The sequence below is a fragment of the Nelumbo nucifera genome, chromosome 2, assembly GCF_055504915.1.
Source record: "Nelumbo nucifera cultivar China Antique chromosome 2, China Antique-T2T, whole genome shotgun sequence".
NCBI classification, from domain to species: Eukaryota; Viridiplantae; Streptophyta; class Magnoliopsida; order Proteales; family Nelumbonaceae; genus Nelumbo; species Nelumbo nucifera.
Genome location: NC_142650.1, coordinates 26,620,123 through 26,681,070, shown reverse-complemented (window position 1 = coordinate 26,681,070; position 60,948 = coordinate 26,620,123). Strand labels below are relative to the sequence as shown.

Here is a 60,948-nt window from a genome sequence, read left to right as displayed (position 1 = left end):
GAGTCATCAGACAGTTTTAAAACATTTGTCTGGATCTTCCAATCTGTTCAAATTGGTTTTAATTTAGATTGGGTCCAACCAAACCTCTGTCAATGGACCGGATATTGGTTCTATCCAACCTAGTCCAATATAAGTCCATTACAGATGGACCGGGACCAATCCAATCCAATTAATACTTCGGGCCATAAAACCTGGACTGGTCCATTCAATGTCTTATTGGACCGTTCAACCCATTCAAATTGATTGGACGGAATCCAACCCAAACCCAGTCCATCGACACCCCTAATGCATCACGGGGAAGGAAATTTTGGAGCTAACAACCAATCACTCGAAAGAAAAAGTTAAACGGAAAGATCTCACAAGAGAACCATCTTCTACCAAAACTACAAGATAAACCACCAAGAATTTTATGCAGCAACAAGGGGTTCAGCCTTGGAGAGATCAATAACTCATTTATAGACATCGGGCTAAAAACCTGTGGGCTGCAATTTCTATATATTAGATTGAATTCGATGGATAAGCATGTTCTAAAAACCGAAAGAAGAGAAAAGATTGGATATTTGGTAGGGAACAGCATTAGAATAATATTACAGTTGACATGACAGTGCCTTTTTTTGGGTAGAAAGACATGACAGTGCTCAATCCCCTTCCTATACCAAAGCATTTTAAAAATTACAATGGTGGCAGTGGTGTCCTGATCTCCAGAAACCCATTGCATATTTTACAGGATTTCTTTTGATCAATCATACATCCCCTCCTGCTCCCAGACATCCACAAGAAAATCTACCATTTCCTGCCAATTTGGAGAACAATAATTAATCAGTTAAAAAACAAGATATTGTAAGAGTGGATGGATTTTCCATGGCCAATAGCAGACTTACAGAGAGTGGTATAGACTGGGGGAATGGCTTGTTGGTTCCAAGTAAACTGTCATATGTCGCATTCCAACTGCAAAGCCACAATGGGTTTACCACAAAGGGATAGCACGCATTGAAAATAAGCATCAAAGCAAAATTGTGAATAATCAAGTACTAATTAAGAAGGAAATACAATTAATTAAAATCTTCCTGTAAGAAAAATTCACAGCCCAAATTACACTACATAAATTAATTGATCTCACCACCTCAAATGGTGAAAACAGGACGAACAAGATAATCAGATAGGATGTACAAAAGGCTTTCAGTTTGTTATCCATGACCATGATCTACCTCAATCAATTAGGTATATCATAGATGAGAAAGATTTGGATGAAAACTAAGAAAATTAGAAAGATTCTCAGTTCTAGTTGAAATGTGTTAAAAGATTGGTTGATCAGTTATGGGGGAGGTAGGTTAGAGGCTTCTGCTGCTGCTTACACGAATAATAAGCAAAATGACCTATGCGAGAAGGATCAAACTTTATGCGCCTGAACAAATATAGTAAAGGGTAAGATTCACACCTTAACCTGGGTTCTTGGACCTGTTGTGTCCGATTCTCAGACCTTCTATTTCCAACCCATTGCTGCCTAGTTTGATTCCAGAGAAGAAGACCTGGAAAAGACATATGGAAGCCAGTTTCGTTAGTTGGAAGGCATAGAAAACAAGAAAATGAAAGAGGATTTTAAAGAATCACCACATCCAACAATAATACTATGAGAACCATTTGTTTGAGCCAGTGTTTTAAGACTTGGAGCAGACCGGACAGTTGAACCAGTCAACCAGGAAAACAGAAGACATTCTGATTTTTAAGAACCTTGGTTTTCCTTTTTCTGAAAAACCAGCAAAACTGTTAATAACCGGCTAGGTTTCAATGACCCAACCAGTTTTCACGAGCCACCTGTGACACTAAATGATTACCAATTTCAAAATGGTGTTAGAGAGATTTGGACTTGGGTTCTCTTAAGTACATTTATTAGCCTTAAACCATCAACCCATATTGTCTTTTGTGCTTACTTTTGCCTCTTTTAATTAAATGTGTATATTCTGAAAAATTGCAAGCTAAAATATTTGAGCCCTAGTCATTTATATCAAAAAACAACGCTTTATTCATCTAGCCGCTGCTTACAAGTCTATTTTTATTTACAAAATATATTATATATGTTTTTTATGCGACTTGCAGTGAAACTGTTTGACCCATGACCCAGAAAGCATTCCGGTTTTGTGTCCAGCCTGTCTTAAAACACTGGTTTGAACAGCCAACAACAGGGATCTCGTAGGTCAAAGGTCTAGCTAATTAGATGATCCAAACAATTCAGCAGAGGGGCTTTCACTAAGCATTTGACAAAACTGGCCAAGGTGTTAAATGAATGAGAATATTGGATAGTCAGATCTATCTAGTCACACTGACTTTTATGATATCAAATAGCGGGTCACAGATTGCATGCAGCATGTTGGGCACTTGGATCACATTGTTGTATATCCAAACATCAGTTCTTTTAAATAACGTATGCAAGAGGGACAAGAATTAAACTTGCCATGATTAACAAACTCAGTAGGGTTGCTGGTACTGCCAACTCCGTGGGGATCTACTTGATACGAGGTGCTAATTGAAGAAATGCTTCTCTGAGATTGAACTGCACTGTTGTCCATCTCACATGTGCTGGTGCTCCAAAAATCCTCAGATATGCTAGGTTTCTTCACTGTACGACCTTGGATTCTCAGTCCCTTTGATGGCTCGTCCACAGCGATGATCGGTGTGGGCTTAGTACAGCATCCAAGACAACCTCTGCTCTGTTACAAATCAGGTTTAACCACATAAATGATTAGTACCAGACACCGAACGGCAATACTTTGCATTCGGACCAATAAAAAACAATATGAAAGCAAAAGAGATAATATCATTATTTCCAAGTTGAAAGTAAACATGGCAATGTTGTGTTCAGGAAATATCAGGAAATTTTGTCATGTTACCAAAACTTGTATTTGCAACAATTGATCAATTCTTTCAATCAAACTGAAAGTATATTTCATGATATATGTTCTAATCTGCTCTCTTTCTAGAAACACCTTTTCAAGCCAATTGATAAAAAAAATCATTTCAAGCCAAACAAAGAAGCAAAAATTAGTGTAAACAGATACATAACAAGTCATGGTTGAAGCTATAGGTTACAAAGCACTGGCAACAGTATCAGTAACATGCATCAATCGGGATTTTTTGAAACAAATGGAATTTCCAACAATTAGAAAGCCTAAAATACTACATGATGAAACTTACAAAATCTCCTATGGGTTTTGGTCAAACTAGTATTTAAGTGGTTACAACAATTAGTCAGAACACTCTGTGTAAACAAAGCTGATACAATTTTACCCAAAACAGGCAATGTGATAAAGCAGGATGAAGAAGCGAATCAGTTCCAAAATAATATTAGAAAAAACAAAATTTCAGTAATTTGATTCAAGTGGTGGTTGACAAATGAGTTTGTGAAGGGAAATTGATACATGTAGGCTATTTGTCATTTACCCATAAAAAATCAATAGAAAAAGAACATTCCACTCATGTGGTAAAGAAACACAAAGAACTCCCATGTGTGCATCATTTGTATTCATAGGATACAATCTCGAGCAGGTAAGTATAAAATACATGTATACTTGTCAATCCAATACCCAAATTACTGCAAAAATCTGGTACAATAAATGTCATAAAGTAGTTGTCTTCTCTCTTTCCTATAATATTTACCATGAAGTATGCATACTGAAAAGATAATAAATAGAACAGATGAACATGAAGGTATCAAGACAGATAATTGTGTTAAAACCATGACCATAAACTTAATCTTGAATGTTGTATGCCAAAAAATCCTTTCTTTTTTGAAGAATGGATTCCATCCTTACTATCAAAATCACTACAATGCAAGCACTGACCCATGATTAGCGTTCGGCAACACAGTTCTTCCTTCATAAAACACTGTACCTTCAAATGGATTTTCCCTGACTTGGCCAACATCCTCTCTATCTTCCCTTCCCATGTTAGAACCTTCAACTTGAAAGCACAAACCCCTAATTTAGTGCTGTCCATCATCTCCCTTGCACATCCCAAACTATCCCAGTCAACTATATCGTTTTTTTTTTTATCACCAGTGAACTATATCTTTTATAAAATGTTGGAGCTACTCCAAGCTTGCTTAGGATGCATAAAGTTACAAACGTATTGTTTTCTGGATTTGTCACTTATTTATCACATCAACTTCGCTTCTACCACTAACTTTGACGCTTTTACATTTATTTAGAAATGAGTACATGATCATGAAGACTATTATCACAAAATCCAAAACAAAAGATATACAATAATACAAATTTACAGAAGAATATTCAACTGCCAACATGTAGACTATTCCAAGGTTATTTCTTAGAAAATGAGGAAGAAAAAAAAACGAAACTACAAGAGAACCACAAACAAGGAAATCCAGTTTACTGTCTTACACTGAACAAAGCCCCAAATTTTCCCTTAAACTTCTCCGTAAGATTCTGTTTCAGAGAGCGCAAGTAAATCAAAATAAAAAACCAGTTACACGACCCTTTACAAGCACAAATCTTCCCCATTTGCAACCGATTACAGAAGCTAAAATTCCAACATAAAATCCATGTTGGCCGCAAAAGCAAGGTATAATTTTCTCAAGCGTCAAGAAAGGAATGCAAATCAAATAATACTAACAACAATAAAAAAAAAAGCCCCAAAAGATTTACATTTTTATTAACAAACCATCCAGGGTCGCTTAACAAAGAAGCAAAATGAGATTCTAAGACAAGACAAGCATAACTAAGCTACAGCAGCATAGAAGAATAATCGAAGGACAAAATTAGACATAGAAAAGTCAAAACAAAAGAAGAAGAAAAACACCCGGAATTTTTTTTCTCGATCTACGACGGAAATCAATTACTTACCCCATGCATGCAAAAATCTGACCAATCCAGGAAGTAATAGATCCACAGAGTAGCATTTATTCCGAAATCCGCAGTCAAATCTCAGATCCTTGTGTCGAATCATCGAATCCAGGATCAAATGACCTGCAAGCCCTGCGATAAGAACGGATACAGATAAATCCCAGCTTCATCTCACAAATAAACAGAGAACGCGTGTATAAAAGCGTTAAAAGAAAAAATAATAATAAAAAAAAAACACTAAAATTCAACTAGGGTTCCAGAATCTGAAGAACATACTTCTGCAACTCCATCATCCGTCTTCGTCCTATCCCTCACCTCACTCCCTCCTGTCTTTTTCTCTGTGTTTCCTGTAATCGATCGCCCTCTGGTTAATACAAACCAAAGGGCTCTTTTCGCATCTTCTTCTTCTCCTGCCAATTATCGGGAATACAAAAAATAAAATAAATATTAAAAAATTATTATTAGAGATAAAAATCGAGAATAATTTAATTTAATAATAACTACGTGTTTTACCGTACCACTCACTCGTTTTGTCAGCGTTTGGCTTTGGCAATGCTTCCACCAGTCTCTCTCTCTCTCTCTTGGGCCGTAACAACAACTACAAGATGGGCCACAACATACTCTGATCTTGGGTCTTGGTTGAATGGTTAGGATAATTTATGTGAGGTGAGTTTGTGGGCCTTTGCTGCAAGTGATCAATTTTTGAATCAGGATAAGGAAGAACCGGTTTTGATCGGGATAAGTAAGTATGGCCTTCAAACTTCAAAGAAAGGAGGTGGGCCGTGGGCCATAGGGCCCACTAATTTAGAGGCCAGAATAATTCACCAGGATCCACTGTTCAAAGGATTTGGGACCTCCTATAAGTAATGAATGGGCCCCTCCCAAGAAGGGATTAACAAGGCCCATATAATTGCACACTATTTATTTTAACCATGATTAACAAACCCAATTAGGTAGTGATACTAAAGGGCAAAAGGTCCATATTAATTGAGTGAGTTGATAATAATAATAATAATTAAATTGATGATGCATATTTATGCAAGCCATATCATAAATGGACCCCATTAAGTGGTGGGTCTAGGTTAGTTGGGTGATGAGCCAAAGGTGAGATAGGAGTCCAGCACTATGCGGATCACTAATTGAGATATGGGCCGTGTGCACTAGTGAGCAAATGAACGGCCCAGATCATTTAGTTGGATGCAATTTGTTTCAATGTTTTCCAAGTGGGGTTCCATGGTTGATTGTAATGGAGAGTAGGAGAGGAGATGACAGGATTACGAAAGTGGTAGATTTGGTAGATCAGAAAGAAAAAGAAAGAAAGAGAGAGAGAGAGAGAGATTGAGAAGGACAAGAAGAGCTGAAACAAAAGAAGGAAGGTAGATTTGGTAGATCAGACTTTTATTTTCATGGCCTACGTGTTTAGGTTTCTTTGAAGCAATGATTTCTCTACAAAATAGCAGCATTATTTGGAGCTGTGATATCACCTATGCTTTCTTTCTTCTGTCTTCTTCTTTGCCTTTTATTTTATTTTTATTTATTTTATTTATTGTGGGTAGGCAGTTTATGTTTGACTGCTTTCTGTTTGCTTATTGGCGTCAACTAGGTTTGAGGAAATGGGCCGGGATATAAAGTTGTCAATGGGTCCCGTCTGATTTAGGACAGGGTGGACCAGTCCCAAACCGATTCTTAATCAGTTCTATAAAATAGACCCATAACTGGACCAATTATTAATCAGGATAGTTGCATCTTTATTTTTGATAATATAAGCTTGATAAAAATAACAGTAAATGATAGACTATTTATATGTTGATAAAACGTGTTTTTTAATATCCTATATAATGCTTATCAAATTTATCCTTTTAAATATAAATTATGAGAAAAATTAGAAGAAAAACTAGGAGATCTTTATATATTATTAACTATATAATTGATTCAGGTCTTAATTATTTCAGAACAGCGAGAAAACGTTCAAGACCCAATTATTAATCGGGACACAAACCACAGAACCAGAACCCAATTGGCAGCTCTAGCGAGACACCTGAAGTGGTAAATTGCTGAAATCTCTCATGAAGTTTCTGACCGTTGCTGAAGCCTCCCCTAAAGTTTGGTCATTGCAATCAGCCCCTGAACTTTCTAACATAATTGCAAGTAAACCCCCTTTGTTAGAATCCATTAACAAGAGACATGGAAATGTCCAAAATACCCATGCAATTACCATTGAGATTGGTTTCTACAGAAAAGCAATAGCAATAAAAAAAGAATTTAAAATTGCAGCTTTACTTTTGAGAATTTGATATAAAGGGAAAAATTGAAAAATAAATCAATTTGGAGAAAGAGATTGGAAGGGTTTGGGCTAGTGATTCATATGAAAAAAAAAATTGAAAAATAAACATTTTGGTGAAAAGTAACTGCATGGGCATGGACACTTACACGCCTCCTTTTAGAGGATTTTAACAAAAAGAGTCTACTTGCAACTACATCACAAAGTCCAGGGAAGGTGATTGCAATTATCAAAACTTTAAGGGAGATTTCAACAACAACCAGAAACTTTAGGGGAGGTTTCAACAATTTATCCTTTTTTATGAGTTCAAGAATGGGTCTACTCTGACCCGGACCTGACTCAACCCAGCGATGGCCAAAGTGTTATCACGAATGTTTATAAACAAGTTAACAACTTCAGTGGACCCATGACAACTCAATCATACAAACTCTTAAAATGGGAACTTGGGCAATGGTTTCAACAACATATCAGCAAAAATGGCACAAATTCCACATTGATCCTCCTGGGAAATAATTGCATCCTACCAATAATTTAATAGCATCATTGTACCTTGAACAAAAGAAATAACTGTGGAACAAAGTCAATAAAGAAACATGTTGGCTCACCCAAAGGGTGACTATATCCAAGGAACCGGATCATATTACAATAGACAAGATTCCAGCATGACCTGAATTGGTTATTGATTAGTTTTCCTGTTTTGGCAGAAGAGAAGCCAGACTAGCCCTCCAGCCAAAAATTAGCGATGGGAATTGCTTTTTGTGAAGCAGAGCTGCCAAACCTACTGATGAGCTGTTACTCCGACAAATCTCTTGCTTGGTACTCATCTCAGAGGACCTGTATCAAATCCCCACAATAAACAAGTTTCTAAATCAAAAGATTATTTCATATCCATGGTTCACATACAGAGACACCCTGGTAAAGAAACAACCATATTGTCCATAAGAATAACCAAGCCATAATTTGAGAATTGTATCTTTGCTATCAACTGTAGAGGTGCTTATAATACCCAACCATCCAAACCCCAATGAGGATCTCAGCCTCATCAACAATCTAAAACAAGTCATTCATTTTATGGCTGCAGAGTTGGGAATTTGGAACTCAATTCCACAAAGCATGGACGCATGATCAAGCACTAAATAGAAAAACAATCAGACGAATGAGGTATTCACTAATATGTAAGATTTTGTTTCATCATCATCATCTATGCCTTGTTCCAACTATATGGGGTCAGCTACATAAATCATGTTTAGCCATTCATTCTGTTTCACTAATATGTATAATTTTGTCTCTGAAAGCTAAAAAAGAACTCCCACATCAGCAAAATCATATTGCTTTAGCTGATGTGGCAGTTGTTTTTTGCATTGAAAAAATCATGCATATTGGCAAACACCCCTTAAATCATCTTGTAAGAAAAAAGAAAATAAATAGGGAGATTAGGTCTGTCTTCTCCATGCCAAGCATCATGATGCAGTTTCTGATAAATTTATATAAAAGGAAAATTCTATAAAACAGTTGCGAGGCCAGCTATGTTGTATGGAGCAGAGTGTTGGGATGGGCAGTTACAAAACATGTTCAGAAAATGAATGTGGCAGAAATGCAAATCTAAGATGGATGAGTGGAAAACTAGAAAGAATAGGAACATGAGTAAAGTTATCCTTGGGAACCTACGAGTAGCTCCAATAGGTGATAAAATGAGAGAGAATAGACTAAGATGGTTTGGGCACATGAATAAAAGACGACCAATTGTGCCAGTTAGAAGAAGTAATTTGTTACACATGAAGGGGCTAGAAGAGCTCAGGATAGGCCAAAAAGGGCATGGGTAGAAGTAATAAGAAATGATTTAAGCACTAATAATTTAACAGTGGATATGGCTTTAAATAGAATGGATTGGTGAAACAGGATTCATGTAGCCAACCCCATATAGTTGGAATAAGGCATGATGATGATGATTCACTTAAAGTTACAGTTAGTTAAAGGTAACCCAGCAACTAAAGGAAGGACCCAGAGAGAGAGGAACAAGAATATTGCACTATAAATAGTAATGGTTCTACTTCCAACCTTGAAATCAAAGAGATAATAGGTAGATACATACAGAGATGGTACTGAGCCTTCGTATGCAAATGTTGATATTCCCTGCCGTTGCTTATGCTTGGGATTGGCTGTGCATAACACGTACACTCTTCCACGACGTTTAACAGTCCGACAGAACTCACACAGCTTCTTCACAGATGCCCTTACCTTCATGACTGCTGAAGATAAAATTCATTGATCTATCAGTTATCATGTCCAGATACTGAAAATAATAAATATTATCACCAGATGGAAATAAAGAAACAGACAACACATTTATGGAAACAATAGCACAATGATAACTAGTGTATAATGCATGCTTTTTAAAAGCAAATAAAACCAATGAGTATCTACTGTGCAGCTTCCAAATCCAGTAGTGAAAAGGTCATTATCCACACACCAAAAACTTTGAGCATGTGAAGACGACCATTTTTTAGCCTAAAAAGTATTTACCTTTTATGCTCTTTTACCTAAAACTTAACATGATATTACTCTCATCAAATCTACATTCTATAACCCTCCCAGTTTACAGCACCGGCCAAAGTGATAAAGAAAATTGGGATAAAAATCATTAGGGGCTTCCTTTGGGAAGAAGTCATCTGTTAAATTCGAAGAACGCAACAAACAGTAAGGAGAGGGGTTTGGGAAATTAGTTATGAAGGTTTCCCATTGAGAACAATTCTTTGTGGAATTAAATACCTAAATGGATTCATGGTTTGAACTCTAATGGGTGAAATTCAGGAAATTGTCAGGAAGACTATTGTGGAGAGACTTTCATCTTTATTTTGCTTATCCTTGTTCATATAACCTCTCTTTGCAAAAAAAAAAAGCTAAATTAGCCACCTTTGGAAATGGCAACATCTCATGGTGTAAGACCACACAATTAGTCATTGCATACCACTAGCAATGCAATGGGACAATGGCATAACAACACAAATCCAACTAATCGCAACACGAAGATTGGGATGTAATGGGAACTATGCACATCATATCATGTCATCGCATTAAGCTTCCTGAAAGAACTCTCACCTAGCATGTCCATTGTACACATGCAAATTGACACTTAACCCCATCATACTTTATCATATCGAGGTAACAGCATGGACACGTGGCAAGTGGAGACACCCCAAATGATCCAGATAACGCAGATTGGATAGCTTTGTAACAAACTCAAGAAAGGAACTTTCTAGAAGGGAAAAGACCTCCAGAAAAGCTATAAACAGGGGTCCCCCAAGGGGATCCACACCTTTTTCCCTCCCATACATACTGCATCAGTCCTTGTAAGTGCCTCCTACCCCCAGAGACACTTTGTCCACCCTGAATTCACTCTCAAATCTCAGATCTGACATCTGAAACCTCTCTCTGCAGCCCTTTACAAATGTCAACAGCCACTCTCTCCTGGTCATCTACCGTCTTTCAGGCAGACCCTTACAGTGCCTGACCCAACACCCCATACACATAGAACTTTAGAATTAGGAGAGGTTTGGCTGGTTGGGAAATGAATGATCTTTTAGACTTATTTTTTTGAAAAGAAGATAACTTGTAAACAAAAAATGGGGGGGGGGGGGGGGGGATGTACATAAGAGATGTACAAACAGGCCAAAAAGCACAAAAAGAAAAGCCTGTATCAAACTAAAGATAGCAAAGAGTTAGCACTATACAAGAAATCCCTTCCCAACCCTTGCTTTGCTAAGGCATCTGCAGTTCTATTGATCTCCCGGGGAATCCATCTAAAGGAGCAGTTCAGCAAAGAAGAAAGCTTGTGAATTTCTGCAAGGAGGTGAGCTAGCTTCCAAGGACCCTCATCCAAATCTTTTGCCCACTTGATAGTAATTCTTGAGTCTCCTACTACTAATGGACTGAAATGATTGTTCTTAGCAATTCTTAAACCTTCTAGAAGATATCGGACTTCAGCTTCTGCCATAAAATATCTCCTGTAGAGTTTCTCACAGTACCCCCTTTTCCAGCAGCTGATGAAGGCTGCAACAACTTTCTAAAACTGCCATCAAACTACAGCAAGTAATTACAGTCCCTTATTGTCCCTTCTTGGGGGGAAGATTCGGAACAGATGGAGAGGAAGGGGAAGTAAACAGGATTTGCAGCCAGTTTCTTTGTAGCTCCCCTTTGTTCACCCCTTCGAAGAGCTGGTGGACCAGCATCCAAGAAAATAATTTTGATAAGATCTTCTCACGAACACTATCCAAGGAGAAATTGTCTTCAAAGATTCTTCTATTCCTTTTTTCCCAGATTCCCCACATCACAGCATGAATTACTGCTTTCCAAAAGAGTTATACTCTTTTCCCCATCTTTGGATTGGTCCACTGGGTAACAAAATCAGTGACTGAGTTTGGAGGAGTCCAGTTGTAGTTTCCACCTAGAAGTGCATCCAGAAAAATTGCCAGAGAATTCTGGCAAAGCTGCAGTTGATTATAAGTGGCCAATTAACTCTCCATTCTCAAAGCACATGAAAAAAACATGGGGGGGAAACATATCTTTTTCCCAAAGATTTCTTTTGTAGGATGTCACAGGTATTCAGCTTGCCACAGGCTGCCTCCCAGACAAAGAAAGCAACTTTGGGGGGAACAAAGGAGAGCCAAATCCTTGTCTGGGAAGGTTGGGGGGGAAGGGTTGAAAGTAGGAATTGGGGGTGAACTGGCCTGAGGGAGTGAGTTACCAAATTAGCTTATCTTGAGATGAGGGGGTGAGGAAGACTTCTGAGATCAAGGAGAAGAGTCGTGAAATGTCTGAGACTTCCGATTCTCTTAAGTCTCTATGGAAGTTAAAATTATAAGAAACTTGGTTGTTTGCCAAAAGGATGGTTGGGGAGACCAGAGAATTTTTATCTCTTACTAAGGAAGACAGGGAAGGGAAGGAAACTGATAGGGGATTGTTTCCCCACCAGAGGTCAGTCCAAAATTTTATTTTATTTCCACTATCCAATCTGTATCTAATGAAGGAGGCGAAAGTATTTTGGGTAGTAAAAATACCTTTCCAAGGGTTAGCAAGTGAGTAGTTTGGAATCAATGGAGTGCTACTGATGCAGTACGGGATTCAGACCAACTGAGTAAACATTTACAAAGTTGGTTTTCAAAGGCCCATCTTAGTACATATAGGGGAAGAGGATAATGCAGTATAGGAGAAGGCCGATAAGTTCTACGCAAGTTGGGACCATTCCAAGACACATAAGAAGCAGAAATGACGCCACCAACCCAGCTTAGTAAATACTTACCGATATAGCATCACCACAGGAATTCTATCTTAATACGTTTTTACCAAGTTGGCGCCATCTCAGAGTTTCCATCTTAGTTCATTTTTACCAAGATAGCATTATTTCAAATTTATATTCAATTAGGGCTTTCCTTTTGAAGGATTTTAGTAGGATTCTATTTTTGGAGTGTTTTCTTATATTAGGATTTTATTTTTTAAGGAGTTTTAGTAGGATTCTATTAAGGAGTGTTTTCATATTAGAATTAGGAGACATAAGGGTGTATGCCTATATAAAGAGTAGCTAGGGGAAGGCTAAGGGAGTTCTCTTGTTATCAATTTTCTCTTAATTGTTTAGTGAATAATTCTTCTTCCTAAAATTCGACTTCTGCTCTTTTCTTTGAAGCTTCTCTCACGTGTTTCATTTCCGTTCTGCGTCAGCTACCCCTTTCCAAATGATTTTCTCCATATTTACTCTAAAGCACTGCTGTCCAAAGTGCACTTTGTTCTGTCTTAAATCTCCAAATCCACTTTCCGAGAAGGGACCTGTTTCTATCTATGATGTGCCCAAGCCCCAAGCCCCAAGCCCCAAGCCTCCTTTCTTTGGTTTACACACTGTTTCCCATTTGACCAAGTGATTTCTTTTTTCTCCCCCTCCATCAAGACCATCCCATAGGAAGTTACGCTGCATTTTTCTAAGTGCTTCCTAACTCGGACTGGGATTTTAAATCCTGAAAGGACGTATGTTGGGAGGTCAAAGAGAGCTGCTTTGATTAGGGTGAACCTACCCCCTTTAGAAAATGTAATTGCTTTTCCAGACTTCCAGCCTTCTTTCACTTTTCTCAATGAGAAGTTGCCAGAAGACATCAGATCTAGGATTTCTACCGAAAGGGACTCCTAAATAATTGATTGGCCAAGTTTCTATCTACAACCCAACGTCCTTTGAAGCTTTGCCAACTCTTGTTGAGAGATGTGCATACCAATGATGCTGTTCTTCTCCAGATTTTCAGCCCTGTCACTGTTTCGAAGCACTTGAGGATGCTTTTGAGATTGTGGATATATTCTCTCTTACCCTCTACAAAGAAGATTGTGCCATCAGCATATTGAAGATGAGTGATGTGGATATTATCTCACCCCACCATAAAGCCTTTAGAACAGTCTAGATTTACTGCCTTAGACATAAAGGCATCAAGAATATCAGCCACAACTGTGAACAGTAAGGGGAGAGAGGGCATCCTTGTCTCAATCTACTTGAAGCCTTAAAGAAGTCTTTGGGCTTCCCATTGATTAGGATGGAGAACCTAGCTGATCTGATGCAACCCTTCATCCAATTAATCCAAGTGCTACCAAAACCTTTCAGCTCTAAGATCCTTCATAGGCAATTCCAATCCAGCCTATCATAAGCTTTTTCAATGTCAATTTTACAGACCACCCCTTTTTGGCCTTGTTTTTTCTATCTTCCACTATCTCATTTGCTACCAACACACCATCAACAATCTGTCTCCCTTTAATAAAAGCACTTTGAGTGGAAGCAACTACCTCGCTGATAATTCTTTTCAGCCAATTTGCCAAAACCTTAGATATGATCTTATAAAGTTTACCCAAGAGGCTGATTGGTCAAAAATCTCTCACCCCTAAAGAACTGATCTTCTTGGGGATGAGCTTGACAAAGGTGGAATTGGTACCCTTATTGATGATGGCTGAACTGTAAAAATCCTCAAACACTTCTGGCAAATCCCCTTTCACTATATATCTCAGCATTCATGATGAAAAGCCAAGGAAAACCCATCAGGGTATGGGGCCTTATCCTCATCTAAAGTAAAAATTGCAGCTTTTATTTCTTCCACACTGAACTCCCTCTCCAGCCAGGTTCTACTTTCTTGAGATAATTTTGATCCTTCCCAAACTGTTAGGCTAGGTCTCCAGACCCTGTCAGACGAGTAGAGCTCTTTGAAATAGGAAACAACCTCCGAGACTATGAGGTCCTGGTCTGAAATTAGATGGTTCTTAACAAAGAAATAATAGTAGGAAACAAGAAGAAGAAGGAAAGAGAGAGAGTTGTTTGGCAAATAGAACTAAGTCTAGCGGTGCCAAACTATAATATTATATATAGTGCAACTATAATTAAAAGGGAAAAGACCCTTGTGCCCCTAACGTAGTTAAAGTACATAAACATTGATAAAAAACTATTTTAAACAGAACAAACTGACCCAAACTAAGAAAAATAAAAACATAAATGTAAAGTAAACTATTCCAACACTCCTCCTCAAGTTGGGACATAGATGTCAATCATGATTACTTGTCACACAAACTATTATGTCACACATGATGAAGGCCCTTGGTGAAAATGTCTGCAAGTTGTTCTTCTAAGCTGATATTTGGAGTGCACACTTCACTCCCATGTTTTTTCTCTAATAAAATGCTTGTCCACCACAAAACCCAGTTCACCTAACAGGTGTTTTATCCACATGATTTCAGCAACTCCATGAGACATAGCTCTATATTCTGCTTCAGCACTGGACCTATCCACCACACTTTGCTTCTTACTTCTCCAGGTGTGGGCACCGGAAGGTGGCCCACTTTGTGGCTGAATTACAAGAGTTGCCACCCATCATTGGATAGAAAAGGGAGTGATGGGACTCCCGGGGAAAAGGAAAACTTTTTTTTACCTGTAAATCAATGTCGAAGAAAAGATTATCCAGGTAAGTTGGGAAGAGAGAGGGAAGGGGTTAGGCACCCCTCTCTCTTTTCAATGTGGGTGCCATTCTCACGATAATGAAGAGGGTAAATGGCTAATTAGTGGAGTTTGTATTTTAACACGAAAAAGTGCAAGGGAATAAAAAACAAATTATGATGAAACATTATATACAAGAGTATGGGCTAAAAGCATGTTGGGATTAACTACCAAAAAAGAGAAGGAAAAGGTACTAGTCAATTTTTACATGAGAGTGGAAATTGATCCCATTCGATACAGGAGTTGAAAGCCATTAACAGTTCCTATACCGTACACAAAAAACTATTTCTTATTCTTGTAAGGCACATGATTCGCTCCCAAACCTAACAACCTAGCCACTAATAGAATCTGAATATTCAAGAATGTTTTGTAATCTGAAAATTGTTCTAAGGTAGTGTATTGATAATCTGAAAAATAAAAAATCACTTATTATAACAGTTGAGAGCCATTAACAGTCCAAGTAAGAGATGATACCGAGAATAAATAAGATAGTGGGCCCTTGAATCAGATATCCACTTTACTACAAGAGAAAAACAAAACAGAAAAGAGAAAAAATAAAAAACTAACGCTCAAGAACATTTCAGCAGTTAAATGGTTATTGGTACTCTTAACATTTCAGCAGTTAAGGGTTGTCCATTTCATTACAACTAAAAACAATATTTTTTTAAGGACTTCTAGATCAAAGAGCAACCCAATTGGTTATTGGCACTCTTCTTGCAATGACAGCTCAAGCTTGCCTCATAAAACAACAAACACATGAATGGAACCTTGCATAATGAAACTAATTAAAATTTAATGTCTAATAAATCAAAACATAATTGTAACAAGACAAAAACAATTGTAGGATAGAGAGTTAGGACCAAAGTCTAAGAATTAAGCTATCCAATGCTATCTACAAGATGCCAAGATAAATAGAGAGGGTTCAAATTCACCAATCTTCTCAGCTTGTCTCAAACCAGGAGGGTTCCCCACTCCCTCCTATGCTTAGACACATGCTTGGCCGGACACAAAACAAAAATTAAAAAATAAAAAGGATTGGGATTTCAACCACCTGAACTCTGCCCTCCTCAAACCAAAGCCCAATGAGTGGGGGTGGTACTGGGGTTTCCCCCCTTTCACACCTCTCTTGGGATCAGATGCCCACATAGGAAGGCAAGAGTACAAACGTGAAAGGCCAATCTGCCAGCCCTTAGGAAAATGAAGAACACTGATTTTACTTGAGAGGGCTTACCTATTTCTTGATGCAAAAGTGGCCAGCCCTTAGGTTGGGTTGGGTATAGGTTTAGGTAAGTTAGATGGGTTGGACTGGGTTTAGCTAGGTTGGGTTAGGTTAAGTTGGGCCTAGGTTTAGGTAAGCTTAGATGGGTTGAATCGGGTTTAGCTGGGTTAGATTAGGTTTACCTATGGTTGGATTAAATTGGATTGGGTTCGGGCAAGTTTAAATAGGTTGGATTGGGTTCAGTTGGGTCCATCCAAGTTCACTTAGGTTAGGTTGGATTCAGCTATGGTTGGGTTAAGTTGTATTGGGTTCAGCTAAGGTGGTTGAGCTCGGTTTTAGTTAGGACAGGTTGGGTGGATCCAGGTTTAGTTGTATTCCAATAGGTCAGGTTAGCTTCTAACTGGTTTGAGTTGCATAGGACTGGGTTCAATCATGTCTGATAGGTCGGGTTCAACTCTGATGGATTTTAGTCAGAGTGGATCGTTTAGATTTGGGAGGACTTGACATGAGTAGGTGATGAGGTTCAGCCAGGTTCGACAGACTAGGCTGGGTTCAGCTATGGTTGAGACTAGATTTTGCCTAGTTTGAATAGGTTGGATTGGGTTCAGCAGGGTTTAAATAGGTTCAGCTAGACTGGGTTTGGTTCGGGCAAGTTTAAACAGGTTGGACTGGTTTTAGGCAAGTTTACACTAGTTGGATTGGGTTCAGCTAGCTTATCTAGGTTTAACTAAGTTGGGTTGGCTTCAGCTATGCTAAGTTTAGCTAGGTTCAGCCTAGGTTGGGACTAAGTTTGGTTGGGTTCAAGCAAGCTTAAATAGGCGGGATTGAGTACGGATGGGTTCATCTAGGTTTAGTTAGGTTGGGTTGGGTTCAGGCCTGGATTACTGATTGGGTGTTTGGTTTTCTGCTGTAAATTACAGCAGTTGGATGGGGAGCAGAGAGTGTGTTAAGATCTAGTTTACTGATGTGAATTGCAGCAGATGGGGGATTAAGGGAAGTGGGTTTGGGGTAAATTACTCTGCTGTAATCACAGCAGTGAGGAGGGATCTATGGTGGTGATTTCGGGACTGGTTGGTTCCTGGCTTTCTGCTGCAAATTACCGCAGTTGGATGGGGTAAAGGCAGTGGGTTTGGGTAAATTACTGCTGCTGTAATCACAACAGTGAGAAGGCATCTATGGTGGTGATTTTGGGACTGGTTGGTTGCTGGCTTTCTGCTGCAAATCGCAGCAGTTGGATGGGGTAAAGGGAGTGGGTTCAAGGCTGGCCTTCTGCTGTAAAAACACAGCAAATAGAAGGGTTGAAGGAAGTGGTTTTGGGGCTGTTTTTATGCTGGTCTTCTGCTGCAAATTGCAGCAATTGTATGGGATACATGGAGTGGGTTCAGGGCTGGCCCACATGCTGTAAATTGTAGCAGCTAGAGAGGTTAGAGGGGATAGTTTTTGGGACTGGTTCAGTGCTTAGTTTTCTGCTGCAAATTGCAGCATTTGGATGGGGTGAAGGGAGTGGGTTCAGGTGTGGTTTACTGCTGTAAATTTCAGCAGACAGGGTTTAAAGGGAGTATTTTGGGGTAAGTTTTATGTTGGTTTCTGGTTTTCTGCAGAAAATTGCAGCAGTTGGAGGGTTAGTTCTCTTCTGTAAAACCACAACAAATTGCAGCAGACATGGTGGTTCCTAGTAGCGATTTCAGAGTTGGTTTGGTCACTTGGTGTAGGTTTTCTGCTGCAAATTGCAGCAGTTGGGAGGATTGGGAGAGGTATTCTTGGGACTGGTTTACTACAATGAATTGCAGCAGTTGGGGGGTTCTAAGGAGGTAGGCTCATGGGCTGGTTTACTGCTATAAGTTACAGTAGTGAGAAGGGGGCTGGGGTGGTTCAAGGGAAAGGTCACTTGCACAAAAAAAAAAGAAAATCACTTCCATATGCATCCATTATTCCACTCCATCCCCTAAGCTCCGAAGGTTCTTCCTCACATCATCAATCAACTCCAAGACCACCATTCAACACAAGAGTCATTCAAGCAAGAGTCACCACAAAACATATCAAGCACTACTGTTAGAAACTCAAATCTAATCCACGTTGAGCTGATTTCTGTAAAGACAAAGTGACTGAGAATTCAGTAAAGACAAAGTGACTGATTTCTGTACCACAGACTTCCAAGAATCTTGCTAGGGCTGTTATGCCAGTCCCTATTTTACTAGGCTTCCAACAATAAGGCTTAAGTCAGCCAAACAACAAAGAGATTAATTCCTTGTGTCCAAGCATATCAGATCAAAACAATAAGCACTAAGCCAAGAAGATCATTTTTTCTGAGAATTCAGAACACAGACAATAATATTCTATTATTCAAATCTAAGCCCATTCATGCGATGATTATGCAAAAAAAGAGAGAGAGAGAGAGAGAGAAATTCCAAAAAGAAAGGCTAAGTAGAAATAGTGTAAAGCTCTCAAAAACTTTTATTAATAGCCAAAAAGCAATCTTAACTTGTTATGCTAAAAATACAAAATATGGGAACAGGCTTCAAGGGGTAAAAGGGAGGTTTAATTTATGCAGCCTTCACTACCTTGGTTAAAGAGTCATGAGATATCATGGCATTCTTGTAAATCCAAAATCCAAGCTAAGATCCATTAGGACTGTTACTTAAACAGAGTATAGTATTTTAGCATGCACAACGGAACATGTTTATTATGACAAGGGACTCCTACCTAATCCAATGGTTTCATGCAGTCTACACATTCAGTCCTAAAAAGAATTCATCCATAAGTTGTATACATGAGTCTCAAACAATCCACTTAAATGGTTAACAAGTCAATTTGTCCCAAACTAAGCCCAGCCAGAAATTTGCAAAGGGCGACTTAAATAGAAAAACTAAAATCAAGATTCAATCTGTGTAGGTGTATGATAGTCGCATAGACCATGAGAGAATAGAAGGTACTAAACCAATACCACATGAACGCTTGTGATGAGTTCATAACCCGGCGTACATCCGCGATGAGCCCGGAACCCGCATAGACATGCGATGAGCTCATGACCCGAAATGAGCTGCGATGAACTCAAGACCCGCATAGACTTGAGATGAGTTTAAAGCCATCACACAAATGCGATGAGCTCAAGCTCATCGCAGGTCAGAAACAAGTAAAAGAAGCGCGTGCATCACTAATAACGCGTGTGACGGAACACCTCATAGGATTAGAGAGGACACATGAGATAAGTAGTGACGTCACCCACGCCACGTTAGTCTAAGAGGCTCACGAAAGGAAGTAGCAAACATGTATTATGAGAATCCTTAGACGAAAGGAAAGCTCGTCCCTGAGATATCTCATAAGACACATGGCGAAACCCTAACGGTGCTCCCTAACAACTGACACTGAATCCAAGATTTCCTTTCCTAATGGGAATCAAACACTTTTAACTCCTTCCTTTCAGGACCTGGGGATCTCTCCCTATAAATAGGGATCCAACTCATAACAAGATCATCATTTTATCACCTCATTTGCCCTAGCCTTTAAGGAGACCCCCCGCACGTAGCCTTACCTCCCTACTCACAATCTGAAACCAATCTAAATACCCAATTATTGGAGTAAAAGGAAAATAGTCTAGTTTTTTTTTTCTAATGAAATAAACAAACTAAAGAGAAGAAAAAAACAAATGGAAGGAAAGTGGCACCTACACAATCCTCACTTTGTCCCCAATGGGGTCGCCAATCTGTGGGCACCGAAAGGTGGCCCACTTTGTGGCTGAAATACTGGAGCTGCCACCCATCATTGGATAGAAAAGGGAGTGATGGGACTCACGGGGAAATGGAAAACTTTTTTTACCTGTAATGACTCCAATGCCGAAGAAAAGACTATCCAGGTAAGTTGGGAAGAGAGAGCTTCACGAAGCAAGGAATGCCACAAAGGCGAATTTCTCGAAGCAAGACTTTAATTAATGACTTTCAAAATGTAAGCTAAACTAAAAAGATGTGTAAGTGATAAATTTATTCAATAATATTATAGGTGTAAATTGCTCGAAGCAAGGAATGCCACGAAGGCGAATTGCTCAAAACAAGACTTTGATTAATGACTTTTAGAATGTAAGCTAAACTAACAAGATGTGCAGGTTTATTCGATTGCATTATGGTTGTAGACTGCTTGAAGCAAGGAATGCCACGAAGGCTAATAGCTCGAATGAGCTGCATAAAGCGAAGAATGCCACAAAGGCAAATTGCTCGAAGAAAGATTTTGATTAATGACTTTCAGAATGTAAGCTAAACTAACAAGATGTGCAGGTTTATTCGATTGCATTATGGTTGTAAGTTGCACAAAGCAAGGAATGCCACGAAGACTAACAAAGCAGAGAATGCCATGAAGGCAAATTGCTTGAAGCGAGTTGCACAAAGCAGAGAATGCCATGAAGGCAAATTGCTCGAAGCAAGACTTTGACTAATGAGCTAAACTAACAAGATGTGCAGATTTATTCGATTGCATTATGGTTGTAAACTGCTCGAAGCAAGACAGGCCACAAAAGGCTAATCGCTCGGAGTGAGTTGCACGAAGTAGAGAATGCTATGAAGGCAAATTGCTCGAAGAAAGACTTTGATTAATGACTCTTAGAATGTAAGCTAAACCAACAAGATGTGCATATTTATTTGATTGCATTATGGTTGTAAACTATTCGAAGCAAGGAATGCCACAAAGGCTAATCGCTCGAAGCGAGCTACACGAAGCAGAGAACGCACGAATGCAAATTGCTCGAAGCAAGACTTTGATGAAAGGCTCTCAAGTGTAAGCTAAACTGAGGAGAAATGCAGATTTATTCGATAGTATTTTGGTTGTAAACTGCTCGGGACAAGACTTTGGTTAACGACTTTCAAAATGTATGTTTTTAGATGAGATATTTGTATGATGAATTTATTTGATAATTTTACAGGTGTAAATTTCTTGAAACAGACTGCACAAAGCAACGGATACCATAAAGTTTAATTGCCTAATGCAAGGAGCAAGGGATGAATGGAGTATGATGGTTTCCATGTTAGTGACAAAAGGATCCCTATTAGTTGAAGAAAGACATAATTTGATTTAATAGTGGGGAGCTCAAGAAAGTCAAATTTTGCATACTTTTTAACACAAAAAAATTTTGATAAAGAAAACATGGTTTACTTTGATGGCGAGACCATGGTCAAAATTTTATTTTGAGCAAGTAATGGGAGTTGTGTAAAGATGTGCTTAACCCAAGTTGATACAAGTGGAGTAATCGAACCTTGCAATGCTCTAGCATGGCTTAAACTTGGTGGCTTTCTTGGGACAATCTAGTGATTGAGAAATCAATTAACTTTCAAAGTATGTGACTTGGAAGATTTAGATTGCCAGTAGGAAGTTTGAGAAAAATGTGTATTCAAAGGGGATGCCCTCTTTTCCCTTGTTTTTTTATTTTTCCTCTTTTGCAAAAGCTTGATCCTACTCTTTAGGGAGCACTCTATTCCATCACCATCCCATAAGGTGCCCAGTACCACTTTGCCAATTTTTCACGAGTGGAGGACTTCTTAGATAGGACGAAACATGGTTTAGGACGGAGTTCAGAAATGAATGGTAAAGAGTCTCAAAATTTAACTAATCTGGGTATCAGATGCTTGTGTTCATAGTTAGGACTTAGAATCACCTTTTATCCTCCATTCTTTGCCTATTGCTTATTTCCTCTTTTGCTCTTCATTTCGTTCAATATCAATACTCATACATTCTTTCTTGATCCAAGAAGACTTTATCCTAGGATGAAACATGCATAGGTGGTGTGAAACGAAACTAGGGACGAATGTCCTTCTTAGAGAAGACCCGACTATTTTCTCACTCGCCCTAGTTTTTTTTACTAATCTCGGCTTACCCAATTTTTTTACTGATCATGGTTGCTCCATTTTTTACTGTTCTTGGTTGCCCCATTTTTTTTATTGATCTTGGTTGCCCTAGTTTTGGGATTGATCTTGGTTACCCCAATTTTTTACTGATCTTGGTTGCCCCAATTTTGGGATTGATCTTGGTAGCCCCTATTTTTTTTTTCTTTTTTGTTTTTTTTTCTGGCACTTGATTGCATCTGATGACTACATTCTTTCCTTTCCTTTCCTTTCCTTTTCCCACTACACATGGCAACCACTAAATGTATGATTTTGCTTTCCTATTTTTTGATTCTTCATTGGCGTTCTCCACATTCGTCCCTCTAGAAAGGGTTTATTTGAGAGGATTTGGTTAACACAAAGGCTTAAAGGGGATGACTAAGAAACTTAATAATGTAAAGGGGGTTAAGCAAAAAAAAGGCAAAGGAAAGAACCAAAAGATGGCCTCCCATCATTTCTTAATTGTGTGACTTATGAAAAGAATCACATGTCAAGCAGATAAGCTCTTATCGCCCCTATTTTATTTTCTTTTTCTTCACCTTTTTTTCTTCTTCCCATTTTCCACCTTTCTTATTCTACCTTTTCCTCCTCTTGTTTTAACCCTTGAATAATGCATCCCAGTTATCTCAACTGAATAACTAGCGGTGTTAAGGATGATAAATGGTATATGAGAGGTATAAAACGACCGAAGATGGCCTCTAGTCCTTTCTTTGATTAATTAAAAGGGTACGCATTGACTAACGAAGTGCACTTGCAATGTGTGACTTTTGTATTGCGATATACAATTGATTACTTGACCTTGGTACATAACTGTTAAAATGCCTTATCTTCCCTTGACATCTTGTTCTAGATCGCCTAATTGACCACCCTTATTTCCTAAGATCACACATTAAGTGTTAGACTGGGTCCCAATCACTTGATCATGACAAGAATGCTCCCTGGTCTTATCCCATACTAGTTATTATGGACCATTACCCGATTTGATACTCACTTATAAGCCATTATTGAAAAGGCAAAAGACATGAAAAAGATATTTCGTTGATTAACCGAGTACATTACTTTGGAAAAGAAGCATGAATACAAAGAGAATTTTCATTGATCAACAAAGTTGCATAGTCAAAAACCCATGAGTGGGTTGAGGTTTAATGCAATAAAGTTTTCGGGTGTGGTAGCAACATGTCTGGTAGCTCTAGCTCAGAGTTGTATCGGCCTTGATTGATAAGCTTTTGGATTGCATACTTCAAATGCCAACATTGGTCGGTGTCATGTCCTAGTCTCTGGTGAAATGCACAATGACCACTATGTCATCAACATACACAATTAAAGCTGCAATTTTTCCTTCACCCTTCTTCACAAAGAGAGTATGATCTGACTGGCATTGTCTGAACCCCATCTGGTGTATAGTTAATTGAAACTTACTAAACCAGGCCTGATGTAATTGTTTGAACCCATATAATGATTTTTTTTTAACTTACACACCTTCAACTCACTACCTTTGGCACAAAAACCTAGAGGTTGAGTCATATACACCAACTCCTCTAGGTCACCATTCAAGAATGCATTTTTAATGTCCAACTGGTGAAGTTCCCAGTCAAGATTAGCTGCTAGTGAAAGGAGGATTCTGATAGAATTCATCTTGGCTACTAGAGCAAAGGTCTCTGCATAGTCTACTCCATATAACTATTTAAACCCTTTTGCCACCAATTGGCTTTGTACCTTTCCACCACACCATCAGCTCCATGCTTCATTGTGAACACCCACTTGCATCCTACTGTTCCTTTCCTTCAAGAAGATCTATCAACTCCCAAGTGCCATTTTTGTGCAAGGCATTAATTTCTTCCTTCATTGCATCTATCCATTCAGGTTTGGATACGCTTCTACCATATTCTTAGGAACAAAAACACTATAAATGGAGGAAAAGCACACATGATATGAAGGTGAGATATGATCATAGGACAATATCAAGAGGATCAAGCATATCAATGGAACAAGTGTACCTAGTTGATGATGAGGATCTACCTCTTGAGAGTCTGATGATGTTGGTTGCATAGTTTTAGGTTCCATAGCTCTTGAACTCTACTGTCTCTTGTGGCGGCGAAGGAAGACACAAAATGGAGGAGGACCAAGAAGAGGAGGTAATTGAGCTTGGGTGTGTTTCTCCTTAACCCTACTCACCCCCTAAGGAGAGATTGAGAAAAAATGTTGACTCTCAAAGAATGATACATCCATGGAGACATAGTACTTGCGTGAAGCAAGATCACAGTATCGGTAGCCCTTTTGAGATAAAGAATAACCTAGAAAAATGCAAGGAATGGCACGAGGATCGAGCTTACCGTGAATAGGAAACAACAGTTGATGTGGGGCTTTATACTATAATAACCGAGATGGTATACGGTTGATAATATATGCAGCACACATAACAGCATCCATCCAAAGGCATTTCGGAACATGTATATAGAGTAATAAGCCACAAACCACTTCAAGAAGATAGCGACTTTCTTTTAGCGACACCATTTTGCTAGGGTGTCCTAGCACAAGAGCTTCGATGAAGAGATCGATACGAAGCAAAGAACTCTATGAGATCACTATGGAAGTACTCATTTGCATTGTCTGATTGAAAAATATGAATCTCAGTCAGGAATTGAGTAAAAAACATGCATTGAAAATCTTTCACAATCTTTGGCACTTTATCTCCAAATCGCTTAGGATAAACCTAAGTATATTTAGAGTAATCATCAATCAAAGTAATGAAATACTTATATCCAGTCTTAGAAAGTAGAGTAACAGGGTCTCAAACATCAAAATAAACAATATGAAATGGAAATTCAAATATTTTATTTCTTGAAGGAAAAGAACTTCTACAATGTTTGCTCAATTGACATGTCTGACACTGTAACTCACTAACTAACAAAGATTTAAAGAACTTTGGAAACATATGTTTTAATGACTCAAAGGAAAGATGACCAAGACGACTATGCCATAAATAGGCGTGGCTCTCACTAGATGAACTTAAGGAATCTGTAGCCACAAGACCGGCTTTATTCTCCAACACGTAGAGACCATCCACCATACTTCATCTACCAATCGTCTTCCTTGAGGTCAAATCCTGAAACACACACGAAGAATGAAAGAATGTAATTGAACAATTCAATGAGTGAATAATACTGCTAATGGAAAGTAAATTGATAGGTAATTTAGGAACATGCAACACATTAGAGAGGGTAAGTCCGAAAGAAAGGGAAACGGTTCATTGATCGGCTATGGTGGAGACTGGAGAATGATCCACCAGCTAGTCTCACCTTATCAGGTTATATGTCTGAAATAAAGTTGACCTACAAATCATGTGATTTAAGGCTCCAGAGTCAATTATCCGAGGAGAATCATATGTATGAGATGACATATGGAAAGCAGTGGCAATGTTACCTGATATAGACGTAAAGGAGGTAGAAAGAGTAGGGCCAGAATCCATTTGGCCAAGTGTCCTACCATATAATTCCAAATTGTCACAAAAAGATTTGATAATCTCTTCCTTGGGGTTAGAACCAGAGTTCTACTCCTGAGGTACCATGGGACTAGACTCTTGAGATGCCACATTTGCTAAGTTATATTTTTCTGATTCTGCTGGGCTGGCTTCTTACTTTGATCAAATGTTGATTTCTTACTCAATTCCTGAGCCCATTTAGGCTTCCCAAAAAGGTCCCAATATGTGTCTCTAGTGTGCTTGGGCTTTTGACAATGAGTGCACCAAAACTTGTCTTTGTTATCCACTCTCTTTTATGAATCACCCTTCTTAAAAGAGCCTCCGACATTTGACTTTGTACCTCTTCAGACTGCTAGTGCAACCAGCTCCTCCTCTGCATAATTCATCACACTTCTTCTACTCTCTTTAGGATGAATTAAGGCATAAGCTTCCTAAACTAAAGGTAAGTCCTTACTTCCCAAGATTTGTACCCTAATAGACTCTATGTAGGATTCAGCCCTAAAAGAAAAACAAATACTCATTGCCATGAGACAAGTGACTTGTAGGCCTTTGCATCTTCATCACACTTCCAATTCACATTTTGATAATGATCTAGTTCCTTCCAGATTGATGTCAGATTCGAGTAGTACACTAAGAGACTTCTCTCCCCCTGCTTGCAAGTGGAGGATTTAGCTTGCAATTGGTATATCTTTGCATAGTGCCTCTGCTCCAAATAGGTAGATTTCACTTGCTCCCATATTTCGCAAGTTGTTTCAACCTACGTAAAGTCTTCCTTACTTATGGTAGCATGAAAACCAAGAGCCATGACATTACCATACTATTTTCTTAGTTCCATCTGTCATGTTCAGTACTTCCGGTCTTTGGTTCCTTTACTTTACCATTAATATACCCTATTTCCCCTGATAGTAATGTAGAGTTCAATTCCCTAGACCATTCAAGGTAGTTTAGTCCATCAAAGGGAATTACAGCCATGGGGTAACTCATATTCATCCCTCCACTCATTCCGTTTTGACCTCTTGAAACCCCAGAAGTTGTAGAATTCTCAGAGGACATGGTTAAATTCATTATTCAGTTTCAACACACAACTTAGGATCCCTCCTAACACCAAAAAAAAGTCCTAGAAACACACCAGAGAAGCAGTCCACATGCACACACTTTGGTTTGGACACAATCTGAACATAGGCCAGCACCAATTCTCCAAAAAAAAGGTATGTTTAGATTGATTTTAGACCTGTACAAAATTAACAGTTCCAACCTACCAATCTTCCAGATTATCTAAGCACATTAACCACCAGGAGAGATCCTTAGAACATTGTAATTACACCAAAACTAGGAAATAACAAGTCATCCGTGAGCTACAAATATCCTCTTCTCAGGTACAGGATCACACGATCCACAGAAAAGAGGTCTGAACCTCACAATTTTTCTGACAACATTCAACAGACTTGCTTCATAGAGTTTTCTCTTGGTACACGACCAAAATAAGTGAGATAAAAAAAAAATAGAAAACTTGTACTAGTCGTAGGTAAGATTTTCTAATCTCAGTCTGAAGAAGACAACAAGATGAAGAGGAAAAACCTTGTTCAATCTGCTTTCAAACCCAATAGAACTACTCTGATATCATCTCAATAGAGAATGAACAGTAGGAAACAAGTAGAAGGAAAGAGAGAGAGAGAGAGAGAGAGAGAGAGAGAGTTGTTTGGTGAACAGAACTAAGTCTGGTGGCGCCAGATTAGACCATAATTAAAAGGGAAAAGACCCTTGTGCCCTTGCTGAAGTTAAAGTACAAAAAAAGTGATAAAAAATATATTTTGAACAGAACAAACAGACCCTAACTAAGCAGAATAAAAACATAAATGGAAAGTAAACTATCCCAACAGCCTCCAACTTGTAGGTCTAAGATAAAGTTTTTTCTTCTTCTGCTGTTTGCCAATCTGTGAATGAAACGAGTATTGCCATCACCCTCTTTTAGCCACTGACATCTAGATTTTTGTTTCCAATAAAATTCTTCCCTTCTAACCACATCCTCCCATCCGGCTTGCACTTCCTTCCTCCTTTCTCTTTCTTCTCTATCTAACTAACCATTACATTCTTTTTTATCCAAAATTGTTAGTTCGCTCCAAATTTCCACTTTTTCTACCTTCAAGGGATTGAAGGTTTCCTTGCTCCAAATTTTTATCCATTACATTAACCTTGTGTTCATCCCTTTTTTCATGCAAAGATGAGAGAATATGGACTCCTTGTTCTTTTGGTGTTTATTATGTTTCCTCAAATTGTTAGAAATTCTCCAAACCCAGCTTCACACTGCCTTTTTCCATGGAATTCCATTTGGGTTCCGAAAGTCAAGATTTTTCTATTGGGAAGATTATCTCCAAGTTATCAACACCTATGAACCAAAGGAAGAGGAAATCGTGATTTTCTATTGGGATGCTTCTCTCTAGGGGGAAGCCCATGGAGAAGGATTGCTTGGCACCCACCTCAAATTAGAAGCTTTAAGTTCAACTTTGATGAATGTTTTATGGGTAATCCTGGTCAATCAAGGGTTGGTGGTACAGTAAGGGTTGTGATTGGCACCATCAAGATAAGTTTCTGTGGTGCAGTTAGGGGTGTTCACATTAAATGTCAAACCGGCCCGACCCAACCCGAGTTGGTCAGTTTTTCAAAACCACCGGTCGGTTTTGGTTTGTATGAGAAAATAAACCGACAACTCGGTTCGGTTTCGGTTTTTATACATGAGAACCAAAACTAAATCGAACTGATCCTATATGTTTAAGTAATTATTAATTAGTCCCTACCCTATATGTTAAATGTTGATATATTTTATTTGTGTTTTGTTTGAACTTTGAAAAAAAAATACTTATTTATGATAAAAACTAAAAACGTAAAACCAATACAAATATAATGCAATGGTACAATATTTAATTCAGTTTTGTATAAATTTAAATATATATTGACAAAAAAATCAGTTTTGCATAAAAAGTTAATTGATTTAAATATATAATTTGATTTTGCATAAAAACTAAAAAGAAATAAACTTAAATATAAATAGATATTTTAGTTTAAAATATATATAAAAACCAATTAAACCGATAAACCAACCCTTCATGTTTGGGTCAGTTTTGCTTCAGGGCCGGTCGGTTTCAGTTTAGCCAATAAGTAAACCGACTAGGTCGGGTCGGTTGAATAAAATGACTCAAACCGACCCAACCCGACCCGTGAACACCCCTAGGTGCAGTTGATGTTGGTAACTCATTGAGGGATGAGTTGTTGGTAGTGATAAAATGACTCAAACTATTGACACTATAGAATTGGATGGCAATGATCGTTGATGGTGATTGCAAAGTAGTCATCTCATGGCCCAACACTAAAACAGAATCAACATAGAAGTTCACAGTTCTGGTTAGGGAAGCCAAATATCTGGGAAGAAACCTGAACTGCTCATCTAAGTGGGTCCCAAAATTAGATAATTCCCTTGCTGATAGTTTAGCTAGAGCTGGTGTCAACTGTCAAGGGTGTATTTGGGGAATGCCTGGTTCAGGGGTCCAATTGTAATCTGGATAGTATTCTTTTTGTATTTTTATGATCAACTTTTAGCCGTTTTTTATTTATGTACCTTCCTTGCTGTCCACCCTGGACAGATTTGGCTACTCACTCAAAAAAAAAAAGAAAAGAAAAGAAAAATTTAGCATGATATTTGAACATGTTATATTTCTTCTAATGCATGACTGGATTGATGAAAGACACAGATGAGGAGATAGTATGTTTTCTCATTCTTTCATATCATAATTTCATTTATGATTTGATCAACCAGACTAGTTAACAGATAGTTCAACTGCTTTAATCTTTGCTGGACCTTTAATGGCTTAGTGGTAAACAGTGAGATTTAAGAAACCTTGGTTAAAATGTCATTAAGATAAAAATTAACATGATATTACATGAAGAAAAACTTTGAACCTAGACCCGTGGTATTAAAATTTAGAAACTCTAGCAACTTAGAGAATACCACCCACCCTCCACTCCTTTTTTCTTTCATTAATTACACAAAACAGAACATCGTTGCAATACAACAAAGCAAAATGGTAATATTGAACAAAAAACACACAATGTTCATTAACCAATAAACAAGATTCCCAAAGAAGAAGATTTGTATCTAAAAATTTAAATGCATCATACAATGAAAAGATTCACCAATGAGGTGAAATCATCTCATATTAGTTTCAACAGGATTTGAGCGAATAATGTCCTCATCCCAAATGCGGTTGTTTCTAGTGGTTGATAAGAGTTGAGAAGAAGACGAGCTCACTTCATAAAACCCTAAAGAGAATTCAACCATATCTTTTCTAAACAACAAGAAATAGATTCATCGTAGATTGGGAACCGGGGTTCCCAAATGCAATTGAAACCCATGATGATATTTGCAGTTAGATTCAAAAAACAAAGCCAATATTCAGCGATCAACGATCAATATTCAGTAACAAAAATAGTAACAAGCTCTGGGGAAAAAAAAAAAAAAAATTGTGCATAAAAAACATGAACACAAGGGGAGGAAGGAACAAGAGCAAACTAATTTCTATGTCCTCGCAAAATTTCTTAAACCCAAATCAGTGTTTAAAAGATAAACGAACTACAAAGGTTGATGTTCTTAACTCAGATTTTGATGAATCCTCTTCTCGTTCTATGGTCTGAAAACCCACTTCCCTCGTTTTATGAGGGAGGGAAGACAAACAAAATAGTGCAGCTAAGTGCGGTGGCACATGGTCTATCAGATTATATGATCCTTACGAATTACGATCGAAATCTTTTATATTGCTCTAATGGGATCGTTATAGCGGATATTTTCATTTCAAATCGGTAGGCCTAACCCAAGCCCAGCCCGACCCATCCGACAGTTTTACCCACGCTGTATTTGGAATTTCGGTGTTGAGGCTGGGCATGGGCCCGAAATTTTGAATACTTTTAATTTTTGCACCAGGTTGAGCCATGTCTTTGGACAATACAAGTCTGGTCCGAGCTCAACCCAACCCAAATGTGAATTGATTTAGAAACCAACCTAAAATGCATCAAATTTTAGTACGGGCTGATCTCAGGTTGGAAAGATCATGCTTAAGGTTTGGGCTTAAGTCTAACTCTTAGGTGACCTGAGTTTAGCTTAACCTGGCTCAACCTGTCAAACTTGCACCCCCTATGAAAAATGAGATGACAAGGCACAAGGACAAAGGCATACACCTGTAACACTTTGAGACCTAAACCCTATATCAACTACTAGACTACCAATGCCAGGTGATTTTCTGTCTTTTAAAATCATGATTGAAAAATTAGGGTCTAATTTGTGAATGGATTGTATTATAGTTATTGGGTCCGGCAATAGTGACCCGTATAAGGGTGCAAGGTGCCACCTGGTTGGTTGGTAAAGCCTCTTGCTTGGAATCGAATCCTACATGCACCAAGGTTGGGGGGTCATGGGTTGCCCTTAAGGGGTGGTCTTCCCACCGTTGTATAGCCCTATGAAAATAAACAAAAGAACAAAAAAAAATCCTTGTTACTTGGGCTCTGACCGGCCCTGTTGCAAAATCGTCTCAACACTCTGGACTCAAATGAAAGTGCAATTAGGGGTGAGCATAATTTGGTTAAAACCGAAAAATCAAATCAAAATTTCAGTTTCCGTCTAATCAATTTTTCAATTGGATTTGATTTTATTATTCGATTATTTTATATTTCGGTTTTCGGTTTAGGGGGAATTTGTGTCATTTGAATTTATCATTTACTCAAGGTGCCAACCAAAAACTAGTATTGGAAAGAGGGTCTTATTGAATGCGGGACGGTCCGGTCTCGTCTCCCCCATGTTCGGTTCAGCAAGGCAGCTAAAGAAAAGAAAGCAAAAGCAGGGGCGGTGGGTGGGTTGGACCATTGGTGCCTGCCTATAGTGGACATCTATCACAATTAATTACCTATAATCAATAGGGTAGTACATTTACTACCATTAGATTGCCAACTTGCTACTCATTGTGGATCCCACTTGGTTTTACACGTCACGCCTTCATAAACCCTCTCTTCAATCAGTTCGTCACTTCGTCTTTTACTCTCCTCCTGTTCCCTTCTCTTTTGCAAAAGATAGGAATCGATCGTCCATCTTGAAACTGCTTCGTGCCTCCTAGAACCGATCTCCAACATGTTGCAATGTCAATCCCTTGAGGCTTCCCTGTCCTGTTGAGTATCAACCGCTCAGTGCCACGGCTGCGGGTTGCCGTCTGCTGTTGTGTCTTCTTTGCCTCTGTCAGCAGTCGTTGCGTCTTCTTTACCTCTGCTGGCTGTTGGCTTGTCGTTGAGGGTGTCTTCTTCTTATTCTTAATTTCGGTTTTAACTAAAATATCCAAAATAACTGAAAAAAAATTCAGTTCAGTTTAATCAGTTTCTATATATTTCGGTTTCAGTTCGATTTGCCATCTTATTATACCGGTTTTAAAAATTTCGGTTTTTCAGTTCGGTTTTAAACCAAATAAAGCGAATGCTCACCCCTAAATACAACCCATATGTGACAGACTTTGAACATAAAAAATCTATCTTTCCAATTTCATTTAATGCATTGTATCATTGCATGCATGTGCATGTATGTATTTATAACCGGACTTTGGGTCCTTGAGACATGGAAAGGTCAATTATAAGTCAAGCTAGGAGGCCTAAAACTCATGTTTGGCGGGCAGGACCTGGGCCAACCAAGTCCACTGGTCACCCTAACCAACGTCCAATCAAGATTCAAAATATTGCATATATAATATATGGGTGTATATATATGTATCGTCTATCAAGAGGCAGATTTACCTAGGTAAATCCACTTACTCATGATCTTTTTTTTTTAATTTATCTAAGTAAATGAAACTTTTCAACTTTTCAATGTTCTTTACTTTCTTGAATAAGTTGTTAATTTTTTCATTTCTTGCCATTTTTACCCCTTGAATTACGGTGCAAATTACAAATACATGAATATATAAACAAATTCTAGTGCAAACTAGAAACATATGAAACCGTTTAAATCCATATATGGTCTCTCTGCATGAATCATATATTTTTTTATGTATCTAAGGTGTAGAATATGGGTTTTATTTACTGTTTAACGAAGACTCAACTCCATTTATCACCAATATCTTCTTCGACTATTAATTAATGACCTCACATTGGCCATCTCCTCACAAAGCTTAATAGTCAATATGAACTAGAGCTACCCAATGCAAAACAGTTATTTTTTTGCTTAGTTTTTTATTTTGGGTAATAAGCACAACCTATAAGAGGAACCCAATGGATATTCTAATGGTTAATACGTGCAATTCATAATGTTTGAGCTAAAATCCAAGGCTGTAGTTCAATCCAACAAAATGAGTGGCTGAATTCTATGAGATTAATTATGCTCTCTAATAAAGTATTTATAAATCTATTGATAATATATTTGAAGATTTTCAGAGTTTTAAGTGCGAGGTATCGGTCTTCCACTCGTGTGTTTAGCTAAAAGGTGTCAGGTCCTACTAATTGCTTGATTATGTAGGGTCATTTCTTGTTTGGGCCAAGTTTTTCGACATCAGGCTTAGGGACCATGACTTTTTTAACGACGAGTCTACCTTCCTTGAAGTGACTCTTTTTGACTCGGGAGTTGTAATATCTTTCAACTCTTTGTTGGTATACCACAACCCTGATTTGGGCTTATTCTCAGACACCTTCCAATAGGTCAAGGTTGTTCCTCAACTCTTCACTGTTCTTAGCTTCCTGGAAGGCCTCGGTTCGAAGCGTCGGCTGACCAATCTCTGTTGAGATAACAGGCTCTGCCCCATATGTCAGGTTGAAGGGGGTTTCACTTGTGGTAGTCCGAGGTGTCACTCGATATGCTTAGAGAATGTTGTACAGTTCGTCTGCCCAAAGCCCTTTGGCTCTGTCTAATCTTGCCTTCAGTCTGTCTAAGATTGTCCTATTGGTGACCTCGGCTAACTTGTTATTTTGAGGGTAGTCGACTAAGGTGTATTGTTGCCTTATCCCCAAGCTTTCACATCATTCTTTGAACTTGGCATTGTCAAATTGTCAGTCATTGTCGATGATGAGCATGTGTAGGATCCTAAACCGACAGAGGACACTCTTCTAGAAGAAGCTTTGGATCGTTTTATCCGTAATGATCGCCAAGGCCTCAGCTTTGAACCACTTGGTGAAGTAGTTTACTGTCATGATGAGGTATCTCCTATTTCCTATGGCCAAGGGGAAAGGTCTATACCCCACTTTGCAAAGGGCCATGGGCTCCTGAGCGCCGAAAAGGTCATTGCAAGCTGATGAAGGATGTTGGAATGACTTTGGCATCAGTTGCACTTCTGTACCAACTCAATAGTGTCCTTTTGGATAGTCTACCAAAAATATCCTTGCTTGAGTGCTTTCTATGCCAGGGCTCTACCCCTAAATGATTGCCACAGATGCGTTCGTGGATTTCTCTTAGCATATACTCACCCTCGTCTCGGCGTAGGCATCTTAGATAGGATAGGGTGAAGGATCTTCTTTAGAACTTGCCCTCGAGTATGGTGTACCGTGCTGACTGCCATCAGACTCTCCTTGCCTCATTATTGTCTGATAGTAACTGCTCATGTTGCAAGTAGGCGAGAATGGGATCCATCCAACAAGGCTCAGCTTGGACGAGGCACACTTGCCTCTCTTCAATACTAGGATATGTCAAGCTTTCAATGTGCACAATGCGGCCAAGGGCTGACCCTGAGTAGCTAGCAAGTTTTGACAGATTGTCAGCTTGTGTGTTCTCAGCCCATGGGACTTGGTGCAGGGCGAAATGTTGGAAGTGGCTAGTTAGCTCTCGGACTTTGTTCAAGTACCTGGGCATATTTGGCTCTTTGGATTCATACTTTCCATTCACCTGGTTCACAACCAATTATGAGTCGCTGAAGACTTTGATGCACTTGCTTCCGATGTCTTTTGCGAGTTAGAGACCATCTAGCAAGGCCTCGTACTCAACTTTATTACTGGAAGTAGGGAAACCAAACCGCAATGCATACTCTAGCTCGCTACTATCTAGGGTGAGAAGTATGAGGCCGGTTCTGCTTCCCTTGGCATTGGAGGATCCATCTACAAACAAAGTCCTAGTTGGTGATTGCTCTTTCTCGTGGTCAGGGGCCTGGATGTTACCGTGGTTGAAGGTGCATTCAACCAAGAAGTCTGTCAATGCTTACACCTTTATAGCAGGTCTCGGTTGGTAGTGTAAGTCGAACTCCAACAACTCAATAGCCCATTTAGTTAGCTGACCTTAGGTCTCAGGTTTAGAGAGCACCGATTTGAGGGGTCGGTCGATTAACACCGAGATGTTGTGGGCTTGAAAGTAAGGCCTCAACTTCCTGGCCAAGATCACTAGTGTAAAGGCTACTTTTTCTACTTCTAAATATCTGGTCTTGGCTTCATGGAGCACCTTGTCAATGTAATTGACTAAGGGTTGCGACTCAGTCAGTGAGCCTTTGAGTTTATTTGATTGACTAAGGGGGTTCTATGTTTAGTATGGCTTGTATCTTCTCAAGGTTGCCCTCTATGCCTCGTTGAGTGACTATAAAACCCAAGAATTTTCCCGAGGTGACTCCAAAGGAATACTTGGTGGGGTTCAGCTTCATGTTGTACTTTCTTAGTACCCCAAATGTCTCGCTGAGGTCTGAGGTGTGCTGGTTAGCCCTAAGACTCTTCACAACCATGTTGTCGACATAGATTTTGACGTTTCTCCCTATCTGCTCTTTGAATATCTTGTTCAATGGCCTTTGGTAGGTGGCCCCGACATTCTTCAATCCAAAATGCATCACCTTGTAGCAGAAGGGTGAGCCTATCTTTACAACTAAGAACTCAGTTATTTGGTGACATGCCAAGGTTCAGTCCCTACAATGACCAATAGGGTTATTTTTCCTCCGGGCCTGACAGCTTCCCTGGAGAAGCCAACGAGTGGCACGTCAATGGGCTGTAGTCGGTCCGATGTCAGTTGCATCTCCTCGAATGTCTCATAAAACAGGATGTCAGTTGAGGAGTCATTATCTATGAGGATTCTCTTCACCATGTAGTTGGCGATGGTCATTAACACCACCAACACGTCGTTGTGGGGCACAGGCACTCCTTGTAGGTCGTCGCCTGAGTAGGAAATGAGGTTCTCTGACCTTGGCTTCTTCGTTGCTTGGCTCTGAATGTTGTACTGCTGAGCGTATGCTTTCCGCAATGAATGGATGCTCCCCGTTGAGGCCGAGCCTTTAGCTATGACTTCAATGACTTCGGCCAGGGGCGGTGATTGCAGGGCTCAACCTATGGCTACTAGGAGGACGATGTTGGGGCATCACCTTCAAAAAAGTCCTTTAAGTGTCCGTGGCAAATGAGGGACTCAATCTTGTTCTTGAGCTCGTAGTAGTCCTTGGTGTTGTGGCCGGTGCCGCGGTGGTAGTTGCAATACTTCTTGGGGTTCCCCCCTTCTTGGGTTCCTCTTCAGCTTAGCCGGCTACCTCATGAATTCCTCCTTCCTTACTTGCATTAGTATGCGTGTTTAGGAGGAGTTTAATGGTGTGTACTTATTGAAGGAAGGGGCCGGTGGATTCTTCTTGGAGGGGCCATCGCCGTGGCCGTCTCTTTCCTTCCTCTTCTTGTCATTGGGTCCTTAGCTGGTCTCAGCTTCTAATTCTAGGAGGCGCTTGTTGGCTTTAGCCTCTTCGGCGGCAATATACTTCTAAACCTTCTTCAAGGACTTGGCTTTAGTCTTGGACGAAGTCTTGGAGATGGACCAATTGAGAGGTCTAGGTCAAAGGCCGTTGATGGCCGCATGCATAGAGGCTGATGGGTCTAGGTCCTTAACCTTGAATTCTTCCTGGTTGAACCTCTTCATATATGCCCGAAGGCTCTCCCCATGCTTCTGCTTGACGGATTTCTAACACCGTCGGCTACTCATGAAGTGGCCTAGGAAGAGGTCCGAAAATTGTTACGAGGAGTCGATGGAGTGTAGAGGCAGTGTGGAGAACCATCTATGCACTACTCATTTGAATATGGCTTGGAAGGCCCAGTACATGAGGGCGCCAGAGTACCCATGTAGGAGCATGAGGGTCTAGAAGCTTTCTAGGTGGTCATCAAGGTTTGTACTCCCATTGTAGGTCTCCAACGTTGAGGACTTGAAATTTGGCAGGAGAGGCTTGGAGAGAATGGAATCTAGAAATGCCTCCATTCGGCTGGATGAGGCAAGGCAACTGGTGGAGGCATCACCTCGGCCCTCCTTTACTTGTTGAAGTTGATCCTGAAGGGTGCCAATTTGTGCTTGAATGTCTTCGAAGTGTTGGTTGATGTAGGGCATCATTGATTCGGAATTATCATGGTTCTTTCGTACACAAAGCGGGCTGGCCTTGTTCCCGAAGTACTCAGACGCCGACATGTCTTGAGCCTTGCGGGTGCGGCGATCATTGGGGAGGTTGCGGAGGTTGGAGACTGGCGGGGAAGAGGTGTGATGTCAGCCTCCTACCATTGGAGGGGGACTGTGGTGGCATGAGTGCCGACCGTCGTACCGGTTGGTTGCAGTGCGACAGTGTTGATGGTTGTGATTCTTGCAATCGGCATGGGATCCTATGGAGTCATCCCCTTGGCTAGGGATCTGAGGGGTCTTGGAATGGGGTTTGCTAGCCTGTCGGCTGCTACTGTTAGAATCCAAGGGGTCAGCCCCTTCTAGGCCCCCAAGCATTGGCTTAGCGAGGTATGGGCGGATCGCCTTCCACGTTGTTTGTGGCTTCCAGTGGGGCGGCTACCTTGTGGGTAGATTCCTACCGGATGCCCTATGTTGTCTAATTGTTGGGCCAGGTTGTCCAGCATGCTTAGGACCAACTCGAATTGGTCAATTGTGACTAAGTTTCGGATGTCAAAGACAGGTCTTGCTTGTCATCCATTTCGAGGATGGTAGTCGATTAAATTAGATTAGTTTTTTTCTTAAGGGAAAGTTTTGAAGATGTTTCCCATAGATGGCACCAATTGTTGTTGCCAAATATGGAGCCGAGGGCAACAACATAATTTCTAGCATCCAAGGTCAATGGGTTCAACCTACTGAGAGAAAGAAGATGTCAGAGGTCCCGAGAGTTATCCCAGGGGCGGAGACTCCAACGGTCAAGTTAGCTGAGAGTTGTGAGGGGTTAGACCAAGCAAGAGAGGAGACTTAAAGCTTAAGTTCCATTGTATGTCTACTTCAATGGGGGAGCCCCTTTTTATAGTCAAAATTGCCTAAGAGGAAGAATAGTTGGGAACAGGTGGTGGCGGTTGGTGATGGGTAGTCAAGATATGTCTAGTCGACACCACATGTCAAAATTTACGTGTCGGCCGAATATTCCTATATCAATTATTATTATTATTATTATTATTATTATTATTATTATATATTATTATTATATAGATGGTTCTTTTCTTGTCAACTATATGGATTGGGGTTTAGTAGGGAAAATGTTTGGCAAAGTTTGACATCTTAGACCGTCAAAAATAGGGATGTTCCAAACATAACACATTAGTTCACATAGAATCCATCTAACAGTATCGGTGTTGCATGAATACTTGATGAACTAACATGTTGCACAATGAAAATCCCATGAACAAAATTCAGATTAGCTAAACCCAATGACTATGTAAGGCAGAGAAACTGAGAAATGAATGTTAATATCATAGCTCAGCGAGTGCTACGTGAGAGATTGAATGGTTGCTCATCATGTGTATTTTAATTATGATTGACATGGGCATTATCATTGATTTCACATTCTGTTAAGGGTCATTGTCTTCAATTAATCCAATCTCCCTAGTAAAGGTTTAGAATATGGACACGTAATAAAATTGCACACTGTGGATTTCGAATAATAAATACCTGCTCATGGGCTACCTATGGCCCGAAGTATAAAATATAAATATATTTTAACAATACATAATATATTATAATAATAAAATTAAGAGTGAAATAGGTACTATATATTAAAATATATAGAATATTATAAAATATATACTATTTAATTAATATAATATAGATTATTTGTCTAGATCGGGTTTCAAGCCTTATGTAGGGCTAGGCTTGGATTCAAGATCTAGTCGTAATGGTCGGACCGGCTCAATCTCAGGCCTTAAAGAGGCCAAACACAGACAAAACCCAATCTGGACCGGCCCATGAATAGATCTAATTAATGAGCTTCGATATAAATACACACAATACAATGCGATATTGTCGATATTAGGTGGTCATTACGGATGCAAAAGAATTGTAGTAAAACTCACGTATTAGCACCTTCAGAAGACCCGATTAGATAGGATTGGTGGAATGAATCGTCTAATTAATCATATGACATGACCATGTAGTTTGCCTCATACCCAATACTATTTCCTTTGCACACGTGACTAGTTAATATATACACATACTACAAGGAAGTTTATAATTTTTCTTCTTTTTTTGAACTTTTATTTTTATTATATGCTATTTTTGAAACAATCAATTAGAGATTCTTTTTTCTTTGAAAATCTTCCTAAAATCTCTCTCTCTATATATATAGATATGAGTTGTGTTCCTGTACTGCAGGCCAGGCCGGGCCAAGCCGCTTGCAATCTACGTGCGGCATGACCCGTCGATCGTGCTATGCCGTACCAGCCCATGGACTTGAAACCCCAAGCCCAACATGGCCTGCAATCCACCATACTGTGCTGCATGACCTGATTTACACCTCTACATTTAAGTTTTCATTAACGCATTAAAATATTAATGTTTAAGTTAAAACATAAGTTAATACATAGACATTTAAATAAAATTGCTCATGCATTAGTTGCATGGAGCCTTAGTTTACAGTTATCTAGACATTGGGGGGAGACAGTCTCGATTTGTATTAATAATTTTTTTTGATACATCGTTTGTATTAATCATTTAATTTCGTCATAATAAATCCCTTCTCATTCAGTAGCAAAAAAAAAAGTTAATACTTAAACATTGAAATAAGATGCATAAAAATATCTAACATACTAATAAGAGAAAAAATAAATAATATAATAAGACAAATAATAAAACTAAGGTAATAAAAATTAATAATTAATTAAAAATATTATTATATTTATAAATAATATTTTCATATTGTGATTATTAATAATTAATTATAATTAAAGTAATAAATTTTAATTTCAAGTTAAAAATGATTAACATAACAGAAATTTCAAATTAAATTACTATTTTTTATTTTAACAATAATAGTTATTAAAATTAATTACCATAATATTATACTTATAATAAAAAATTCTAACATTATTAAAAATTTTAAACAGTAATAAACTTAGCATAATCAAGGTTTTAAAAGGCTAAAGGCATAGTTGAGGTGCAATGGCCCAAAAAGGTGAGGCATAAGCATGAAGGCAATGCAAGGCGTAACCTTCAAAGTTTATAAGTAATAAGTTTCGGCATTTAGTTATTAAATAAAATAATAACTAATCAACTAACAATTATAAACATTTTACATTTCATATAAACAAACCAATTTAGAAGAAAGGAAACATCTTAATTGATTTGATCTATAATAGTAGTAGTAGTAGAATTTGATTTGCCTTATTGGTTTTTCTTTTTTTTTTATTTAGGTTATAATTATTGAAGTGTTATTTTCTATTTTTCTATATATTTTAAATTATAAAAATGTATATCTTTCATGGTTTTACAAGGTGTCTGAGGTGAGGTGAGGGGCGTACACCTCAAGGTGAGGCGACCAAAAATCGTTTGGCCTCGGTAGCCTCTTCAAGATATTGCAGGGCAGTAGCCTCAATTTCAATGAGGTGTACGCCTCTCGCCTCAAGGCGTATATCATTGAGGCAGTAGCCTCAAATAATTCTGGTTTAAGGGTGTAAATTTCAATTTCTATTAGGGTAAATGTGTAAAAATACAAAAAAAAAAGGATTTTAAGGTTGGAAACAAACATTTTGGGGTTTTCCCTCTTTTCTTCTTCCAGCTTTGAAATAAGAAGTGAGAACTGCAAAAAAAAAAAAAAAAACCTCTAATGCTCTCCTCAACAGCTCAACCTCCATTCTTCTTCTTTATTTTTGTAATTTTCCTATGGTTCTTGTTTGTCTTGCTGCATAGGTAATTCCAAGGTTTCAGTTTCTATTTGAAAGAGAAACTGAAAACAGAGTTTTGTTTTGAGTTTCCCATCGTTTCATTTCAATATTCAATATAACTTTTTGTTTTTTCTATTTTTTTTTTCAGGTTATAGCACAAAATATAGTTTGTTTGAACTTTGAAGTTTGTAATAGATTAACAGTGACCAACCAAGTGATCAATGACTTATGTAAGTTCTTCTTGTTCTTATTTCTTAAATCAAAATTTTATATGGTTAATCTGCTATTGTTAATTGCTTACTTAGTGTTACACATAATTATTAAAAGTTTAAAATTAAAGTTGTGGCTATGGTTATTTTGCATGCCTTTTTTTTTATTGTCACATGAAGAAGAAAATAAATGGAGTTCGAAACCATGCTTTTAGTGATAAGGGGCTTGCTTAAAAAGAAATGGATGTAATTTGACTGAACATTAAAATTTAGAATTTAGAAAACAGGATTTTAAATTTTGATTTCAGAGTTGAAACTAGGTTTTGATCTTTAATTAGGCTTGAAGCCTTGAAACTAGAATTTAAATTGAAGTATTAGTAATATGTTTGGTTCATTTGGGAATTGGAAAACTTGAATGATAGCAACGTGTAAAAAAGATGGACACAAAGACCATGTATGCATGTGATTAATAGTTAGGGCATGTTTGGCCAACATATGAGCGGCCACATTACCAGAACGAGCAACCCAATTTACTGAGTAGTGGGAGAAATTTCTAATAAAAAGTCTGCAATCTACGATCAACATGTGAATCCGCTAAGGAGCGTGAGAGCCAAACTCCAACAGACTTGTAGTCACAATTCTAGAATCTCCCTCAAGAATGATGGAAGAGAGCCCCAAATCAAAAGCAAACAAAATGGCCGTATGAGCAGTTTTTGCTTCTAATTCTTTTGGAGAAGCTTTAGGAACTTTAATGGATCTACCATAAATAAAAGCACCTGAGTGATCATGGATCACAACACCTAAACCTCCATCTGAAAACGATAAAGCACCACCAAAGTTGATTTTGTGCATAGGAGGGATAGGTTTCTACCAAAAGTGGGAGGAATCATCCAGCCTTGACATGGTAGTATTAGAAATATCCCCATTAATCGACAAAGAGCATCGAATCTCCTCCACTTAACTAATAGAAACAAATTCTAGTTAAATGTTCATAATTGGTCATAACTAGATGAACATGTTCAATATGCCTTACTTGCTAGTTGATGTTTTTAAATTTTAATGAAAGTGTGTCTACTAATTTAAAATTTTGATTTTTTTTGCCTAGTTCTATTGGTAGGAATTTGCAGGTGTGTCTACTAATGGAAGTGTGTCTTCAAAAAAGTTATTGTAATTTTTTATAGGAATTTGGAATTTTGAACATCAAGGATTCATATTTTGTAAATTAGCTACTGGATTATGTCAGGTATGTTCTTGATCCCATCTTCTTTTTATTTTTTTTCACCTTTTCTTTGGTAGTTTAGAATTTGTATTATGGTATCAAATTCTTTATGGTAATTGGTAGTCACTAGTTATTTTGATTATAGCATTGTTTTTTTGATGTTTAGATTTCATAAGAGTAACCTTGAAAAAATTTGAACACATAATTAACGGTTATTGGACTGTTATACATTAAACAAGTCACACATAATTATATAAAATTTAAATTATTTGTTTCTTTTTGTGTTTTTATTAATTATGAACTATGTTTATAATTTTTTTATTTTTTAGTTTGAGGCTTATGCCTCGCATCCGCCTTTAGCCTTTTAAAATCTTGATAATTTTTTTTATTAATTCACCAAGTAATCATTGATACTTAAGGCTTACCCTTTTTACACCTCAGAATACGCCTCACACCTTGAGTCTTGAGGCTTATGCCCCATTATGACAAAGGCTTAAGCCTCAGATCAAAGTTGTGAGGCTTAAGCCTTTTAAAACAATGGGCATAATATCATAACTTAAATTATGCATCAACAACAATTCACTAAATAAATTAAAATTTAATAAAAGTAAAAGTTATTAATTTAAAATCAATTTTAAGGTAATAAAAAAAAACACAACCCGGGTCTAGTATGGGATTGCCTTTACCCTACCTAGGCTCCTCATTTTGACACATCATTAGGCTCTGAGCCTCTAGCCACATCACCATGCCTTCCATTTCATGTTGTAACAAAGGCAGGAACTTACCAAATATTAAACATATAGAATAATTAAAAAATAATTTATTTTGATATTTTTAGTAATTAATTATTCATAAATATATAAATTTTTGAAATTTAATTTATTCATATGAATAATTATTGAACAATCATTAATAATTAATGACATTTCCTAAAAATTTTTAATACATAAATATTAATTTATTATTATTATTATATGAAATTAATTATATATTAATATTATCTAAAATTGATAATTATTACATTAAATTTTCAGATAATTTCAGAAAAGTATTGATATTGAAAATTAGTTTTGGCAATGATGTATTGACATTTTAATTTACATTGGTATTTCGGTCATTATTAAATATTAAATTCGAAAAAATATTGGGGAATTTTATCTATATTTATAATTTCCATAACTATTTAGACAATTTAATATTTTTTAAAAATTATTAAACTGGAAAATTTTAATAATTTCCATAATTAACTATTGGTAATTTACATTGGTTTTTGGTAACTAAATATTAATTTGGAAAATTATTGGGGAACTTTAACTATACTTATAATTTCCATAACTATTCAAAAAATTTAATATTTTTTTTAAAATTATTAAGTTGAAAATTTTTACAATTTACATAATTAATTATTGAAAATTTATATTGGTTTTTGGTAATTACTAAATTGGAAAATTGTTTGAGAATTTTAATATTGATATTTTCATTTGGTAATTATTAATAATTTCCGTAATTATTGGTAATTTACATTGGTTTTTGGTTTCTATTGGCAATTTTAATTTAGTGATTTCCATAAACTAATTTTCATGTTTTTTTGGTAATTTAATTTATAGTAAAGTTAATTTTAAAAAAAAATTACTTTACTGAAATTTTTTCTTTTTCATGTTTTTGGTGATTTTCCCATGCATTGCATGAGGCCCCACTAGTAATTTATTGGGTTCAGTTTGGAAAGAATACAAACACAAATACATACAATACAAATGAATACAAAATATAAGGTTTTGCACTCTACATTAGGCTCAGTTTGGAAGGAGTACAAATACTCAGCCCCGTTTGACATGTCTTTTTGCACGATCTTTTGGTTGTTTACAAGCCGGGTAGACCACGCTGCGGTCTTTTTCCATTTGATACATAATAGATCTAACCGCCAAAAGTTGGTGTGAATATGTGAGAAGCCCATTTTGGGCTGATTTCACGGGCTTGAATAACACATCACTTTAAGCAGCTAAGCTGTAGCGTACCAAACACTACATAACGACCAGAATAATGGCTAAACAGTAAACACCACCTAACTACCATTATGTCGCCTCCTTCTCTAAATGCATCTAAGTGTCGATCTCTCTCCCTCTCTAAATGCGGGACTCTTTGGTGTCTTCTATCCGTTGGATTGATATCGAGGTGATAAAAGGAGAAAATCATCTCCCTTGCTCAACTCCGTAAGCTGTTATTCTATTCCATTCAGGCCTCTCTTTCCTCCTCTTCTTTTTCTTTTGGGCCTTTGGGGTAAGATCTCTTTCCCTTTTAGATGTATAGGAAAGAAAAAGGGTTTTAGGTTTTGAGATATGAGTGTGATGGATAAGTGATTGGTGCTTAAAGCTCAAGGGGGTATGCGTAACGCGCACAAAAGTAACTGATATGAGATTCTGTCCAAAATAGAAGACGCCTCTCTAGAGTTCAGAGTCTTCAGACTCCAATGCTCTGTATCCGTTTCTGTCCTGGCATTCAATTCCTTCAACCCCACTTTCTCCTGAAATTCTGTGAAAAATGAATTGGACCCAACTTCCATTATTTCAGATTTCAGCCAAGAAAAGATCCATAGATCCCACTAACAGGAAACAGATAAATAGAAGGAAAGTTCTTTATGGGGTTACTTGGGCTTCATCTTCCATCCTGGGGTCCTTGTTTGATCATCAAAGCACATATATACACAATTACTTATTCATTCATGTATAGTTGTATACATGCAGTTGACAGTTGATTCAATTATTTATGGGTTCTGTCATCTGTGGGGAACTGGGAAAGAATCCCTTCACAGTGATTAACACCACAAAAAAAAAAGAAAAAAAAAAGAAAAAATCAGAGTTGCAGTTGGAGAAATAAACCCGTGAAATTTCCATGAATTCTTTCAGGGGGGAATCAGAAATGAGAAATTGACTGGAAAGTAGAAACCCATTTAGCCAAAGTAAAAAAATCAAAATCTTGGAGGGCCTAATCTCCAATCAATGTCTGTGTCTAGTTATCAGGCCAAGGCTGTGATATTTACAAATGGAAGAAGCAGAGCTACAGATTCCTCTTCGTTTGTTTGGACAAACAGAGTTAAGGGGGAAAAAGGACTACAGTTACAAATTAAACCGTTCGAAAAAACTTTGAAGGATTCATCAATAGGAGCAGGCCATTCTCTGAACACGATCTCTGAGAATTCCATTGTACAAAGCCATTCGATTTCCGGGCATTCCTTGGACGACGCTGCGGTTCACAGACCTGCAAACTTGATTCAAACTCAACGATTTCTTGTGGTGCTCCCTCCGGAACTCCTCGCTGTTTCCAATTGGATCAACTACGTCTTCTGCAAAGTGAACCCTTTTCTTCTTCTTGTTTCTCTTCTTCCCATCTGATCAAACACATACCCAGAAGGAGAAAAGAAAAACAGAAACAGTCAAGAAACTAGTTCAAGAAATAGAAAGAGTGTCAAATAGGAAGAGGAAAAACTGTCGAAATAAGACCTCGTACCAGAAGAGATGCAAGACCGAAGAACTGGAGCAGTGGAGTCGGAATTCCGATCGACGGCGAACTGGGTACCTGGGAGTGGCTTCTGTCGACAATAGGCTAGGAGGATTACAGTGCCCGAGACCGCCATGGCTGTTGCAAAGACCACTCCTTGGGAGCTCAAAATTGAAGACATGATGATGGATTAAGATTAACCCGGAAGAAGAAAGAAAGAAAGAACGAAGAAAGAAGAAGAAGAAGAAGAAGAAGAAGAAGAAGAAGAAGAAGAAGAAGAAGAAGAAAGGGTTGTTATTTTTCGTGGATTCAACGATGAGAAAGCGTTGCAATTTACACGTGAAACAGAGATAAATGGAAGGGTTGAGTATGAAGCAGAAAAGGTAATGTAATAATTCTGTTCCAAATAAAAGACTCAAGTTAATATTTAAATATTTAATAAATTATAATAATAATAGTAAATTAAAAATATAAAATCTTTACAGTTCTAGATTAACGTAAGCATCTGGATTTCTCGTGTCGTCAGTATTTCTGAACAGGAAGAGGAAGGTGTCTGTCTGACCTTCGCTCGTGCACCGCACGGCAAGTCGGCAACTCCAAGGGGTCACCCTCTCCTTTCTTTTGACAAAATAGAAATTAGAAAATACTATATTAATTAATATGAATTGTCCTTTTTTACCCCTGAAGCCAGTGATATCCCAGGATTGATACCTAATCATAGGACTGGCTAAGGATTGAGCAAACATGAATTATTCCACCGGTACTCTCCAAATGTCTCAAATTATGAATACTTTGGATATGCAAAAATCATGTATTTATGGTTGTTAATAATGCATACTCTTTCTTTCTTTTTTTTCTAGGTTAAATATAAAGTTAGACGCCATAATTGACATCTCTAATATTATTTAAATTTTAATGTGATTTTGATAAAAACATCTTTTGTGTGATTGGTAAATGCATTTATAAAATGTAATTTAATGAAAATTAAGTTAATCATACCAAGGTTTTAATGGGATTTATTCATCATCATCGTTCATGCCTTATCCCAATTATTCATCATATTAATACCAGTATTTAATATATCATAAATATTCATTTTATACTATGAATAATAAGATTTTTTTTTTCAATTAATAAATTCACAAATAGATAGATTAGGATAGGTATTAACGAGATTGGATTCAGTCCCTACAAAACGGTGTTCACACCATACTCATAGCCACTTACATCTATGCATTAGAAATATTTCTCCATTAATAAAAACATATAAGTACGAAAATATTCCCAATACATATTTGCAAATGGTTGTGAATATGATGTGAGTACCATTTTGTAAGGACTAAATTCGAGTTCAGTATTACCATTTAAACCTATCAACAAGTTGAAACTCCCAAATTTTATTATTTTGGTGGCCTTGAAAATCGATATATTTTTAAAGTTAAAATTAATATATATTATATGATACGATACAATACACGTCAATATTTTAAAATCATATCAGTATCGATCTATATTGATCAATAGAAGTGTGGAATGAATAAACACCAAGCCTGTTCCACTTATGCTACGTATTAATTTATAACAAATAAAGTAAATATTGACCATATATTTCATGTATATTAAATTCAAATACTATATATCATATATTGCATATGTGAATACACGTAATCTTACACTAATTAGAATGGAGATCAATACTACATACAATTCAACTGAAGCTTTATAATGCTCTATAACCCACTCGTGGACAACAGGACAATATTAATAGTTTCTTGAATTAAAGATATTTGAAATTTTGAACTTTGGATTAGACTAGCTAAGAGATGCGTTTGGTTTGATTAATAGAGATTTTTCTTATAATTAATAGAGACCGAAATAAGAAGTTCGGTCAAAGAAAGTGCACACCAAAATAAAGTCAAAAGAAAGTAGACTGTGGTCACAGTTCGTGGAGATGGTACAATGCATATGGAGTTGTAAACTGTAAATTAAAGGGAAACAGCCATATCAGTGTTGTCAGATTCGGTTCTTAACCATTTTGTCACAGGTTGAACAATTGGACCATCCGGTCCGGTTCCATCACTCCACTCACTCATATAAAAATATAATTAATGATAAATAATAAGTTGTTTTAAAATTACTTTTTTGTTTATAAAGCTACAAAGGGCTTCAGTCATCACTCTTCTTTTGATATTTTTCATAGGCTTAGTGTTTTGATCCTAATCAATATATCTAGCGGAAAAGATATGGTATGGAAAGAGTTTTGAGGAATCAAAACCCACCCATGAATTTTGATAAATAATACCTAATTGGCTATCATAATATTTATGATTCTAATTGACTTGATATCATATCTTTTCCATATCATAGTTGAACCCTATATATTAATATGAAATGGGTGTTCTCTTCGTGCATTAAATGGAATTTACTCATGTGAGTAGATTCATGGTTTCACATGCAAGCATTTTGTGAGTGTATTTGTTGGCTTTTCGGAGAAGCTTTGTCTTCGATAATGCTTCCACGACAAACAAAAGGGGTGCTTGCATCATAGAACATGTTTCCATCTCTTGTTTCCTGTGCGAAACCGCTCTAGAAAATTCGTCCACCCTCTCAACTGTTCCGCTCATGCTTGCATGTATGATACATATCCATATTTCTCTAACTCCATCTCTATCTCTTGTCTCCTATGCAAAACCACTCTAGAAAATTCTATCCCTCCTGTGTCTCAACTGTTCTGCTGAGTCTGTGCTTTGTTCTTTTGGCTCTTGCTTTCTTGGCCATATCGTTTAGTCATGGTATGTAGGTTTTAGAGATGGTTATGATTGATGTTTCAGCCAAAGATCCACCACCACCGCTAAATGGGTTTAATGATCAAAGGTCGTGGTGGAGCTAGTGCAACTTTACGAAAGTATTTCTAGCGCACATTATGCCATCCGTCTGGGTTCCCTTGAATCATCAGAGATTGTACCAAAGCCATTTTGTCTCAAGGGACTATACTAATACAACCATTCTTTGGTGGAGAGGCATGAACTCATTCAAAGATAAATACAACATAGTCCTCTAGCTCACGCTAAGCTTGGAAGCCTTGGACATTTACTGGTGACTATCTCTGTTGTGGGAGCCAACCATGATTATCCCTTGTGCAACAGGTTTGCATCTTAGAGATGGATATACTGAGGCACAGAAACTTGGAATTCTATTCTGCAATGGCCTGCACGGGTCATAGCATGGAGCAGCTGATGTGCAAGGGTATGTAAGCCATTCTTTTCAAATTCGACACAACTTTCACTTCTCCCAAACTCAACCTATATTTAGAATCATTCATGTATTTGAATCATGATATAATAGGAAACCACACCAAAAAGTCCCAACTTTTTAAACTTACTTCCCCATCCCACCTCTCTCTTCCCACTTGCAGTTCTAACTCAATTTTATAGAAGAAAATAGGGGCAAAATTGCCAAAGCATAGTAGTTCACTCTCAGTTTTATAGAGCAAAATAGGGGCAAAGCATAATCATCCCAGGTATGCATTTTCGGCATATGTGGGTCGGTTTTAATGAAAATAATTACTGACGTCTGACGATGCCATTGGATCCATTTGGTAGCCAAAACATGGTGTTTATTCTCATTAGGCTGCATTTGGTAGAGATGTAAAATCGAACCGGATACACCCCGATTCGATTTTGCAGACATTTGGTAAACATGTAACTTTACACCAAAAATCTCTCTCTCTCTCTCTCTCTCTCTCTCTCTCTTCTCCTTCTCTCCTAACAGCAGGTGGTGTTTATCGGTAGCATCGGAGCAAATCCAGATGGGCGTTCTCCTTCACTGCTACCACCTCCGATGGGGTTTGATTGGGGGAACTTAGAGGCCGATTCAGATGGGCGTTCTCTGCTTGGGCGTTCTCCTTCACCGCCACCACCTCCGACGGCATTCGATTAGGGGAACTTGGAGGCCGATTCAGATGGGTGTTCTTTGGTTCTAGGCGTTTTGCTCCTCCATGCTTGTAGCATCTCGTCGTTCCTGGGCATTTTGCTCTCGTTGGTGGCTCTGTCTTTTTGCCCCTTCTCTTTTTTGAGCTTCTGAGAAGGGAGATCTTTACACCCCGGTTCCACCCTTCTCTCTCTCTCTCTCTCCCTCTCTGATAAATCTCTCACTGCAACAAGATATAACCAAACAGGACGAGTGTAAATGGGCAAAATGGGCAGTCCATATTTTATACTCTCACCGAACCATTGTTTCTCAACTCCATCGGTGTAAAAGTGCATTTACTCCGAAAACAAATGCAGCCTTAGTTTATTTGTTTTGCAAGTTTTTGGCGCAACCAAAACAGGGGTGGTGCAATCATTTTTGTATTCTCCTAGGCATGTCTTCATAGCCCATGTTCATCATTTTTATGAAAACAGAGGTCAAAGGTGTTAGTAGATCTATTTGGTAGCCAAAACATGGTGAAAAATCACCTCTCTATCGCTACTATGGTCGCCACATTGAGCGACCGCTATAGCTTTTAAGTGGGTAAAGAAGAAGGTTTTAAATACTCGGGTTTTATACAATTGGATTTGGACCCAAAAACTAAATCCAATATTCGAATGTGATTGGTTTATTCCTTGTGGTTTAGATTGTTTTCTTTATCCAGTCAACTCCAGTCTTGATTATTTTTTTGATCAAATTACTTAAATTACTTTCTAGACCAATTTTTTTATCAAGTCAAAGCCTGCACAATTTTACTGATTTGGTTCATGAATTACTAATAATTAGCAATGATTTTTTAAAATCCTTAGAAATCAGTTGTAAATTTTGAATTATTGGTGTAATTAGTGAAAATAAAAGGTGAAAATTATTAGTTGTGAGAAAAATAGTAATGTCAATAATAATTTGTTAATTTACAATTAGCAAAATTCTTTTTTATTTTAGTAATTTGATAAGTATGGAAATCCCAGTAGTTATAGTAATTAACTAATTTTATTATTCACTAATTATTTAAAAATTTACAAAATTATGTAAAATTTACAACAATAATTTTGACAATATGATAATTTTCAAAATTTTAATGTTATTATTATTACATCATCAAATTGTAATAATTGTAAAATCATTTCACAAATATTGAGGTTATTAATAATAACCTTAATGATTGTAAAATTATTTCAAAACAATTGAGGTTATTAATAATTAAAAATTAATAACAATAATTTTTAAAATGATTTTACAATTATTACAAAAGAACTATTGAAACATATTGGTAATTATATTGTTATACATTGATAATTTCATAATGATGGTAATTTCATTAATTTATATTATCAATTTATTAGTCATCATTAAAAATAATCATATATAATTTTAAGTTGTGACTTATCTATAACTATTATTTGTGGAAATTATTAAATTAACAAAAATTTATGATAATTATTTCAATTTACCACACTTACCATTAATTTATTGCTATGATAAAAAATATTGATAAATAAAAAATAATAAGAGTAATTTTTAAAATATTTTTTGTTATTTTTTTAATTTGATAACTATGGAAATTCCAGTATTATATTAATTTTGTTATTCACGAATTATTTCAAAACTTTCAAAATTCTGTAAAATTTACAACAATAATTACTATTATATTATTTGTAAGAACTAACCGTACTAAATCATTTTTAATTATGGGTGAATTATTAGAAACTATTGAAATTGGAAGAATTATTTGTTTGAAAATTAGTTTTTACCAATTCCATGTAAGTTAATTTCGTTAAAAAATAATAATATAAAATAAAGTGATCATTAATTATAATAAATATATTTTAGAAATGTTTAATTTAAAATCCACTAAAATAATATAAATAAAAACTAATTATAAAATTATATAAGTTAGCTAAAACTTAATAAAACTAAACCCAGTTGGGTTGAATCAGGTTGGTCTCACCCAAGTTGTAACCTTACCCTTTATATTTCATGTAGGTGTCCACATCAACTTACTCTCTTTTTGCTTTCCAATCCCTTTATATTTTTGTAGTTTTTTTTTAATATTTAAACATGGGTTGTTTACAACAAATTCGGTTTCCTTTTTATTAGGAAATTGAATGCAATGACTCCCAATTAAAAGGGGCATCTCTTAACACCAATTGACTTCTTTCTTGCGTTGAGAGGTCTAAGACAAGGAGATCCTCTTTCCTCTTTTCTTTTCACCCTGATTGTTGATGTGTTTGAGAGATTGATCCATAGAGCAGACTTGAGGAATTTGATAAGAGGGTGGAGAGTAGGAAGGGAGGAGGTTCCCTTAACACTTCTACAGTTTGCAGATAATACTATCATTTTCTATGAAGGAGGGAACTTCAATTGGCTCCGGAATCTAAAGTTGACAATACAACTCTGTGAGCAGATATCTAACCTCAAGGTAAACTTCGATAAGAGTTGTGTGGTGGGAGTGAATGTGAACGAAAGGGACCTAAGGGAATTTACAGGTGAGCTAGGTTGTGCAATTACGGACTGGCCCCTGACATATATGGGCCTCCCTTTAGGAGATAATCCTAAGAGTGTTAGCTTTTGGACTCCGGTAGTGGAGAGGTTTGAGAAGAGGCTAGCGGCCTGGAAGAGAAATTATCTTTCTTTAGGTGGGAGAGTCTCTCTCATTAGGTCTACCCTACCTAACCTACCTGCTTACTATCTGTCAGTGTTTAAGATCCCCTCAAAGGTTTCAAATCTTTTGGAAAAATTAATAAGGAACTTTCTCTAGGAGCCTAGAGAGGAGAAGAGAGATCATAGGGTGAGTTGGGAGGTGGTCACTAGGTGTAAAAAACTAGGAGGTATTGGGATTGGTAATTTCAAGAAAAGAAATTTGGCTCTACTAGGGAAGTGGTTGTGGATGTTTTCATTGAAAAGGGATAAATTGTGGACTAAGATTGTGGCTAGCATTCACGGGCTGGAAGACAATGGTTGGGATCCTGGAATCTTGGCAAGGGCTCCAGCTGCTTCTCCTTGGAAATCCATTCACAATCTGCTTCCAGTTTTCTCCCCTTGAATTAGGTATGGTCTAAACTCTGGTAACCGAATAAAATTCTAGGAACAACTTTGGGTCGGGGATTCTTCTCTGAAAGACCAATTTCCTTCCTTGTATGCTCTATCAGACTTGAAAAATGAACCCATATCTTCTTTCTTGTTCCCTTCAGCCTCCACTTCTGGCTTTGGATGGAACTTTGGCCTGCGTAGGGCAATTAGGGATACAGACTTGGATAGCTTGGTAGCCTTGCTAGCCTCCCTTGAGGGTGTCTTCCTAAACTCTACTAAGGAAGACACTAGATTTTGGACCCTTTCTAGCTCTGGTACCTTTTCTTGTGCTTCATTTTTCGAAACCTTAACCTTAGCCTCCTATCCCCTTGGGGTTGTCATTTCCAGTTAAGGAAATTTGGAACCGGCCTATTCCTCATCGGGTTGGTTTTTTTTGTTGGGAAATTTTCCTAGAAAGAATCAATACTTTAGATTTACTTCAGAGAAAGCGACCCAACTTTTGTCTACTTCCTAATAGATGTGCTCCTTGTAAAGTTGATGGGGAATCTGGCTACCACCTCATGGTCTCTTGTAAGGTTGCTAAAATTGTTTGGGAGTGGGTTTTCTCCTGTTTTGGGTGTTCTTGGTATCCTCTAGAGATTGTCCAAGGTTTGTTTTCTCCTTGTTTTTTCAGTTGGCCTAAGAAGCGAGGGAAGACTATGTGGAGGTGTATTAAGGCACCGGTATGCTGGTCTTTATGGGAAGAAAGAAACTCACGCATTTTTTCTGACAAGAAAAGAACATTAGAAGAATTGTTAGATCGAATCCTTTTAAGATCTGTCCACTGGCTAAAATCTTTGGAGTTGTTTTCAAATTTTCCTGTGGATGACTTGCTAAGAAACTGGAAAGAGATTGCTTCCATTGCTAGATGCAAGATGACTCTTTGTCCGTTTTGGTTCCCTCCCCCTCGGGCTTTATAAAGCTGAATTTTGATGGCAACAGTGTAAGGAATCCAGGGCCCTCTAGGATTGGAGGAGTATTCAGGAATGAGGAAGGGATTGTTACTGCTTTATTCTCTGACCCTATTGGAGAAGGTGACTCTCTTAGGGCTGAGATCCTTGTAGTGCTTGAAGGAATTCGAAGAGCAAAGGAATTAAATATTAGCCGTTTGATTCTAGAAGGTGATTCGAAGGTGGTGGTTAGTTGGTTGAAGACAGAAGATAGTGGTTTGTGGAATTTTAACAATGAAAAAAAAAACAGTTCTTATGGCTGGGTAGGGACATTAAGATTCAGTACAACAAATTTGGTTTCCTTTTTATTAGGAAATTGAATGCAATGACTCCCAATTAACAGGGGCATCTCTTAACACCAGCCCATGGAATGTTATGGAGATGATTGCAACCGATGCTTCATCCGAAGATCTACCACTATTGAAGTAGGGTTTTGTCTCTCATTATGTGTGTAGACGTTTTGTATTTTTGGTTGATGGTTTTTTTTTTTTTTTGTGCGTGTATTTTATTTTCCATTTTCGATGCTAGGTTTTTTCTAGCAAAACAGAAGTTGCTCATCGTCTTCTTACTTTGCTAGCTATCTCTTTCTTGCTAAGGGTTTAGGGCTTCTTTTATTCGAGGGAGGAGTATCCTCTTCTACTTCTGTTTTAAGAAAGAAGAAATTCTGGTGAACTTAATTAATAGCCTCTCACCATATCCATGGTTACTTCCAGGGACAAGTAAACTTAATTATTTATTGTGACATTAATGGACCCAATCTACCTGTCCAAGACAAAAGGAGTTCAAAATTATTGGATAACGGTACTACTATGTGTTGGAACCAAATTTTGGGAACGTGGGGGATCCCACCTTTAAATCTATTCATTTTGTATTTAAATATGCAAGAAAGAGTAAAAAATTAGGAAAATTAATTGCAATTGAGTTTATGCTATTTTCTTTACTGGACCCCTAATTTTATTCTTATATATATATATATATATATATATATATATATATAATATTAAGACACCATATCCAAATAAAATTGTTATTTTAAACTTTTTCTATGTCTTTTTTGCCCATACTTAGCCAAATTGGTATTGACTTCTTATTCATTAGCTAATCTTCTTTTTAATTTCATTGGATGTGTATGAAGTTAAAATTTTTACTCATTTCCTATGATTTAATGCGCTTTTTTCTTGTTTTTTCTTCTTCTTCTTCTTTTACCGGATTACAAAAGAGGTTCAATATGTGGAGAAGGATCAAGGATCAAAAAGGTTAGTTGTATACATTGTGCACTATTTGAAGAGAAAGAAGATAGAATTTGGATAAGAGAAGGAAAAAAAGAGGGAATAGGGAAGACAGTATAGTGAGAGAATTTATAGGGAAGAAAAGAAGGTAGGGAGAGAGAGAGAGAAATTGGAAGAGAGGGACAAAAGACAAATAAGAAAATTGGATAGGCTGAGTGAACTTAAATTAAGTTCAAATTAGATGGGGCTTTTTTTCTTTTTGATAAAAAAATGAGGCTTTATTATCATTAATGTTTCTTTCTAATTGTATAGGATATACCTCCGTTCTCATAAAACTTACAACTTTGTTTTCATAAAATTTGGTAAGTGATCCCCTCGGTATATTATATATACATAGAAACATCAGGATCAGCTGGCAAGTGATTTCTGGTTTCAGTCCTTGGAAAGAGATCCAAGGCCCATTGTACTTTAATGGCTCATCATTTTGTTTGGAATATGCTAGAACCTTTTCTTCTGGATTCCGGGTGGAAATGGGTTTTGCATGCATAGGTGTGGCTCAATGGTTAGGACCCAATTAGTGCAATGCCGGTTCAGACCCATTTAAGCTTGAATTACCAAAACTGAACCCATGTAAACAAAGCTTTATCACAATTGTTTGGATTCACTTTTAAGATTGAATGGGAGAGCCATACCAAAGGAAATAAAACAAACAAAATCCAAATAAAGGGTGCAATCTTATTCTTAGTAAGACCCAATTAGTGGGTATTTTCATTTGTTTTCAAAATTGACATGTCAGCAAAAAGTTCTTGGCATGGTTTTGAAAATTGAATCAGATCAGACAGTCGGACCGGTTGACCTGGGAATAGGTCATGGCTCTAGGTCTAGTTTTGACCCCAAAACCACATCTGACTGGGGTTCAGAGTGAACGGTAGACCATTGGGCCTGGGAACCAGTGGCCAAAGTGGTTTTATTTTTGGATTGGATTTTAAAACCGAATGTTTTCTCCTTTTGTTTGGAAATTAAAATACAGATTGATTTTATTTAAAAATAATAATTGATACATGTTTTTCAAACAATCAAAAAATGGTTTAAAAAAAAACAAATTTTATGGTATAGAAATGATACAATTTATTAAAAACATGTATTTAGTTTTAATTTTGGAAACAGAAAAAAAAACATATATAGCCAATAATATGGTTTATGTGTTTTTCTTTTAAGAGCAACAAGAAATTAAAAAGCATTTATTTGGTTTCAATTTTGGAAACAAAAAAACATATATAACCAAAAACATGATTTATGTGTTTTTGTTTTAATAGCAACAAGAAAAACAGTTTACATTGAAGAATACCCCTTTAAATATCTGTAAATCATAAATACAGCTTGAGAAATATTTTTGTACAATTCAGAGTTAATAATAAAATATATAGCAAAGGGTTCAATCAGATAAACATAATTTAGTAAAAGGCCAGTCAATATGTATCCATGTTTAATACATCCTAACTTAAAGGTTTGAAGCCAATAATTCCTCATATTTTATGTGTAAACATGTATATGATAATATTAAAAATATGCATCTGATTGTGGGAGAAAGATGTAATAAGCATCATGTTGAAGTAGTAAGCCAAAGAAATAAATAAAAAATCTGTGAAGTGTGTGAGTTCATGGGCCCCTGTTTTGCTCACATCCATCCATCTGATTGTGGGTTGCAATCCACGTGGCACCCCTGACAAGTGCAAAATAAGCAAGAAAGAAGTCTTGTCTCAATCGCAAAAGCTTTTTACATGTCCTTTTGCGAAAAGTTTGGACTGGGCTGTCTAGAAGCTTCCTGTGTATCATATGTTAACATGGGTATGGGTAAAAGAGTAATTATAATTAATAATTTTTTAATACGGAAGACAAATAAATAATTAAGTAGGGTAACATGTCATGTGCAATAATCCTCAAAACAGCCCAGGCTGTTTTATTTTCAAACAGTCAAGATTTTTTCTCTATCCTTACCAGGTTTCATCATTTGGTTGGAGGAACTTACATATCAACTGATTTTATAAATCATGTGATAAAGCATATTTGTTAAAATGTAAAAGGGCATTACTTCACCTCTACCAGGGTTGGATACATCTTGACTTTTACATATAAACCCTCATTTCTAAACCCTAAAATTAACATGTAAAATATATTTGGTAGAACAAATGTCCAACTAGGTTGGAGCCAAATATCTCCTAAATGTAAAATGGGATCCAGGGGTTTGAATTGATTTTTGGATTTGGCATACATATCAATGCTAATAATGTTCAAACTAATAATGCCACAAAATAGACACTTCTTTTTTTGATGAAATCGCCTCATCAGCATTATTTATCTATTTAAATATATTTTCTTGGACACATTACATACAGGAGGACGTAGGGGTGGGGACAGAGCAGGGTACAGGCGAGGTCCATTGACCTTAAAACCTATTTTTTGAAAAACATCAAGACTATGTTTGGTTTGAAGAAATATATAGAGAAACGAAGAGAAAGATATTAAAATATATATAAAGTTTGTAAAGATTTTCTTACATTTTCTTTCTTTTATTTACTTTTTCCTTCAAACTAAACATAGCCCAAGTGACTATCTCAAAAAACAAATAAAATAAAATAATAATAATATTCTTTTATAAATCCTCAAAATAATTGATTGTTAAGAAAATGATTTTAACAAATTGAATCGTCCAATCAAACACCCACTTGCATGTGCCGTCTTCTTACATGGAGATCATCATCTAAGCCTTATCCCAACTAAATGGAATTTGTTACATAAATCCTATTTCGCCGTTCAGTTCAATAAATTGAATTACAAGTGGAGGGTCCAATTTATGGGTGTTCAACATAACCATTTCCAACCTGGCCCATTTGGCACATGGACTAGACATTTGATAGGCTGGTTTTACAGAAACAGGCATAGAATGATTAGATGTAGGATTGACCAAAACCCTATTTTATATATGTAATATAATTATGTATGTATATAGACATTATACAATTATGCAATATGTTTATAACTAATAATTTGAATATTTATATTTATATAAATATAATATACATGCATAAGTTAAAATGTAATTTTTTTAAATTTTAATTTTTCTTCATTTTATTTTTATGCACAATAAGTTAAATTTGAATTAAATTCAAATCTGATCCTAAGACTGACATCGGATTTTATATTGGATTCGGAGTTAATGCTAATCGGATCAGATTCGGTGTATGCGTATCCGATCAGAATCCAACCCAATTACTTTACAGCCCGTGACGGAATCCACATTGTAACTTAAGGCTGTGTGGTGTGTGCTGTGTTTGGTTTGAAAGAAAAGGTATCCCTACCTTTTCTATCAAACCAAACACAGTCTAAAAGGACACACTTGCATTCCCTTCAGGCTGTCTGTGGCTGTCAGTGTGCTGCAATATTGCAGTACTTTTGGTCTTAATAGTCCTGTAAATTTTGATAAATTTTCATTGGTTAGTGTGTAGACTCTAGGACAAGATACAAGGCCTTTAAGTGTAGAAAATCTGGATTCCCACATAGACGGCCCTGTGAAATTTATTAGTCAGTGTACCTCTAGACAAGTCCTTTAAGTGTAGGAGATCCGAATTCACACATGGCCTAAAAAATCTCTATTTTCCCTTTATTTGGAAAAATTGTAACCATCTCTTTACTGTTGGTTTATCAGAGAATTACTGAAATAAGGGAAGTTTCTGTTTCTCTCTTATTTTCTGTCAAATCAAACACAGCTTCACTGTCCAACTATTTTTGACAAATCATCTATTGATCTTGTTTGAACTCATTCATGGTTAGTAAATTACCTGAACAACCCCTGAGAAGTTGAGATGAAGGTTTCTTTATTTTTAATTAATTATTGATTTGTTTTCCGTGCAATTTCATTTACATTAATAAAAAATATGCATGAGAGCATAAACCATAAAAGTTTAAGTTAGATTCGACTACCAAGGGGTGATTCGTTGGTATGTTAGTAGGTATGCTCCGGTATTGACACAGAATCAATATTTGAAAAAAGAAGGAAATATTAATATTAGTGGTGTATGGCACCTGATGAGGGTGGATTTGGCCCTTCAATGATATTGTGACACATGGTACCTCAGAATAAATAGGTGACACCCGGAACCACTTTGGCAACAACTTGCCTTAGCCAGGTTGATGGTGTCCCACCCGGTGGCCCAGGCATGGCTTGGAGGCTTGGCTTTTGCACGAGCTGGCAGTCTAGCACAGGCACGACTTGGTGGCCTGGCACAGGCGTGACCTGGCGGCCTGGCACAGGCGTGACCTGGCGGCCTAGCACAGGCACCGACCTGAAGGCCTGGCCCAGGCGCGACCTGGCGGCCTGGCACAGGCGCCGACCTGGTGACCTGCAAGACGTGGTCTAGCACAGGCGTGACCTGGCGGCCTGGCACAGGCGTGACCTGGCGGCCTGGCACAGGCACCGACCTGAAGGCCTGGCCCAGGCACCGACCTGAAGGCCTGGCCCAGGCGCGACCTGGCGGCCTGGCACAGGCACCGACCTGGTGACCTGGCACAGGCACCGACCTGGTGACCTGCAAGACGTGGTCTAGCACAGGCGTGACCTGGCGGCCTGGCATAGGCGTGACCTGGCGGCCTAGCACAGGCACCGACCTGAAGGCCTGGCCCAGGCGCGACCTGGCGGCCTGGCACAGGCGCCGACCTGGTGACCTGCAAGACGTGCTCACCGACAAATTCGGCATGCATATCCTAACACTCCCACGATCCTTGGAAGTTGGCCCACGTGCCGAACGATCAGGAGAGTGGTCAACGTGCATGGCGGTTACATCCAAGAATCTCGAACCACTTAGACGACCTCGCAGAATTCTCGGATATGGTGCGTGAAGCCCACGCCAAACAATGCCAATATAAAGGCACCAACCCCAATGGCACGGGGGGGGGGGGGGGGGCAAGTAAGCAAGTTCTACCTCTCAGACTTTGTGATTTTTAGCTCGCAGTGTATCATGAGAGTACTGACTTAAGCATCGGAGCGACCTCGCCGGGTTAGCCACCGTGGGTCCTCTGACATTTGGTTCCTTGCAGGTCTCTAAAGAGCAACGAAGCTCATCAGTTCAGCTCGGCACCTGGTCAGCCCAGCACCTCACAGGAAGCTCGGCACCTGGTCAGCCTGGCACCTCACAGGTAGCTCGACACCTCATAGGCAGATCGCCACCTGGTCAGCCCAGCGCCTCATAGGCAGCTCAGCACTATAATCAGCTCGCCATCTAGCTTGCCCAGCTTGACTCAACTCGGCAGCCAAAGTTCTCCACTTCGGCCTGAGTCATCGACCACTTGGAAGCAGACCAAATGACGAGGTACTTAGCCAAATAAATACTTAACCAAAAATTGATTCTTCATCACCAAATACAAAAAAATAAGTTATCACTTTAGCTACAGATACTTTGATTTGATTTTTGTTTTACTTTATTTACATTGAAAACAAATAAAAAAATATAAAAAACAAAATATATCAAATTTGTATTCTAAGCCACTAACATGCTTTTTGACATTCAGGGCATTGATCAGTCTTTAGGCAAAAAGAAGGGGGGGAGAGAGAGATTGGCTTATTCCACTGATTAGTGCCTAATCAGTTTAGTTAGTGTTTAACAAAACGTAAATTCTTGTTGAGGTGACGGATTAACTGGTTTGTTAACATAGGTTAAAAATAATGATACAACCCGATTCACCAAAACATGCATATAAGAGTTTGACCAATACACTTTTTTTTTTTTATTTTCTTTTAATTTTACAGGTGGCCAATCTTATCAAGGCCTACCCCTGATTATATTAATATTATAAAATATATAATATTTTGTGTATAATATCTTTTCCATATCATAGTCCAACCCATTTTGTGTTTCAACTATCAAGGTGAGGTTCAGACTATTTTACGGTACGCCCGTGAAGAAATTTTGCACCTTGTTTCAGATTATTGAGTTCAGATCACCTACACTTCTTTCATGC

At 37.6% G+C, this 60,948-nt stretch overlaps 2 protein-coding genes and 1 long non-coding RNA gene across 12 annotated transcripts; all 3 read right to left on the bottom strand.

Moving 5' to 3' along the window:
- Window positions 1-462: 462 nt before the first annotated feature.
- LOC104595391 (uncharacterized) lies at window positions 463-5,275 on the bottom strand. 3 transcript variants are annotated; one of them, XM_010256113.2, is made up of 6 exons: window positions 5,136-5,275; window positions 4,860-4,991; window positions 2,453-2,703; window positions 1,439-1,529; window positions 882-948; window positions 463-793 (listed from the first exon to the last, which is right to left on the bottom strand). In XM_010256113.2, exons 2-6 carry the CDS (start codon window positions 4,913-4,915, stop codon window positions 740-742), a joined length of 519 nt encoding a protein of 172 aa, XP_010254415.1. In that variant the 5' UTR covers window positions 4,916-4,991; window positions 5,136-5,275; the 3' UTR covers window positions 463-739. The 3 variants fall into 3 exon arrangements, with proteins under 3 accessions (XP_010254415.1, XP_010254416.1, XP_010254414.1); XM_010256114.3 differs by having other exon boundaries at window positions 2,453-2,708; window positions 5,136-5,263; XM_010256112.3 differs by lacking the exons at window positions 4,860-4,991; window positions 5,136-5,275 and adding an exon at window positions 4,398-4,597 and having other exon boundaries at window positions 2,453-2,708.
- A 2,332-nt stretch (window positions 5,276-7,607) lies between these two features.
- On the bottom strand, window positions 7,608-30,493 carry LOC104595390 (uncharacterized). 8 transcript variants are annotated; one of them, XM_010256103.3, is made up of 4 exons: window positions 30,360-30,493; window positions 25,232-25,337; window positions 9,233-9,389; window positions 7,608-7,974 (listed from the first exon to the last, which is right to left on the bottom strand). In XM_010256103.3, the coding sequence occupies exons 2-4, from the start codon at window positions 25,299-25,301 to the stop codon at window positions 7,824-7,826; spliced, it is 378 nt and encodes a 125-aa protein (XP_010254405.1). In that variant the 5' UTR covers window positions 25,302-25,337; window positions 30,360-30,493; the 3' UTR covers window positions 7,608-7,823. The 8 variants fall into 8 exon arrangements, with proteins under 8 accessions (XP_010254405.1, XP_010254406.1, XP_010254409.1 ...); XM_010256104.3 differs by having other exon boundaries at window positions 9,233-9,386; XM_010256107.3 differs by lacking the exon at window positions 25,232-25,337 and adding an exon at window positions 15,623-15,668 and having other exon boundaries at window positions 30,360-30,378.
- Window positions 30,494-45,178: 14,685 nt separating this feature from the next.
- On the bottom strand, window positions 45,179-46,243 carry LOC104595389 (uncharacterized). Its single transcript, XR_016082980.1, has 2 exons — window positions 45,726-46,243; window positions 45,179-45,606 (listed from the first exon to the last, which is right to left on the bottom strand). It is a non-coding gene; the product is annotated as an uncharacterized LOC104595389 (long non-coding RNA).
- Between the last annotated feature and the right edge of the window lie 14,705 nt (window positions 46,244-60,948).

What these genes read in the sequence shown, in the direction of transcription:
- LOC104595391 (XM_010256112.3), bottom strand. Translation starts at nt 4,517, where the DNA reads ATGGGGAAGATTTGTGCTTGTAAAGGGTCGTGTAACTGGTTTTTTATT. An exon ending in AATTTGGGGCTTTGTTCAGT is followed by an intron (nt 2,709 to 4,397) that starts GTAAGACAGTAA and finishes GATTTGTAACAG; the next exon opens with AGCAGAGGTTGTCTTGGATG. An exon ending in GTCCAAGAACCCAGGTTAAG is followed by an intron (nt 949 to 1,438) that starts GTGTGAATCTTA and finishes GTGGCTTTGCAG; the next exon opens with TTGGAATGCGACATATGACA.
- LOC104595390 (XM_010256103.3), bottom strand. Translation starts at nt 25,301, where the DNA reads ATGGTGGATGGTCTCTACGTGTTGGAGAATAAAGCCGGTCTTGTGGCT. An exon ending in AGATTCCTTAAGTTCATCTA is followed by an intron (nt 9,390 to 25,231) that starts GTGAGAGCCACG and finishes TTTTATCTTCAG; the next exon opens with CAGTCATGAAGGTAAGGGCA. An exon ending in GAAGGCTCAGTACCATCTCT is followed by an intron (nt 7,975 to 9,232) that starts GTATGTATCTAC and finishes GATTTGATACAG; the next exon opens with GTCCTCTGAGATGAGTACCA.